General features: G+C 33.5%; 3 protein-coding genes and 2 long non-coding RNA genes across 5 annotated transcripts; 3 read left to right on the top strand and 2 right to left on the bottom strand.

Annotated features, from left to right (window-relative positions):
- Window positions 1-4,715: 4,715 nt before the first annotated feature.
- LOC136276420 (integumentary mucin C.1-like) lies at window positions 4,716-6,748 on the bottom strand. The gene is made up of 2 exons (XM_066088321.1): window positions 5,692-6,748; window positions 4,716-4,802 (listed from the first exon to the last, which is right to left on the bottom strand). Exons 1-2 carry the CDS (start codon window positions 6,604-6,606, stop codon window positions 4,716-4,718), a joined length of 1,002 nt encoding a protein of 333 aa, XP_065944393.1. The 5' UTR covers window positions 6,607-6,748.
- A 6,160-nt stretch (window positions 6,749-12,908) lies between these two features.
- LOC136276187 (uncharacterized) lies at window positions 12,909-22,422 on the bottom strand. Its single transcript, XR_010714615.1, has 3 exons — window positions 22,275-22,422; window positions 13,648-13,791; window positions 12,909-13,041 (listed from the first exon to the last, which is right to left on the bottom strand). It is a non-coding gene; the product is annotated as an uncharacterized lncRNA (long non-coding RNA).
- A 17,516-nt stretch (window positions 22,423-39,938) lies between these two features.
- Window positions 39,939-41,957, top strand: LOC109621141 (uncharacterized). Its single transcript, XM_066089021.1, is given in 3 exon segments — window positions 39,939-40,426; window positions 40,836-41,365; window positions 41,368-41,957. Coding segments are annotated over 3 exon segments (1,032 nt in total). The 5' UTR covers window positions 39,939-40,151; the 3' UTR covers window positions 41,595-41,957.
- Window positions 41,958-48,681: 6,724 nt separating this feature from the next.
- On the top strand, window positions 48,682-53,235 carry LOC136276419 (uncharacterized). Its single transcript, XM_066088319.1, has one exon. It carries the CDS (start codon window positions 48,682-48,684, stop codon window positions 53,233-53,235), a length of 4,554 nt encoding a protein of 1,517 aa, XP_065944391.1.
- An 8,467-nt stretch (window positions 53,236-61,702) lies between these two features.
- LOC117688734 (uncharacterized) lies at window positions 61,703-62,748 on the top strand. Its single transcript, XR_004601125.2, has 3 exons — window positions 61,703-61,923; window positions 62,048-62,168; window positions 62,664-62,748. It is a non-coding gene; the product is annotated as an uncharacterized lncRNA (long non-coding RNA).
- The last annotated feature ends 9,341 nt before the right edge of the window (window positions 62,749-72,089 follow it).

Raw genomic sequence — 72,089 nt, 5'->3', positions numbered from 1 at the left:
ATATTATTTCATTGCGAGTATATAACTCCCACTGACTTTGATTCGCCAAAGCGTGTGTACCACCTTACTCCCATTTTGCAATTTCGGGCTGGTTTATCGAAAATGAAAGTAGGTTAACTTTTTAAATAGTTTTACAATAATTGCTTATTGGGTAAATTTATTTGAAACTTACGGACATCATCATACACCTGTTGAAATACCGAAGGTATAAGCAACTCTGATGCGGGCATTTTGTAGTTTATGTGCAAAAAGTCTCGATTTATAAGTATAGATTTGTTTTCTCCTGCATAGAATAGTTTTGAGTCCTATGCATGTTTGGGAGTATATTGCCATCACACTATGTTCAAATTGCTTGAATTGGAAAGACTTCCAAACAAAGCAAACATATTTTTTCAACGAAATTAAAACCCATATACAAAGTGAATTTAATGATTCAACACATAAAGCAACACTGGAGGAAGCGACTTTCTACAATGAAAAAATGACAATAACAAACCGTCAACCATCTCAAAAATCCATAAACGAAATACAAATTCAAAGCAAAACAACAAAGACCTCCAAGAATATAGAGGTAGGATCAAGTGCCTAGGAAGATTGAGCATCCTCTGCTGACCGGTTGCACCCGCCGTGTGCTTTTTGTCACAATTGGGCATGACATAATCGAGGTAAATGTCAAAATCAGGAAAATGTCATAATAGAGAAAAAAGGAAACGTAGACGATTTAGTTTGTTTGTGCTGGTCAAAATACAAACTTTGAGCCAACACGGGCCTCCATTTAATTGGAGGTAGGATCAGGTACCTAGGAGGAGTGAACATCCTCTGCTGACCGGTCACACCCGACGTGTGCGTTTTGTCTTAATCGGGAAAAAAACGGAAAAGTCCGTAGACTATTATATGATAAATTATGGTCTAACAATAAGTATGAAAAAAGTCATCCAGCATGCGACCATTTGGAAAATTGTATTAGCTGACAAGGTTGTTGTATCGACAATAGAACTTCCGAATATTGAGAACTTAGAACCATCAACATTATGTCTGATGCTAGACATAGGGAAAGAAAAATGCCAAACACACAAGTGCTGTGGCATTTGGAAAAAAGTCTCACAAAGTGGACATATCAGCATGTGACTAAATCCGATGATGCTTTATCACAGAGACACGAAAAGCTTGGAGCAGAATTTTTTTTCCAACATCTTAAAGATAAAGAAGTTAACATTGAAGCCCATGCTTATGACAGGAATTTATCAATTACCAAATTTACTCGTGATGACCGTGAATCAGAAATCTAAAATGACACATAACATGCTGTAAAGTCCACCAAAGCAGTTCTGAAAAAAGTATTCTGAACCAGATTATTTCGACGGAAAAAAATTAATCATGCCAATTATATGACAAAGTAGAACCAGTCTCCACACAGTTTATTTGTTCCACCAGAAACTGAATGGAAGACCAGGAAAAATTAAAAACCCTCCTTCTAAATTTACATTTTTCAGCATTACAAAAATAATCATCAAGCTTTTGATAAATTCTCAAGTTGCAAGAAAAACCCTAATCATGAAATTTCTAGAAAGGTTATAACAGATCAAAAAGGTGGGTGAGAAATTGTTTTAAGATGTCATAAAATATGTTATATTTAAACTTCCTCATAATTACAGAATTTGTAATGATACATTTTATGTAGAAAGTTCTTATGTTGTTTATGAAGATAAAAAAAATATCATTTTCAGATACCCAGTATGTTGCTAAAACTAACTTAGCACTTTGTCACTGGAACACACTCATCCAAAAAATCTTGAGAAGGAAAAAAAAGGGGAGGGGGACTCTTACTTTTCTAAATCCTGAAAATCCTATTCCTTTGGGAGGAGGGGGTGGGGTGGGGTTGGTGGGGAGTCTAGAAATACCGTTGACTTCAATTTCACTGTTCATTTCCTTATTTTCGATTCAATATTGACATTGTACCATAAAAGTGGGGGGGGGGGGGGAGGGCAATTCCATGTTAATTCAATTTTTTGTATGTAAAATTAAACAAAATCTTTGCTGCGCAAAAAAGTGGGGGAGGGGGCAGAACAACCAGCACATGAACAATATTCAATACTAAATAGTTATAAATTACTGTTACTTTAGCCTCCTATTTTCAGCACAGACTAAACTTCCAAATAGTTTGTGTATTACGATATGTTCATGTTCTTCTGAAAAACATATTTGAACAATATTTTGATATTTCTATAGATTTCCTTTGACATATTTAGCTTATATTTCATAGAAGTCAATAAAAATTAACTCCAATTTTTGACTAAAATTACCTTATTTCATGTATTATCTCATTTTCTTGAGATGTGACCCCTACGTTTTTTTTTCTTAATTTTATATGAGGCATTAAAACTGGAAAGCCGGAAATATGGCATTACTATCATTTTTCTAAAATTGCGTTATAATTTGATCACTCAAAATTTTGTAACAATCTCTACATTTGCTGTTGTATTCATTATGTACTGGCAGTTGAAGCCATCAGTATAGCAAGGTTTTAAAAAATTTTTTACTTGGATATTACTTTTATAATCACTACATGTGTTCAATTTCATACTGTATTGAAACCATAACTAAATGATAGTTGAAACTGTAAATATTTGTTTGGTTTCTTTAAATAATCAATTTCAAAATTTTAGCAATCATGTCAGGAAAATTATCATTTTTGTTTGTGGTCACATATTTCCAAAAAAGGCATGTGACATGGTTCACAAATAAAATAATGAACATCTTAGGCCCCCATTTGTGGTCATACTTCTACGACCACAAACACATATACATGTATATATATCGTGTCGTAACATTATATAACTAGTGCCTGTTTGGGAGGGTAACAGTTGAAATTAACACCCCAAGAAAACCATTGTCAACCGACGCGAAGCGGAGGTTGACAATGGTTTTCGAGAGGTGTCAATTTCAACTGTTATCCTCTCAAAGAGGCACTATTTATTTTGTTATACTGAATGTCTTAATTTTTAAGAAAATTTTACTGCTTTTATATAGGAATAACGTGAATTCTACAGCGAACCGTACGCGCATAATTTTCGCGCATGTAACAATTTTTAATGTTACCCGTTGCTAAGTGCGTTGCTAAGGCTGAGGGTAATAAAAAGGATTATGAACTGCATCTTAACCAATCAGATTTCAGTATTTAACATAAAAGTATAACAATATATATTATCACATGTGTTCTTGCTTCACATTGAAGACACGGTCTTTATATCTTATTATATCATATTTTGTTATCTTACTTCGTTTGTGACTATAATTAAAGTTAAACATCTCGGTTATATATTTGACTTTAGTTTTGGATTGGTTTTGTTTTAGGATGTTCCTGTTCAAAGTAAAGGAATAATAAATGCCTATTTAATGGGCATCACCTTCACATTTTCTGCAAAGATAAAAACGTGTAGCGATCTCATTTTATGATGACCATACATTGTACAAAGAAGGTAGTCCTTTAACTAAAACTACTTAAAAATATTAAAATAAAAATTTTCTTTGAAAAACTTTAAAAAATAATGAAAGGTATTTACTCGTTAAAATAAAAGGCCACAAGGCTTTACGACAACGTATTCATTTTTCTTATATAAATAGCGTTGTTGGAATTATGAAATGTAAAACAAATTACTACGTCTGCATACATTTATTTTTATTATACTTTCATGTTAAATACTGAAATCTGATTGGTTTAGACGCAGTTGGTAATACGTTCTATTACCCTCAGCGTTAGCTACACACTTGGCAACGGGTAACACAACGAATTGTTACATGAATTGACACCCCTCGAAAACCATTGTCAACCTTCGCTTCGCCTCGGTTGACAATGGTTTTCTCGTGCTGTCAATTTCTACAGTTACCCTCCCAAACAGGCACCATTTATATAGTGTATCACATTCTTCAATGCAAGCCTCAATAATACAATGATATTATGTTGAGTCTTTCTTGAGTGTGCATGATTGTTGTAAGTTTTCATGCAGTCGTTGGTGCGGTGATATAGCTTTCATTATTGTTATGATTTTGCTCACAATTTATAATTTCTAAATTACGTTCATGTTTTAAGGTGGAATAACACATCAACATAAATGGCTGATTGCTGATCAAAACAACATTTCGTTTTTTAGAAAGGATTTTATCGACTGCAGCATGTAACTTACTCCATAGCCGAGTGGAAAAAGTGTCAGACTTGTGATCTGTACCACCCGAGTTCGAATCCCGCAAGGACTTTTGTAGTTATTTACAGAAATGATTATTTTAAATAATTATTTTTTACCCCAAACTGCAAATTGTTCGCATATTTAACACATGTATCGTTTATTTATCATTATATCTTTCATTATCAAATAATGTCCTGTAAATTTGAGTGACTTTTTCCTGGTGTGTTATTCCACCATAAAAATAGTGCTTATTGAAAATAACAATTGAATTGACCTATAAGACCATTATATGTTTATGATTTCACAAAAAGCATATCGATATTCGTTCTCTCTTCTTGATTTTTAGGCTATACACAGTAAATTCTTAAGTTCTAGTTCTCATAATGTTTTAAAAAAAGTTTCACAGTCGTTGTCCGAGCAGTATTAGTTAGGGTCGCCTCTTTTACTTGATTATTTTCGGTTAACTTTCTTTTTAAATAAATATGAAACAGTCATGTTCTTTCTATGCGTTTATCTACAATCAGGGAGATATTAGCAACTATCAAAAGTCTCTTGTAAGGGATTTGAAAGGTCGCAAACTCTTTGACTCTTTGCTACAAATAATGCACGCCGCCTTAGTTTTTTCAACAGAAATAACAGAGAGAATGATGTCTGTAGACGTAGAAGGGTTTTACGAGGCGTTCGAACACTATTATCATTCACCGTGCATTCAACTGAACTCTTAAACAGCTGCTGTGGATTTTGTTTACAAAGACTTTATCAACAAAAGAACCATAATCTTTACAGTTTTTTTATAACAATTTTTTTCTACGCCAAAATGTAGAGCAAAACGAGCATTTCATATGCTATAACGAATGATAGGCCAAAAGAGTTCTGGCCAACATCTGGAGGGAAAATACATAACATACAAAACAACGACCAATGACTCATAAAATGTCATTGACTTTTCGCAACTGATATAAATAAATTATATAATTCACAGTTCTTATAAGTGTGAATATGAAAACATACGTTTTATTATTAATAAACACAAAAAGATACAAACAAAGTTTTAAAACAGACAATGTAAACATAAAGAACTGTTCAACTCTTTGTAAAATTGCAGCTAACATGACGCTTTGTTTAAAGACAAATCAAGTTTTTCAAAATCAACAAACATCAAATGTATTTGAAAGACATAATCTACAGCAAAAACGACAAGCAATAGATGCAAGGTTATATAGTATACGTAATCTAAACAACACGAAATATAATTATTTTTAATATTAGGAACCGTTTAAAAAAGGAAAAATGATTAGTTGAATGGACGACATTGACACACAAATTATTCCAATGTAGCTTTTAAAATTCTGAGATAAACTCTTTTATATACATAAAAAAAACCCAAACAATAATTGTTTGATTTCATGACAAAATTAACTGCGAGAATGTTTGTCCCATAGGATTCCATCTTTCAGTAAACAAACGTCTGTCTTTATTTTTCTTTACATTTGAGCATTGCGTAGATGAATCGTAGCAGCGTGTAAAGGTCTGGTAGGACAATGAGACTGGCAAACATACATAACATTACTATAGCCACAGATCCAACATATACCACCTCTGGTCTTGAATCCTGGGCTGATGTCTTGCTTCTTATGTATTTTGATGTCTTCTTTTTCGAGACTGTTAAATTCTGAACGATGGTTTCTATTCTCGCTTGCACTTTCTGTGGTGTCATTGAATCATTGGTCTCGGTACAGATGCAAGTACAGAACCCAACTTGTGTACTGTTAAATAAAGTAGGTTTAAATGTAGTGTCTGCAAATTGTGTTGCACCCACAGCTGTAGAAGTGGCGGGAGAGGCTGCTAAAGACAAAGTCGTGATAGAAGTCAATGTTCCTGACGTGGAGGCAGTGGTTGGTGGATGCAAAGTTGTGGGAGATGTTGGTGTATTCGCAGTGGTACTTGTATCTTGTGAAGATAAAGTCGTGGTAGAAGTTGATGTACCTGACGTGGTGGCAGTGGTTGGTGGATACGAAGTTGTTGGAGATGTTGGTGTATTCGCAGTGGTAGTTGTGTCTTGTGAAGATATAGTCGTGGTAGAAGTTGATGTACCTGAAGTGGTGGCAGTGGTTGGTGGATACAAAGTCGTATCTTGTGAAGACAAAGTCGTGGTAGAAGTTGATGTACCTGACGTGGTGGCAGTGGTTGGTGGATACAAAGTTGTGGGAGATGTTGGTGTATTCGCAGTGGTAGTTGTATCTTGTGAAGACAAAGTCGTGGTAGAAGTTGATGTACCTGAAGTGGTGGCAGTGGTTGGTGGATACAAAGATGTGGGAGATGTGGGTGTATTCGCAGTGGTAGTTGTATCTTGTGAAGACAAAGTCGTAGTAGAAGTTGATGTTCCTGACGTGGCGGAAGTAATTAGTGAAGGTAACGTCATGGTAGTGGTCGGTGAAGACAAAAACTTGGTAGTGGTTGGTTCAGGCAAAGTCGTGGTAGTGGTTTGCCTATTTACAGTGGTTAAAGTGCTTTGTGTAGAAGTAGTAAATGATGACACAGCCAAAGTCGTAGAAGTAGGTGTAGTTTCTGCCAAAAAAAAAAAAGAACAGTCGATTGCAATTCGTTAAGAACAAATTTGGTCTTTTTTCATTGGTCTCTTAATATTCATGGTAAACAGTTATTAAATGATACATAATTTTATATGGATAAAAAAATGTCGTTTTTATTTTTTAGAATTTTATCTTAAAAAAATGATAAGCGTTAAATTGTTTTGAGAAGGTCTTTTTTCAAAACAAACACTCGTTCATATAACCACTGATGCTTTAAAGGGGCATGGTCACGATTTTGGTCAAATTTTAATTTTCTGTTTTTATTATTAACAATGCTTTATGAATGCATTTCTAATGAACAAATGAAATTTGGGCACCAATCGTTGAGTTTTAGGCAAGATACAGGGCTCGCAATTCTTTGTCATGTAAACAAGGCTCGTGCCCTGTTTTTATTTACATAGGTTCAATATACCAGTAAAAATCTTTTTTTAAACTGATTTGTCTATCCTCTTATTCATTTTAAGCATGAATTAACAGTTTCTAACGATTAACACATTCATTATGTGTTTAAAACTAGAATTTTCACTTCAACATTCAAAATGTAAACAGAAGCTTTGTTTACATAGCGAAGAATTGTAAGCGCTGTAACTCGCTTATAACTCAACAAATGACACTCAAATTTTGGTTGCCTTTTTAAAATGCCTTACTGAAGCATTGTAAACTCTTTCATCAAAAAAATAATTTTTGACCAAAATCGTGACCATGCCCCTTGAATGTAATTTGTAGGATTCGCAAATACTTATTTCTGGAGATTTTCTTTAGAAAATTTTGGAAAATAGTACATTCGTCCGTGATTTGTATTTTTGTCATTTAATGGAATATTTGACTGATTTGTTAATACATTTCGTTCAGGAAAAAGTTCTTTTTTCTTTCTTTTATTAATAATACCTTATTATAAGATGATATAGTGAATCATTCATGCAGAATGTGTTGTAAAATGAGCAGTGGTTATTTTTCCCCTTAAATTAAACTGCTAGATTATAATTTCCTCAAACTCTTAAATCGATAAATTGCCATCAATAAGACTGATTTATCAAATTAGATAGTGTCATGGCTACCTATTTATTGTAAACTGATTATGTTTTTTTTGCAATGTATTAGGTCAACCTTAATGAACCATGCTATTCGTATATATTAAGATAAAAATTGAATCATGTCACATTCTTAATTTCCAAATTCATTAAATAGAGTCTACATAGTAAATAGCCTACTTGATAATAATGTAAATGCGTCTATTACGATATATTGCTTATTATTTCGACAAATAAATATGTTTCCATTCAGTTTTATTATTGCAAGAGTTTATAATTTGGATTTGCAATAATATTCTTTGCTAATGTGGAGGCAATAAAACTAAATTATCGTATCGTATCTTATTTCAGTCTTGTTGATCTTGATAAAATATGAAACCATGACTATCATATATGCATGATTGAACACATTCAAATTTTGGAAAAATCATAAAACAACTTTTTAAAAAATGAAGTTAAAGTTTTTTTTTTTTTTAATTTTGCTTTAACATTTTATTTTTACTCTTAGCTGCTATATCTTGAAAAGGGAGGCAATAAATCAAAATCCTGTGATTAATTACAAAACCTTAAAAAGCGTACGCACGATAAGTGAAATCACATAGAAATATGTATTCACTGGGTTATATCTTATGATGCTAATGTTATTTAATTGTAAATTTAAAAGCAAAGAAAGCGTAAAGTTGCCTGAGCGAACCTTGCAGTTGTAAACAAACTATGCTGTATGTAAATTGTAACCTTTTGTAGGGGTCTCTGAGATTATATGTCTTTATTATTTTGATGAATTAACAAAATGTGAATGTTAATAAAAGAGCTTCACTTAGGCACATATAGCATAACTCAATTTTGAATCTGCAAACTCTCTGAGCAATTTATGCTATTAAATAGTTGATGAACCTGGAAGCTTCATCATACATAACTTCTCGGTCAGAGTTACTATAGGAATTTTTCAGCCAAATGATTTTTGGTCAAATATCAAATATTTTTTACTTTTCAAATAACTCTTATTTTAAAATAATTATCTTTTAAAGAATTTGTAGAAATTAAACTTTTTTACAACAGCAAAATCTGTCTTCCTTTCAAAAATAGAAAGAAAATATAAAAAAATATGTAACCCCCCCCCAACCCCCCCCCCCCCCCCAAAAAAAACAAAAAACAAATCGCATACGCGTATGACACAAGCGTCCTAAGAAGATTGCATCTTTAAGTTGGTTTTCTTGGGAATGTCCAGCCCGCGTATTACATTGTATGCATCGATTGTAAGAGAAAACAGACTTCAGAAAAATTAGTGATTTAATATACATTGCTTATTTCAGATTTGTCAAAAATATTTTTGAACGCTAATTAATATTATTTTAGTAAATACCAAAATTGTAATAAAATCATTTCCGCCTCGATGTTGGGTCGATTTGTATAAGGGGGGCATTATGGGTTACTTTTTAATGTAAAGGTTATTTCGTAAACATACTTTGTACATCATTTTTGTTCATAGCAATATGCTTAAATTATCGGGAAAAAATACTGCACTGCCTATTAGAAAAATATACTTTACAAAACTTCATATTACAATGTCTATTTTAAAAGGATTACGTTTACTCAGGGTTTGAGATTTAAAAAAATATTTTTACAAAGTTCAATATCTGAAGTCCAAAGTTGTTTTAAAAACACAAAATAACAACGTTATTAACAAATATCGATATTGATATCCGTGATTTGTTTATTTGAGAAAGATATACTCCGACACAGGAAGATTTAAATTGAAACAGAGGAAATTCGAACTAATTTTTTTAATTTTTTTTTATTTTCTCTTAAAAACTTTTAGTTGCAGTGTAATTGCAAAAGTTAAGTTTTAATGTGTTTTTTCATATCATTTTACATAGTTTATGGTTTTATTTACTCGTCTATAAATTTTTATCACTGGCTGGCACGCGATTGGAAAAATCTTTAAAATACATAAAATCAATTCAAGATAAAATATCTCGAAATTTTGATCATTAACCTTATATAATGTTAATGACAACACAATACAGACAATAAAAACAGTTTTAGGCAATCGATGGTTTGGAGCTCCTATTAGTCAGTTTTTTGTAAAACTCGATCAAAAATTGGTACAATTTAAGAAATTGATAGAGGAAATTCGGAAGATATGAGCTTAAAACGATTCATTCAAATATAAAACTAGTAAAGCCATTCGTATTTTATCATTTCCCAATCTACAAATTGTTTTATCATTTTCAATAATTAAAAAATAAAGAAAACCTTAAAAATGGTAGACAATTTGACAATTTTTCAAAAGACATTTAGAGGTCACTAGCAGAAAAAGTAGGTCATTGACCTAGTTATTTGAAAGTAAAAAATAGCACCACAATAGTGGGCTACAATGAACAATAAGTAGTTTTTCGTTCCTATTAGTGGATTTTTTTTCGCCCCTGAGTAAACGTAATTCTTAAATCTGATATAAAATCAGACCAACCAGCTTTTAGTTATACGTTTCTCAAATGTTCTATTAGTGTTCTATAGTTGAGTGAAAGGTTAAGATTACCAAAGAGCTTTTTACCTAAGTGTGAGAAGCTCTGGTTTTTGTCGAGCTATATTCAGCATGCATCAATTTTAACAAAAATTTTGAGTATATTGCACAAGCAGTACATGTCTTCTACCGACATCCAACATGTCCATGTGTTAAATAGATTTCGAAAAACGTCGGGAAAAGACTATTGAAAGGACAAAGCGATAAAAAAAATAAAAGAAATGTAGCTTCTCATTGTTATACATCACGGCAAAGTTTCAAATTATTTCGCCAAACCATAACAAAAATGTTTGGAAAACCAGGTTTGGATAAAATGACAGCATTAAGACTTAAATCCCCTTCAGTTTTATTGGTAGGGTCATAAAAACTATGGGAAGCCAAATTAACGTATTTTCAAAAACATTTACCTATCTTCAAATAAATTTTAATATCATATTCGTTCTACCTACAAATAAATTGATAAAAATTAAATTAAAGATAAGTGTAATGATTTAAAGATAGATGTAAATCATTATTCCTAATTTTGGAAAGTTAAATTTTTACCATCTTCAGTACAATTAAATTCAATTGAATTATAACTTTTTCTAATTCATTTGAAGGTAGAAATAATTTATTTGAAGTTTACATGAATTCATTAATTGTCAATTTCTATTGTTACGCTCATCGCTACACACCCCCTCTATATGGTAGAGAGCACTATTCATGCTTCACTGCCCTTAGGTATTTCATTCACTCGAACACATTACATTGGACGGAATGATTTGGAGAAACGCATTTTGAACAAAATTTATATGACTACCACGCACTGGTAAGGAAAATTCAATGAAAGACGAACCATAACACACTGAAAACCAGGCACACATATTTAAAAAAAAAAAACCCGATCGTTGTAGAAATTAAGTTTACCTGTGTCGTACTGTTATAGCATCGCGCATACGCAGACCACACACTTTAGTAGATCGTGCAGTAACAACATGAACTTTGGAGTTTTTATAGAAACTCATAAGAACGATATAACGTGTTTACCCTTTTGTCTGGCGGGAAAAGGCTTTTATAAATTCATGTCAGATTTAAAGATATGTACAATTAATTTGATAATAGGTATAATTAGAACATATCCACAAGGTATCTGAAGATAGGTACACTTAATTATACCTAGGTTCAAATCGAAATAATCAACTCTCTCTCGGAGACTTGACCATGATGGTTTGTTTGTTTGGTTTTTTTTTTTTTTTAGAAAACTACAATGCTATTTTATGAGTTTTTCATTGGAAGTACTTAAAAAAACATAACAAAATTATATGGCAAATATTTTTTATCATTATCCCGATTCCGAAGACTCAAACAAACTTAGCGGAATTAATATATGACGTACTGGACATTTTTATTGGGAGTAGTTGCTATAAAAATAATTGTCAGTATCTTAATAATTATAGATAAGTTTAATTCAATTGCACCTATCTTTTAATCAATTCTAACCATTGCATTTAAACCTATTCTCGAATCAATTTTACCTATCTTCAAATATATCAAAAAGATTGGTATAATCGAATTAAACCTATCTACATTTTTTTTAAAGATATGTACATTTAATTTAAATATAGGTACTGTTGATTTGAAGATAGGACTGGTACAAATATTTGAATATATGTTAATTTGGCGTTCCATACAAAACTCTACTCCTGGGCAGCTACACAACAATTAAGTACATGTGTATCAGTATAAGCGAATAAGATCATGAATCAAACGCATAGCATTTAGATAGGTCAGGAGACATGGACATCTCAAATCATAGATATGTTCTTCAGATGTATAGCACTTTAAAAACTGTTCAAATTCCCAACCATAACATTTGTTTTTTTTTCATGCAAAATGACTATAACATTTATTCACAATATTTCCACTATGAACTATCATAACACCTTTTCAGTGTAGTATTCAATAAGATTTGTTTAATGAATTAAAAACTATATGAACGCTGTTTAGGTATATCATGAATTAAAGATGGCCATATTATTCTATTATGTCCCTTGGCCGTCATCTTAAGGGAAAGACCCAAGATTTCTCACAGTAGCCTATGAAGTTTAACAAACTTAAAATTTTGTCATTCTAGAACATTGTGGCATCAACATCCTTCAAACATCCTTTCTTTTTTCTAATCCATTGAACAAAAATTTTGCTAATGATAAAATGTTTTCAAATCTTGATAAACCAGGTCGTTTTAAACACACACTTTGTCATGTAAGTACATGTAAGAAAGACAAGTTCAGCTATATTTGTATGACTGGACATTATTTTCCTGCTAAACGAAAGGCTGAGGGTGCCACAAATTTAATAAAGAAATTAGATCTATATACAGGTAAGCTATAATTGTGAATTGTTGAATCTGTAGCTTTCAAGATGAAACAATAGTTTTTCCAAATATTTAGACATTATTAATTCAGTAAAAAAACACCTCTTCTAAACCTTGTTAGGTATGTTTTATCTCACAAACAAAAACAATGAAATGATACATAATTTAACAACAAAAGCATAATTTTGACTCACCTCATGACATTCAAATTATTATTACCTCTACAACCTATGACATCAAAACGAAGAATGCAATATTCATTACAATTCGTAGGGTACAGGCGGATATACCGAGCAACAATATGGTCTGGTAGATTGTTAATCACTGGAGTTGTTGTGTCTGAATTGGCGGTGAATTCCTATTTAATAAAACCAAAACGGAATTATTTTTCGAATCGTTTTGTTTATGAGATGTTATGTGAAAGAATCAATTTTAAACAGGATATTGTAAAACTATTACTTTTTTATTCGCTGTTTGAAAAGATTTAGAAATATGGCTAAGTTAAGCAATCGTATGTCATAAAAAAATCCATAATTTCTGCCTAATAACATTGAGCCGACCAACGTATATTGTGAAAACATGTGTTTATATTGTATTCTCCTGAAAGAAATCTTTATTGAGTCTGATGCATACACTCGTACACATCGTGGGTTGTACAAATGATTTGGAGTTTTGAACCACATTTAAATTTGCCCTTATTTTCAATTTCAAGAACATCTCTTATTGTATTGTATATATAGACCAAACACAGTTTTATCTTATATTTGCCAATGTATGTAGAGGTCTTTACGTTTTGTATTTTTGTACGATATTAGTGTACATTTTCAAATATATAAGCTGTTTAAATTGTAGAGACAAATTTAAAAGTGTGTCATTCTTGTAAAGGAAAATGCAGACGTGTAAGCGGCTTAGCGAATTGACAAATTCTCTATTTAGATATCAACATTATACATGTGTGACTTACTTTGGAAGTGCCGTTCGTCACTGTTATCCAAGTTGAGGTTGTGTTTCTGTATTTCACCATATATTTCTCCACATATTTATTTCCAACATTTCCCGATCCCTTTGTTACTATAGCCTTAACAGTTAAAGGTTGTTCAAAGTCGACCTTGAATACAAACTTTGGTATAGGTATATTGAAATAAATAATTTTTCATTTTCCTTTTTTAGAATTATTCATTTCGTTTTATTCATACATATTCCGGTAATTTTTAGCTCAAATGTTCAAGTAACATTTTCTGACTACCTGTTGTCAGTCAGCCGTCTCTCCGTCCGTATGTTTGTAAACTTTTCACATTTTAATCTCTCTAGAACTATTAGACCAAATTTAACTAAACTTTATGGTAAGGAACTCTCAATCGTTCACATATATGACAAAAGCCATTTCAAAAGGATATAATTCCGATAGAGTTAAAAATAGGGCGCTCTTCTTCTAAAGAACCACTGAACCAAAAATGCCAATATCTACATAAAAGCTTGTATATATAGTGAAAGTTTAAAATTACGAAAACTATAATGTTTGTTCAATACTGGGGCTCAAAGAGGGGTCAAAGTTCAAAATGGAAATATATAATGTGAATGTTTAGAAATATTCTTCTTAAGAACTACAATGCTACAATTTTGGAGACCGTGACCAATTTAAAGATCATTGCCTGTAAAATGACAATGCTACAATTTTTAATATCACTATGTAAGCATCCTCGTATCCTCATATTCTAATATCAAGGTCACAGTGTTTTTTATTTCATCAAAATTATTTACTGTTCATTTTCCAGTTTTGTTAACTTTGATACGTTTTGGTCTAACATAATATGAGTGGTAAGTTGACCAGCTGAGTTCTTAGTGTAATAGAAAGTCAAACAAGTATTCCTTTTAAAGGAATGATCGGCAATAATGATATATTGATAGCTAGAAGCAATCAACATGATCAGTTTGATGTAAAATAATTAAAAAAGTACTGTATTTTTACAAAATATAAATATTTTGAATCTGTACACCATAATTTCATCATTATAAACCGTCAACAAATTTAATTTTGAAATAAATTTGGGGAAAGCCGTTCGTGAACTCCTTGTCTAGTTTTATATTTTAAACGTAATTATTAAATGTTAATGTATCTTCTTCTTCTTCTTCAGAATACTGAGTAGGGCTCTCCAAAGAGCATTAACACATATACAAAGAAAGAGTTGTATTAAAAAGATTTAATGCGACTGAAAAACATTGAATGCCATCATAACTTGCTATTAAGGTCGCAATATAACGTAACCTTGTTTATAAATCAAGCCGTCTTCCTAGCTACTAGAATGCAACATGCAATAGATGCAATAGATCGAGGTCAGTTCATGGAGCATCTTCTTATGATTGAGGTCAGTTCATCGAGTTCAACTGCATTACTAAATGAATCTTTCGATCGAAATTCTTACGCGTGAGACAAAATGTGCATTCTTGAATTAACAGGTCGAACTGTAGTTATGCACTCTTAGGTAAATGAATTGAAATAAAACTGAGTAAAATGTTATATAAATACTAAACCAAACTTCAAGTTTTTATAAGAACTACTTATGCAAGCGGAATGTGTGCGCACGTGGAAGCATTTGCCGAAGTCCTCATATGGACACAACAGTGATCGGCCGAAGCCGATCACAAAAATATTTTTTTTCTTCTAATATATATTGTTTATATGAATTGTTAAATCTTGAAGTACCTGTAAATTATCAAGTCTTACAATATTGTAGTACGGTGTCATATTTAAAGATTTTAAAATATACAAAAACTGTTATTTAGGTAGCGATATGGCCCTTGGGCCTCTTGTTTTTTTTTTTTATAAGCAAACACTTTAAACTTTTATACAAATTCCATAAATATCATACCTGAATGAGAAAAGATATCAAAATACATTAGGCAACAAAATAATATATACATTTATGCACACAGTTATACACAACGTTGTTGATTAGAAGACAGACAGATGGTTTTATTATCAGTTGCAACAATATAGCACTCTCCGACCTTTTATATCTGATGTTTACTGAAGAGGGCTACATTTCCATAGGATCTCCGTAATGATGCAATATTATTTTTAATGCGGCTGACTTCGGTCTGAAAAGATCGTTTTTATGTTAGATGCAATGATATTTTTAATTCATGTTGAACGTACTAACCGAATATAAATCAAAACCAGATAAAACACATAAGCATGTTTATCAGTCGTCTGTTTCAGCAGCCATGACAGTTCTCGGGTGTTTTCATGGGATTTATGCTTGGAGCTTAGATGGGCTTGATAACGGTAATTTCAGTATAAATAAGCGATCTTTCCTCGTTCCATCACTAGAACATTATATAAGAAAAGGGTATATAATAAAAAATTCATATTTACCGCGTTATTTTTGTTTTAAATAGGGAAATTCCAATATTCAGTTCAAGATCAGCTCGCGAATTCTCATTGGCTGTCCAAAAACAAAACCGATCAAGGTCAGTAGACATGGTGGACATATTTAATTTGCATTGTTGACATACACAAAAAATAACCGATATATAGTCTATACTTACGGAAGCTTATTGAGGCCAGTTCAGTAAATAAATTAATTAATATTGCGTTAAATCGCAATAGTTATTGCGTTTTAATGCAATGTTTTGCGTTTATTCGCAATGTATTTTGCGTTTAAACGCAAAAGATTGCGATAAAACGCAATAACTATTGCGATAAAACGCAAAGTGGATTGCGTATAAACGCAAAGTTTTGCGTTTAAACGCAAAGTATTGCGTTTAATCGCAAAATTATTGTGTTTAAACGCAAAAAAATATTGCGTTTAAACGCAAAGCTATTATTGCGTTTAAACGCAATATGTTTTGCGAATAAACGCAACATATTTTGCTATTAAACGCAATAATTTTTGTGATTAAACGCAATAATTTTGCGATTAAATGCAAGGATTTTGCGATTAAACGCAATGATTTTTGCGTTTAATCGCAATTAATTCATTTGCTTATATATACACTTAGCTTATGTACCTTGATTTGATGACATGACAACACTTGACACATCACAAAGACTCAATTTCTGGTTTTCATTTGGACTAACTTATAATGAAATAGTAAGCTGTCATAACTTGAAAGCATCAGACACTTCTAAGCAAACTTGAATGGAACTTGCACAAACAGTTGCATTGATGGCTATACTATGAAAATTTATTGTTTCCAAGATATTACCAAATTGAATAGGTGATATCACCTTTTCAAAAAGTAAAATCATCTATTTGAATAGGTGATTTCATCTATTTAAACTCAAAGAGTTATACATATATCATTTTTCTTTTCAAATATGTGATATCCCTTGTTCAAATCACAAGAAAAAAAGGTGATTAATAGGTGATACTCAGTAATACCTATTCTAATAAATGCTATCACTTTTTGAATAGGTGATATCACTAATTCAAATCAGTGATATAACAATTACAATAAATGTCAAATCAGTCCGTCATATTGAATAAACATTATCACTTTCATTTGACAATGATATAATGAAGTGTTTTGGATGGCAATTATACAGTGTATGTGCGGACTATTTGATTTTATTGAATGATTAATATTCGATTTATGAGAAACAATATGAAAAACAAATTAGAAATCTTTTGCAATAAAACGCAATAACTATTGCGTATAAACCCAATACCTTTTGCGATTAAACCCAACGATTATTGCGTTTAATTGCAAAATCATTGCGTTTAATCGCAAAAACGTTTGCGTTTATTCGCAAAAAATTATTGCGTTTAAACGAAATATTACCTTTGCGTTTAAACGCAATAATGTTTTGCGTTAAAACGCATATCTTTGCGTTAAAACGCAATGTTCTTTTCGTTTAAACGCAATAGCTATTGCGTTTAATCGCAATCTTTTGCGTTTAAACGCAAAATTTATTGCGATTTAACGCAAAAGATTGCGATTAAACGCAATAGTTATTGCGTTTAAACGCAAAAGAAATTTTTCTTTCTGCTAAGCTGGCCTCAATGAGCTTCCGTATATACTTGATATATTTGGATTACTTTATTGCATACACAGCAACAATGTTTGAGTTCAATTGAGAAATGCGTGTGTTATTTTCATTTATATACGATTTGAGCCGAAATCGTTACGGGAGTGAATCAATCCCGCTCTTGCACAATTGGGAAGATCCTATGGAGTTTTCACCCTCCTCTAGAAAAAAAATCAAAAGATGGTTACATTATTGCAGCCAGTTTTATTCTATGTACAACCTCTGTTCATAGGAGGGAAGGATTTAACATTATAACCAAGCATTCTGAGGGTATTGCATAAGCAATACACGTCCCCTACCGGTTGGTAGAAATTTGTGAAAACAATGCACTGTTATGCAGAATATCATTTCTTGACGTCTAAACAGTTCAAACACTCTACATGACAATCTGCAATCTGCTTATCGCGCGGCTCATTCCACAGAGACTGCCCTTCTAAGAGTCCATCACGACATTGCGGTTTCCCTTGACAAAGGATGTTGTGCTACTGATACTGATGCTTGATTTATCTGCGGCATTCGATGTCATTGACCACGATATTTTTTCGTCGACTCGAGTACTCTTCTGGAATAGCTGGCTCGTCCCTCCGGTGCCTACAGTCGTATCTGGGTGATAGATCACAGCGCGTCTATTGGTTCAACTTTATCAGAACCAAAGTTTCTCAGGATTGGTGTACCCCAGGGTTCGGTACTCGGCCCCAAGATCTACTGTATGTATGGGAAACCAATCGGTGAAATTTGTCACAGAAACAACATGAACTACATGTATCATTGCTATGCAGACGACACACAGATCTACATCATGGTCGAACCCCGTGATAATTGGAACGACATCTCCAATCGTCTAACTACATGCCTCAACGATATTCAAAACTGGGTGAACGCAAACTTGCTGAAGTTGAACCAGGAAAAAACGGAACTAATGGTATTCGCACCTAAGAACAGATTAGCTGATATTGAAGGTCTAAGTCTTTCATTTGGAAACAACACCATCCATAATACCCCCTTTGTTAGGAATCTTGGAACATACTTTGATACGTCATTAACAATGGAAAAACATTGCAATGAACTATCTTAGTCATGTTACTTCCATCTAAGAAATATCGGACGCATTAGAAATTAAATAACCGAAGAAGCATGCAATACGCTTGTTAATGCGCTTGTGACATCTCACTTGGATTATGGGAATGCCTTGCTTGTCGGGATCAACAAACAACTCACGAACAAGCTTCAACGCTTGCACAACACCGCAGCTAGGCTCATAACATTATCAAATTCAAAATTTGACCATATAAGTCCGGTTTTAATTCAACTGCATTGGCTGCCTGTTGAATTCCGGTGTGAATTTAAGACCCTTGTTTATACATACAAGGCGCTCCACGGTGAATCACCAACTTACATGAGAGATCTAGTTCGGCCGTACGTACCACCGCGCAGCCTACGCTCAGAATAGTCTAATCGTTTAGCTGTACCATCAACAAGAACAGTTTTCTATGGTAATAGACGATTTGACAAAGCAGCGTCTACCCTTTGGAATTCCCTTTCTCCGTTTTTAAGAAAATGTAATTCGTTAGGAATTTTTAAGAAAAAACTGAAAACCTTTCTTTTTAAAAAAGCTTATGACCTTTAAATAGACTGTGGTCTATATTGTTTTACTTTTTATGTTGTACAGCGCCTTAGAGTTTTATATATAGGGCGCACTATAAGTGTTTAATAATAATAATAAACAGACCAACCCGATAACGAACCCGATTTAATAATAATACATAAAACCCTGTCCATTAAATTTACAACACAATGTACAGAACTTATTTGTTTTTTTAGAAACAATAAAAGGAATGGTCCAAGAAATGCACGATATTATTACTGACAACATACTTTCCTCGTTTATTTGATACACACCGAGCCTGATAACGAACCCGAACATTAAAAAATCGGAATATATAAAATTAATTTTCTCGAAAATATGTCAACCAGACGCTACAAAAGTGTTAACTTGATCTGTTGTTTGACATTTTGAAGCTGTTCAGCAAATTTCATATTATTCCTCAAATGCATAAAGAAAAAAAGTGTGGAAAACTGAAGTTGGACAGACAGACGGACGGACAGACAGACAGACGGACGGACTGACGGACGGACGGACAGACAGATAGACGGACTGACGGACGCAGAGGAAAGCTATAGTCCCCTCCGGTGAAAACCGGTAGGGGACTAATAATACAATGAAAATGGTAAAACATAAAGATGTTTTCTGTCATTATCATTGTAATTTAGAATTGTAAAGTAGGAACTAAAAAATTAGAAAACATTTGATAGACGAACTAGTATTTTGACAATGAGCCTTATAAACATAATGTTTATTTAATATCGTTTCAATATTAACTAGATCTGAGAGTTTATTCTAATTACTTTGACTAAAAATAACAGTTTCAGCACTTCAATTCAATTTTTTTAATTGACTAACATCTTTGAACAATCAAATGATAGATCTTTACAAAAATTATATGTGCTTGTTCTGCCTACCAATAAGATAATTTTTCTTTGTGAATGGAATTGGAAATCAATTTGTACATAGAAATAAACAGGTATTGAAAACCATTCATGCACAGGATCATGCACATGACAAATTAAGTGTCTGACACATGTAACTCTTAATGTTAAATCTATTTGGTCCGATTCTATATTAAATTTTGTGTACGGTTTTAAACGATGGTTATGCTAAGTATGTTTAAAAAATATACATTGCAGTAGTTTTCCCGGTCAATTAAGGCATATTTCAATAAAAACATGATGTTCAAAATTTGTTTGCAAAATAAACGACATATGTAGATATCGCGTTAATTCGACTCGTGTTTAAATTCGCCCCTTACGTCGAGGCGGGTATAATTGTATTATATCACGATTTTGACATCTGTCCTATCTTATATGATCTATTTTAACACATAAAACATAAAGCATGACTATTATATCATATAAAGAACAAAGCAGTGTACATATTGTTCACTAATAGTTCTTAAGTTTGCATTACAGTCGATGCATGATATATGGGTTGAATAAAATAAATCATTCGGGAATGAAACCAAACGGTTCCCTTTTCTAAACATCCCAGTGATGCGTTTTGTGTGTTTTTTAATGTATGCCCATTTTTGCATTCCTTCAAAGTATTCTCCGCAGTTTGAAATACATTTTTTCACTCTCTGAATCCATTTCTGAATGCGCCCGGTACGCTGGTTTATGTAGAACTTGTCGGGATTGTAACGATGACCATGTAAGTATTTTTTCAGTTTTGAAAAAGAAAAAAAGTCGTATTAAGTGAGATCTGGAGAATATTGTGGTTGTGGCAAGACGGTAACTTTCTCCGACTTCAAACATTGCTTTAAAAGCTCAGGTAAATACGATGGAACATTATCATGAAGTAAACGGTCCCCAGTAACAATAATTGCAAATTGTCTTTGTTTAATTAGAGAAACAATTTTAGCCATTACTTAGCGGTTTGTGCTGGTACCCGTTTCTGGTCACGTGTCAATCTATCAGTATGCGGTATCCATTTGGCAGAAATCTTCCTTACTTTCAAAATACTCTTCAAAATGAATGCACCCGCGATAACGATATGCCATCAGCTTTGACAATATCTGCAATCACTTTAAAATATTTCCCTGACATTTAAGACATTTGTCTTGCCTGTCAGTGTTAAAGTCACAGGTCGGTCAGAATTTGTAACATCTTTGACGGACTTTCTGACAGTCGGACATTTCTTTCTTTCTTTCTTTCTTTCTTTCTTTCCTATGAACTGTCTCTATATGATATCTAAGAAGACCTATTTACCCCCCCCCCCCCATTCAGTAAAAATATGCATTACCGAAAGATCGGGTTTGGTGCGCACTTTTTAAATAAGATCTTATTTCTTTAATATTCTCAACCCGTTTTCCCACCATTTACTTAGTAATCCGTGTTTTCAATTCAATAAAAATATGATGATTTATATGAAATAACATCCTCGGAAAAACGATACATTAGCTATATTAACTAAGATTGTAGGGAATAGCGATTTTATATTGTGTTGTCACAGAAAGGCCGCGTTGATAAATATGACGCAAGTCGACAAATTTGACTGAAAGAATAAAGAAATGTTAGAGTTGCAATATATTAACTAAAATAATCAATACTTGTTAAGATTAAGTGAAGTATCCATGGGTAATAACGTAAATTGTGAACATTACGACAGACGCTCTATCTATCCTAGATTGACACTTATAACTTGTTGAATTATCAATACATACCATCTAGAACCATAGAAGCTACTAAATTCATTCTAAGTATTAATACTTATCTAATTTAAATCTTTTGATGATTTTCCATTTTATCAAATAAAAAAAAAATCACAATATTGTTTTAGTTATTTTCTTATTTTATTAAATGTCTGTGCCAAAAGCTTTAATAAAATGCAATGTTTATTGCATTTTAGTATCTACAGCACCTTTATTTAACGTCCTTCACCTGTTGTAAAAAAAATATGCAGGGTTATGTGTTTTTGCTTACTATATATACACCTATACTGGTACCTGTATCCATGAATTGTTATCAATGTTTGGCCTCCACCCATTTCCGGAGGAGAGCCTCGATTTTTCGACAGAACACCAAAAACCAAGCTCGCTTGAGGCGGTTAATTTATCATCGGTCACTGTGTCTACCAAAGTCTCGTTGCACGTCGAGGCTGAAAAAAAATCGAAATAAATTCACAATAAAACAATAATTATAGACATGTGATGTAGATCAATTCAAAGACATTTATTGCTAAAAAGAAGGAAAATAAAATCCTTAAGTAATTTATGTCATGTGTAGACTGGTTTCTTTAACGTTTTTCAACTGATAGGAATTAAAACCTGTTGATGTATGTCAAAGAAATAAATTTCGTTTATTTTCACTCGCTTATATAAACCAATTGACTTTTCATTCTAAACAATTTTGCTCTGATAATTAATCTTTATTTTTTAAGACTAAGATTGATAAAAATCCCGACTTTATAGCATTTTCGTCTATATTTAATTTATCCTTTTGGCAAACTTTCCCGAGTCATGGTCATTGGAAGTTGATAACCGTAACGTTATCGTTCTATTTGAAACTAATGCTACATGTACAATGTATAATATAAAGCTATTTTCTGTTAAGTTGCTTTAAACTTTGTCTTCAATATCATATTTCATTTTTTTTTTCAAAGTTCATCTTTACATAAGATGAAGTGAAGTGGATTATTAAAGAATGACAGACATTAGATATATTGGAGATATATTGGTAAATACATTTTCTTTGATGACACATACAGGAATCATGTGCATCATTTTACAGAAATTGTTAACTTTTGAATATATTCCTATGTACATTTAACTGAGTATTATTATTAAAAAAATGTTCACGCAAATATCAAGTTTAATCGTTTAAAAAGTATGAATTATATTTAAAGTTAAAACATTAAAATGTTTACACTGACAATTTGGGCTATTTGTAACGTACCTTAAGTACAGTTTTTTGAAATCGATTTCTGAATGTGACCTGAGAGTAGGGAATAGACTGACACACATGAATTCAGATGTTGATGGTTAATGAATGATACGTCCATTAAAATCAAATCAAATATGAATGAATTAAATCCAGTATCATTGAATCGAGAAAAAAAATCAATATATATTTGTTCTCATTTAAAAAAAATACATATACCATCTTCCATATTTCTTTATCATGAAAAAAAAACCAGCTGCTAGATCCAATTTTAAATCTAATATCGATGATTTTGTTAAGTATCTGTATAATGTATATTAATAGACATTGCAGTAGGTTTTTATATCTTTGAAAAAATATCGAGTCTGATGATGTAAATAGCTAAAAGGTTTGATAAGGACTTAGACGCGATTTGAGCTCAAAATTCTCAATTTGTTTTTCTTTATGTAATGTATAGAATGGTTGAAATGGGTATAGTTAATGTTTCTTCTAAATTTAAAAGTCAACAAGAGGCCAATAGGCCTTAACGGTCACCTGCGTACCATAGCCCATACACAAACTTGTCGAGGAGTTTCATATATGCTTTTCATTAAGCTTCATTCTGGAGTAAACCAATTATAATATTGTAATGAAAATCACCTCCCTGCCTGAAATCTATCAAAAAGGACTATGAAACATATAATTTTAGCAAAAAACTTATAAAGATCATAATAGAGTGCATGACTTGATATTAAAAAGGTACAAGAAAATAGTTGAAAAAAACCCCCAAAAGACAAGGTGGCTAGTATATATGTTTTAAAAAAAACCCTCCTATTCCCCATCCCAAGGGGCAGACAGAAACTCTCCCTGTGGGCATTTAAATATAGCTAGATAACATTAAAGCTTCTGTCAAACAACTGTTCCAATATCTGATTTTTTTATTCTTTTTACATCAGTTCCAACTTCCGAATTTTCATCCTATATTCTTTGAGATAACACCATCTGGTATTTATACATTTATAGATTTTTACATGTACTGTTTATCAGTGGTTTTGGTTAACCAATTAATATTTTACTATTAACGTTTTTTGTTTTGTTTTCTAAACTGTTTTTGTTTCAATACATAAAAATACTTGCATAGTTTTTTTTATCATAAAATTTCTTAATTACATTATATTTAATGATTAATAACTTCATTATGAAGAAGTTAGGTAAAATAACTCCATTATGTAGAAGCAATAGAAGATAACTCAATTAACTTGCACAATATCTTAACTTTGATACTCGGCTTCATTCTTTCTCTTTTCTGAATACACATGTATGTGAATCATCTCATTTCTTTTATTGAAATTCCTGAGCAAAATAAATAACAAGACAAATATATACCCCCACCCAGCCAAAATACTTGCTTTACATGTAGGCGGCATGAAATATTATAAAAGATGACAACTTAATGTTTTTTCTCTAAATATGCAGTCAGTTTTTATTCAGTAGTCAGTATGTCAGTAGACCTTTTTTAAACATTCTCTATACATTAACACTAAATGACCATGCTTTTAGCCACACCCTGCATTAAGAATCCCAACCCTATACACTATATGAGAGTTTGGCCCCTCCCTAGATTCTGAACCCCTACCTCGGGGGACATGAAATTTAAAAATAATTGGTAGAGGATTTCCTGTTCTACAAAATCATGAATTCAGTTTTCCCTTCAGAAGTGTTGGAGTAGTCCTTGAATTTACATTTTTAATAGAGGACTTCCTATTTAACATAATTATGAAGTCAGGTTTTCTTACAGATGTGTGAGAGTAGAAAAGAAGATTTTTAAACATTATATGCATTAACACTTTTTGGCCATACTGCCCCCCCCCCCCCTCCCAAAGCTTGAACCCCTGACCCAGGGGCTATGAATTTCACAATTTAGGTAGAGGAGTTTGTGGACTGTGGACATCATAACTACGCATTCAGTTTTTCCCATATGTGTGGGAGTAAAGAAGAAGATTCTCTAAGATTTAATACATTTTCACCATGTGGCTACTTTGATCCCGCCCTAGGGCCTAAACCCCTGTCCCAGGGGTAATGAATTTCACAATTTAGGTAGAACACTTCATAGACATCATAGCCATGCATTTGGTTTTTAACAAATATATTCAGGAGTAGAGAAGAAGATGTTCTAAGATCTAATACATTTTACTGTATAGTCATATTGGCATTCCCTAGTTCCTGAACCCTTGGGCCAGGGGCCGTAAATTTCATAATTTTGGTAGAAGGCTTTATGGACATCATAAAAACAATTTTAGATAGAGTTATCTTTGTTACTGAAACAGTAACCGACGTATCCACGAAAGTACATCCCCACGAATGAGCAAAAAAGTCACACTCCACGAAAATTGGCCCCCACGAATTTAAATGATTCCACAGTATTTGCCAGTTGATTGTCTAGACTTGATCATACGCACATCATGCCCTTTGCGTACCAAATCAACTGAGCGAAAAAACCTCCATAAAACTCCAAAATTAATCTGTTGGGATTACCATCTGTACCAATTGTGCCTCATTGTTTGTAGACCTATTTTTGTATTCTTATGAAGCAGAATTTCTTCAAAATTTGTAAATGAATAAAATAAATCACTCGCTGTGGCCTTTAACTCAACATTCAGGTATATCGACGTATTATCAATTAACAATTGTTAATTCCAGAGTTACGTCGATACAGTATATACCAGTGAACATGAAATAAAAGATACCACTGAGTCTGCGTCATCTGTGTAATATTTGGATATTTTACTGGAAATGGACATTGATGGTAATCTAACAACAAAACTTTATAATAAATGCGATGACTTCAATTTTTCTATGGTCAACTTTCCTTACCTATGTACATGTAGCAATATACCTTCATCACCTGCATATGCTGTGTTTGTCTATCAGTCAATTCGATACACAAGGGCATAATCTTCGCATGAACAGTTTCTAATGCGAGGCAAGCTACTGACAAACAAGTTGATAAAACAGGACTATCAACAATCATCTTTTCGAAAGTTAGAGGTCCATGTTGCTCTGTTTGAATTTATATTTAGTTTTATTGACTTTTGAGATGGTTGACAGTTAGTTATTGTCATTTTTCATGCAGACGATGAAGTTGTATTGCTACATAAGTAAGGGGAATTGACGATACAAAATTGAAGTCATCACATTTATCATAAAGTTTTGTTGTAAGGTTACCATTAGTGTCCTTCTCTAGTAATCTATCTAAATATGAAACAGATGATTCAGAATATGTGGTATCTTTTATATCAAGTTCACTGGGATATACCGAGTCGACGTAAGAATGGAAATAACCATTGTTAATTGATATACGTCGTCGAGATACCTCGATTTGAAAGTCACAGCGAGTCAATCTCCTTTTTTCATGTACAAGTCTTTGAATAAAATCTGCTTTGTATAAATATAGAAATAGGTCTGCTAACAATGTAGAGCAATTGGTACCCATGGGAATTCCAACAAATTGTTGGAGGACCTGATTTCCAAAAACTACATAGATGCTGTCAATCCGAAACGCAAGCATCGTTTTTATATTCTCTTCAGAGAACTTGTTAACGCAACTCAAATAATTTTATGAAAATAGTTTTGTAAATGACCAATGACAAGGTAAGTGAATTAACGAGATCCATTTTTATTGAAGAAGCAGCTATCAATTGCAACGATGTCAAAGAGCTTTAAGTTTAATTTATTTTGTGGAGTATCTAATGACCGCTATATTATATTGTTATAAAAACTCTTTAAGGAGGAAGGTTAATGGCGAGTTAAATTTTCAATGGGTAGCAAGCATTGCTATATGTACTTGTACTCATGATTCATGTCAGGAATTGTGTTTTAAGGTGGAATGCTACACCAACAATTCATTTTATTGATCGTTAGAGTATCATTTCTGAAGCACGATTGCGTTGTTTAGAGAAGGATATATGCCCTTAATTATTTTATACAATTTTTTTTTTACGAAAAGGCAGAAAATCTTTTTTTTGTTGTTGCAAGTACCGCAATGTAAAGTTTAAAATTTGATGTGAATAAATGCATACTATAGATATCTAATAAATCATGAACAACGCAATCTTACTTCCGATGTGATAATCTAAAGATCCATAAATTAAAATTTTATTGCAGCATTCCACCTTAAAAAAGAGATCGAACCCGCCTAAGAAAAAGGTAACCGTTTCTTTAAGATAACTTCTGTATTCAAATCTTTTTAAGTTTTTTGAAGACTATGTTCAAGTTTGAAATTGTTGCGTGGTGTCAATATTTAGTAAATAGTCAAAATTAATGGCATCTCTTACATTTCTATATAGGCCTGATATAATTATTTAATGATACGAGTAGACTTGGACATTCAAAATAATAATTAGCTATCAAAGATCAGCGGGATAGTTTATGCAAAAGTGAGCGTCTAAATTTTACACCAGATGGTGCTATTTCACAGAGACACCGCTATGTAACTTGGCACTAAATAACCTTATTTACAGAAAGGAATATTACTTCTTTCGATGATGCACTAAAACGTATTTTGATAGATTTGTAGATTCCAATGTAAACAAGAAAAGTATTGATTGCGACTTTAAAACAATATTATGCACAGGGAGTTATTGTCTATTTGCAAAATGAAAGCGGGTATACATTTTTTCATGTGAAGCTTTTGACTCTCATTTTATGCAATATTATCCAAAATACTAAATTACAATTGGATTGATAATATATTGAAGAATAAATTTTGCGACAGCAATATCGATATATTTACCGTTTTTTAGTTACAAAGCAAAGCTTTTGCAGGTGCCTAGATCCCTTATTGAAGGGGCCAGCCCCTTTTGTATGGTCTCAAATGAAAGCCCGTACAATTATGCACAACTTTTGTTCGATATGTATTTGGGAAATATTCCAAACTAAAAAGTTACAAAGCTAAAACATGAGTAAAATTTAGCTATTTTTAAAACATAGATTTCGATTAAATAATTCGAGTGGTTTAATTGGAAAAAATAAAATACAAAAATCATAGAACAATATTCAATATGTCAATAATAGAGATTTTTAAATTTGAATTATTTGCTATTGACCATTTCGGGGCCTTTGTCAGGAAACGAATGCCCCTAAAAATTTAGAAAAAGCGGAATAACTCAAAACTGGAAGTTGCGATTTCAAATTTTTTTGTGCTCTAGAAACATAATTCAATTTACAATATACCATAAAAATTTGAATGAAATCGAATGACAAACAAATGAGTGATTGGGGTTTTAAAACGTCTAGAAGAAGAATAATAACTAGACTCTTGTTGCTATAGCAACAAAAAGGTCTTCTGTTTCTCATGTATCAATATGTTACAAAAATGCATTCCTCTTGTAAAAAGAAAATGAATGTTATATATTCTGTAAAGAAAATTTCCAGTAAGTTCTGTGACGACCGGAAGATATGCCGGATCAAACATAACATAGTAAACATATTTTCATACATTGTTCTGTCTTTCCTCTTTTATTTCTCTTTTATTAAACCATGAGAAGATGACCTTTTGTATTTCTATTGCTAAAAGATTACTTCCACTAAATAATAAAAGTATTTTTAATACCTCAAATTTTGGTTAACTTCCTATGACGACCGGAAGTTACGCCGGATAAAACAAAATAGAGTATACACATGTACAAACATAGGTCTATCATCCCAGAAAGTTAAGTTGTTAAAGTTATTACTGTTTTTGAGATCTCGTTGAAATAAAGTTTTTTGTCTCGGGGCAGGAAACGGACAAACGGAAGTGCTGAATGAAAATTAAATTTACTATTTCTTGTTTACTTGCCTATCTTACATTATTATTCATCGAAGTAAATAAAACTATCAAATGAAAACAGTTAAACAGCTTGATTTGTTTAAACTCTTCCGTTGTGGACCGGAAGTGACGGAATACAAAATGAAACTGTTGAAACACATCTTCAATCAAATTTCTATAATTAGTGAAAGTTTCATGGCTTGATCACTTACAGTTTCTGAAATCTTGCGGGTACAAAATATGTTTTTAAAAAACTTCCTGAGATAATCGAGATATCTCACCGAAAGTAGATTATTTTTGGTTATTTCACATTGCATTTAAAAAATGAAAAAAATGCCTCGATATATTATCATTTTCTATCATCCCTGAAAATTTCAGGGAAATCTATTCAACCATCTCTGAGAAATTCTGCCGACAAAAATGGAGAAAAAAATAAGAAAGAAAGAAAACGGAAGACCTTAATAATGAAGAATTACCATCAAAATCAGTACAAGGTCTTCCGCTGGAAACGGAAGACTGTAATGAATATACATATATATAATTATTTCAAATTCATCCGAATAAACGGCAAAATAAGTATCATGTTACGGCATGGAAAAGCAGGTATTTATCTTATTCAATGATATTTAGTGAGACAAAGATCGGCATGTCAATACCAAAAATGAAGTCGTCCAAGGCAAGATTGCTTACTCAGGTGTATGAATACTCCATTACAATACACAATCAAAGATCACCAATTGTTGTTTTATATTTGATCTTCGGCAACAATGGCTTAATTTTACGAGCACATATGATTAATATTATATAAATGGGTTGGCTTTAATTGTTCTATGAAAGATTAACGAAATCAATAACCGACAATGTGCTTGAAGTCTGCAGACACAACAATTAGTTTTACATACTATCTTAACTTCCCTCTCATGTTCAGATAGATCAATGATATAAAGTAAAATAAATATGTCTTAACATCATTTCTATTCGAAAATGTGTTTCTTGAAGTCAATATTTCTTAATTCCAATTATCGGATAATGATGATAGATGTCAAAATATTCATTTAATATTAATGCATAAAAACATTATAGCATGCCTATAACCAACACCTTACAAAACAGAAATGATTTTCTTACAGAGAGCTGAACGTATCAAAGAGCCTAATTGGTATTTTACTCTTAGCGTCAATGACATATTACGAAAGATATATTATAGAGTAGATCCTATATCTAAGTTCTGGAAGATTTAAGTCCTCGGGGCAGATCAATGTTTTTGAACTTTTGAACTTCTACCTTAAGATATAGAAAATGATTTCGTCTTTCTGGATGCCAGGCAGATTACAATTGTTTAAGCAGCTAAAAAGGGATACATTTATAAAGTTTGTTATTTACTGAAGTATAAGCTGCCTCTAAAGTAAGCCATTACTTATACTATAGTTTAAGTAGCAACTATACATTGGAAACATACCGATACCTTCAGACGCATTTCTAAAAAGTCATTCAACGATTCATTTTCCAATTGTTTCTTAGTTTGCTACATACAGGATTTGATATTCGATAAAAAAGCTTTCAATTATCACTTCTTACGATGTAAGCAAATTAATTTATATACAAACCATTTTTGAGCGTTACAGTAAAAGGCCATTGATTTTTGTTAATAATAACGATACAGGAAAAATGGCACCAGCAATAAAAACCTAGAAAATATTTTTAGAATACTTTGAATTAAATAGATGATATTGAAAAACTAAGATTTTAAAATGCGTTTAGAAAATAAGATTTATTAACTGTTTAATACATTTAACGAGGCCGAGTACAGGACGAGTACGCATGCTTTCGCGCAGCGTTTCATTTGTATTGTGACGTCATCATGTTGCTTGGTTGACGCAATTGCGTGATAGTTTCAACTGCAGATATTCAGCAAAATTTGTTGAAAATAGCTCGTCTGATGCGTAAAACTGATATTAAATTGTGGAATTAACATAGATGTTTCCAAGTATAAGCTTTATTTGGGTTCGGGTCAAAAACGTGAAGAGGGTTCAGCACGCCTAGCCCTCTGTCACGTTTTCGTAACCCGGCTAAATATAGCTTAATTCATATATTTCAAGACAGTATCCATGTATTTTATATTATTGACCCTTAATATGTGATGTTATATATATATCTATTTATTACCTAAATATGTCTGAATGTTTTAATAGCGAGCGCAGCTCGCCGGCGCGCAGCGCCGGCTAGCGAAGCGAGCTCTAAGAACCAGTGTGCGCGGGAAAAAGAACGAGCTAAACCTACAGTTCATCAAACAAATTTTTTTGTCTACGTCCCATAATGCTCTCTAATGTTTTCACCCGTGGTGCTAAGCCAAAAATGGCCGACTTTTAACTCGTAATTTACGGTGACTTAAAGTTTGAAGACACGTTTTGAGTACCGCATATGCTTTGGCGAGACTCAGAAGATTTGTTACATGCTTCCATACCTTCGTATTGAGTCGAAAGTATGGAAGCATGTAACAAATCTTCTGAGTCTCTTAAAAATGGGAAATTACACACCAAAAAACAGGTACCGGGCTCTCTCTCTCTCTCTCTCTCTCTCTCTCTCTCTCTCTCTCTGGGTAGGGGGTTGCGCTGTATGTATCATAACCATTAAAATTAGTACCTTTGGCATACTTATTGTAGAGCAATACTCTCTCAAAAATTCTTTGACGTTCGTTGATACCTAAATAAAACTATAAGTTGACAATGATGCAAGGTATGTGTAATTCTTGCTGCGCTCGCCAGATAAGACCCCTGGAACAAACCAGGAGGTAAAAGGGTTTCTTTTATTTGACCATTTGATGCCTTTTAGCAATAACTTTAATATGTAGAACAAAAAAAGAAATCCCTTGGGCAAAAGTTAAAAAAAATATTTAAAAAAAATGTGCAAAATTGATACATTTCAAGCAAAATCCCATTGGGTCTCATGTTAAAAATTAACAAACTTTGAGATGACTCTTTAAACAAACGGTGTGGTCTTATTTTGTTTTATATTAAAATAATAATTAAATCAGCAGAAATTCATATAAAAAATTTCATTCAAAAATCTAGTGCAGAACAAATTAGACCCGGCCTCGTTAAACTCATTTAATATTTTTATATATATTTTTTCCATTTGTCGTAATCACAAAAAGCATTCATCTAATCTCATAAATGTCACATAATTTTTTTTCGGACTTAAATTACATTCAATTTATTTAATAAATTTCCATGCATTTACCTTTGATCGATGTCACCAATCCAGTCACAACCAGTACAAAGATACACTGATGCTGAAATTCGGCCGTCATTGTTTACCATTAAGTCGGGAGCTTTGTGTGTCTTAGCTCTTTCTTTTTCTCTATCAGATCCTTTTAAACAGCTTGAATTGTCTTGTCAACCTGTTTTGTTTGTGAATATGAATGCTTACAAAATTGATGTTTTTCCAAGCGTGGGCGTAGTCGCGTCACCAATGGTTACATTAGGTTGTCCGCAGTACACTAGTCATAAATCTGCATCGACATATTTCATAAGGCAGCTGAACTCCCAAAAATTATCATCACCAGCAATTCTTGACTCTAATTCAGAATCAGTCTATTTTATTGCATAAAAAACGAGTAATATCATTTTAATCAGTAATTTCAAAGGCCATATCTTCATTTAATGTTAAATGAAACTAAAACTATTTAAACGTAGACTGCATTTTCATCGGTAATATTGTATTTATGATTTATTTTGTGTTTACGCTTAGTATTGCAAAATCAGAAAGTCTTGGCCTCTGGTAATTCAATAAATGTAAAACGACATGGCTACCTTCTGAACCCGCATTAATCACTAATAAAACATGTTATCGTTTTATTTACATACATCCTTCTTTAGCAAAATTGGTCGTTAAAAGTAAGCAAAATTAACTAAACAACTGTTAATGTGCATCAGTACGTAAGATTATAGAATAAGCCCAATAGCCTTCTACTTCTAGGAATTCGAGTTTGACATCGTCATGATTATTTCATGCAGTCCGTGATTTTTTGTCGGTTCGTGATGCATTAAATATTACTGCAGAGGTGTGTACAAACAACAAAATATAAAGAGATATCTCGCATTAGTTTTGCTTTTTTTGTTTGTTTTTTTTGTTTTGTTTTGTTTGTTTTTGGGGTTATTTTTTTTTTTGCTTTTTTTTTCTTTTTTTTAAAGGAAACATGGAGCGCACGCTTTCTCGTGTAACTAATCGCGATCGCTAAACCGGAAGTTCTGGACAGTTTAGAGCTGCAAAATTTTCCTCAGTGGCAAAATATGCATAATAAGGATCAGTGTCATGATTTCAAAAGGGGGGGGGGAGGTAAGAATGAAAGTAAGGGGTTCTAGGAGGGGGGTTCCGCTATGCATTCATTGCATGTGTTACTGTCGTGATATAAGGATTATGAATAAAGCTATTGGAGTTTAAATCAATGATCTACATTTTTGATTTTAAAAAAGATGAAGACCTTGTGCAATGGTTAATATTAAATAGACCTCCTGTAGACCTCCTGTATGAAACAAGGGTCTGTTAAGCTTTCAGCTTATGACTTCTATATGACAACTATTGTGTATACAATACAGTATCTTTTGTATATCCATATGATAGGTCTCACATTTGCCGTTAAAAACAATATTGACATAGACTATGAAACATGTATCAAAATATAGACATGTGGCTATTTAGTTGCACGTTATTTTTATAGTACATCTACCTGTATAAATGGAACATCTACAATCCATTCGGAATCTATATTGAACTACTACCATACTGCATGAAGTACCGATATCTGTACATAACTCTCCTCAAGAGAGGACTCTTTGTTTGCTGCCACTATACTACAAGTGGTGACCGTATCTATTGGTCAGCTTCAGATAGAGTAGTGCTATAAAATACCCTCACAAAGCCGAAAAGTGTTATGTTATAGATTATGTTTCAATAGACGAAGGTTGGTAATGATATCTTTATTGTTAGGTATATACTTCTAAATAAACAAACTTTAAGTAGTCCTCTATCAAGGATATTCTCAGTCCCATTAAATATCATTTAGATATGCATCACCTATTTCGGTTGGAGAGAAAAATGTTCTAAATATATAGGCCTACTGGTTTAAATTAGTATCGGACAGTAAGGTAGTTTTATTTGTTAATGTTTTGTACATTACATAGCGACACTCCAAACGCAAAACGTGATGCGACTCAAAATACCACCAAACGCCTATATATCATTGAAGATTACTCCTCACCCAAGCTCGACATGATAGCTTGTATAGAATGCCCATTCAAACGTAAACTATCATTATTATTTATTGTTTGCATCAAGTATTAAGGTGACAATATTTTGTACTATAAACAACATTTAGTATATAATCAGTAATCAACAGTGTTGAATTCCGCAAACTCATCACTCATACTTAGTAGTTCATCATGACTAATACTTTGCTTGGCTGTTACTTTCTTGCCCATCAAATTCGGCGGTTTACATCTTGAATTCAACGGTTATCAATACATGGTATCATATTTCACAAACATTTATATGTACTTTCAATAAGTAATTAAACAAAAGCACTACATGATCAATGTTTTTGCAATAATCTTCATTGTTTAAAGAAACAAATGAAAATGTTCCTGACCAATTTGATGTTTGAAATTAAATTCAAGTTCATGGATGTCAACTATTATGCAGATGTGATTTTATGGTATCCCGCTCGATGTTCTTGTATCAAGAATTTCTAGAAAAGAATATCATTGAAATCTGTAGACAGAACATACTTAAAAATACAAAGATGATGGTATATTAGTGTCATCCCGCCGAGTTTTGACCCATTCAATTTGACTTTTTTTTTTTTTACCTTAAATGCAATTTCAGTCTGATTAAAATTTGTTGCCAGTATTTTTGATCAAGCAAACTTATTTATTCAGATATTGTTTCTAATTATGCACAATGGTCACACTAAATAGAGGAAATACGAAAAAAATATCTACGAAGCTGTATACTTTTTTAGTTACCATTTTACGCTAAACATGGACAATTTCTATAAGAGTTACAATTTTGATTTGAGATAGAAAGAATTTTGAATATCAAGAATTTTATAAGATATATTGCTTTATTCTCGCAAAATTTGGCTTAAAAAATTTCAAAAAGTTCTTATATATTTACATGATTTTATGTCAAACGTCTATCACTCAAAATTTAAATTTGTACATGTCATACAGAGCTTACCATATTTCAAATCTATCAAATGTTAAAAGTGTGAATAATGAATAAAGTATAATAAAAAGGAAAAGATATTGAAAATTCATAAAATTGCTTGTTTCTGTCATTTTTGTCTTAAAATAAACCTTCCGCACGAAAAAATAGTTTCTTGAATTAAATTGGATTTTATGAATGTTGTGTAATTATGAAAAAATAATATTTCTATGATGATTAAATATTAAAATCATATTCGTTTAAAATAAATTGATCATCTGCACAAATGAAATTAAAACGTAAGAGGTGAGATACCTTATGCAGCTTATATTGTAACATAAAATAAATGTAATTGTTATATTCTGTAGTATACTATGCAGAAAATCACCAGTAATTGTTATATTAGATCATCCGAAAAATGACCAGTCAATATTATTTAATTATTGACCGGCTAGGAATAATATCTAGAAATATTCCCATTACCTAAATTTATCGACTCTGATGTGCATTTACAAAACCGTTTTAACCAGCTTTTAAATTGCTGTTTTAAAACTTCTTGTCGACTTATCACAAAGCAAAGTAAAGGTAATGCTTTACGTGACTCATGTAATGGTAATGTAATGCATTATCTTAAGAAAATTTAGAAATTTTTGGGATGGGGATCGAGATATGTATATTTGTGTGTAAGCGTGTGTGTATGAACGTCATGTTGTGTTTATCGTCTGTACTACCAAATACCAGTTTACCTCACTATTTCACTACAATTAAACAACAGGTAAATTTATAACTTAGCAACCTTGTATTTGTCTACTGTCTCAATGTGTTCAATTGAATACAAAGAGTTATATATTTACAACCAAAAGTCTGTCAATTATCCGTGACATCTATTTTCTGTTTTTCTTTAATTGTGGTAATTTTTCTTTTTGTGATTGTTAGAAATGGTTGATCTCATAAGAATAGCGTCTGTAAATTGTCAGGGCATAGCTACTAGCTCAAAAAGACAAGATGTACTTAATTACTACAACAAGAGGCTAATTGGCCTTAACGTCACCTGAGTAGCATATAACCCATACACAAGCTTGTCGAGGAGCCTCACATATGCATGGAATTAGTTTTCATTCTGGAGTAGAAGAATTCTAAATCTAATGACGACCACCTCGCTGCCTGAACTCTTTCAAAAAGAATTATGAAACCTATAATATTGGCAAAAAACTTAAAGATCTGGTCTATAAAATCATGAGTTCAGTTTTCCTTTCAGGTGTGTGGGAGAACAGAAGATAATTTTTAAACATTATATGCATTAGCACCCATACATCCATTTTGACCCTGCCCTAGAGTCAAAACCCATACTTCAGGGGACATGAAATTTAAAATTTTAGTAGAGGACTTCCTGGTAAACATAATTATGAAGTCAGTTTTTCATACAGATGTGTGAGAATAAAGAAGAAAATTTTATGCATTAACACTATATTGCCTCCCCATGTCATGAACCCCTGACCCAGGGGCCATGAATTTCACAATTTTGGTAGAGGAGTTAGTGGACATCATAACCATGTATCCAGTTTTTTGCCCACCTGTGTGGGAGTAAAGAAGAAGATTTTTTAAGATTTAATATATTTTCACTATATGGCCATATTGGCCCAACCCTAGAGCCCGAACCCCTTACACAGGGGTCATGAATTTTACAATTCTGTTAGAAGGCTTCATGGAAATTATAATCGTGCATTTAGTTTTTAACAAATATATTTGGGAGTATAGAAAAATATTTTCTAAGATTCAATACATTTTTACTGTATGGCCATATTGGCCCCACCCCAGAGCCAGAACCCCTGACCCAGGGGCCATGAATTTCACAATTTTTGTAGAGGGCTTCATGGACATCATAACCATGCAAGCAGTATTTTCCTAACCTGTGTTGAAGAAGAGAAGATGATTTTTGAAAATTTGGCTTTTTTTGCACATTTGGCCGCACTTGTGGTGCCCCTGTGCTGGTAGAGCCATGTATTTCACAATTTAGTTTAATTTCCTCTTACCATGGAGATGCCTCATATCAAAAATGGTAACAAATGGACATGTAGCTTTTTAAGATGAAGTTAAAAAGGTAAAATTGTTAACGCACGACGCATGACGACGGCCGAAAACGGATAGCAATAGACCTAAAAAACAAGGCTACTTTTTATTGTGTTTACAAGATACCCATTTTACACCTGATATTGAGTCACTTATTGAAACTCAGTGGGGCTATAAATGTATTTTCAATTCATTTAAGTCAAATTCTAGGGGTGTCAGTCTGTTTTTTAATAACAATTTTGAGTTTAAAATACACAATGAAATGAGGGACGATGATGGAAACTTATTGGCTAGTGATACTACCATTAAAGACAATCATGTTACTTTGATAAATATGTATGGCCCAAATGCAGATAATCCGGGTTTTTATGAAAAAGTTGGAGATACTTTTTTTAATTAAGACAATGATTATTTTATATTATGCAGGGATTTTAATCTTGTTCTGAACCCAGATTTGGATACATTCAATTATTGTAACGTTAATAACACAAAGGCCAGAGAAAAGGTATTAGATATTATGACAGATCTTCAGTTAGTTGATTACTTTAAGATTTCAGAAGAATCTATACATGGCGGAAAAAAATCCTCTTAAGCAAAGTCGCTTGGACTACATTTTAATATCAGAAAGTTTAACAAATATGGTAAAGAGTTCTCGACAAAGCCTGTGTGTAGATCATTCAGCTGTGGTTTTATAGCTGAAATTTAATCAATTTTCAAGAGGGCATGCCCTCTGAAAGTTCTAACAGATCAAATTTGAAAAAGTGAAAAAAAAACCCATATTTTTAAAGTACAAAATCAGTATTTACAAGATAACAATCAAAATAATTTTCAAAATCACAGCTTATTTCTTGAAGTTCATCTCATGAAAATTCGCAGCATCACTATCTCATATTAATCATACAAGAAAAAAGAGAAAGATAAATTAAGAAAGATAAAGAGAAAGATAACGAATATTGTTTATAGATTCAGATTTTTGTATGATTTCATCAAGCAGTTTGCCTTTCAAATTTTCTTAAATATTTTAGTATCATATTTATGTAAATTCCAATAAAAATCATACAAACTTCATTCATGATTATTTTGTTTTTCATTTTCAAACTTTATAACATTTCACTTTCATTAGAGTTTTAAAATAGATATGTTTTAAATTTTGACATATAAGGGGTTATCTGGAAGCAGACTGATATTTTAAAAATTCTCTTAAAAATGAGGTCTATTATTGTTGAATACTGTGCATATTATTAGTAACAAATGCATGCAACAAAAATCTCCTACACTTATGTAGTGTAGAGATCCACCTTGAATGTCTCCTCCCACCGCATCCGGAACACCTCGGGCCTTTCAAAGAAAAACACCTCGGAAATGAAGCATTAATATACTCAAAAATGGGGGTTATCCGGTTGGAAGTGTGATAAGGCGGAAGTCAGCAATAGTACGAGGGTCAATCAAAAAATACGAAGACTTTTGTCATAGCAATGTTACTTAACGTCATATCATTACTAAATTTGGTAGACATAATTTAACAACAGTTTCAAACAATTTGCAAGAAAAAAAGTTAATAAATTCCTTTATTTCTAAGAATTATTTAGAATCTAATCCTGCAAAAATGAGGTCACGGCGCACGGTCAAAATTTGTGTTATGTCAACAATAAACCATATAATGTTGAAAGTAATATCTCTATAAATTGGGCTTAAAATCAAATAATATTGAAACCTTCAATTAAGTTTTGTCTCGGTATTGTATGTTCCAAATAAAGACGGGATATATTGTTTTGTCGAACAGATATTAGTAACTAATGACAGATAGTCCTCTTTAGAATTGACTAAAAACATCGACGTCGCCGGACGTCACGGCGCAACGAGAGGTACAAACAAAATGGATTTAACCCAGGAAAAAGCCGACACAAGCTGTGAAAATGATCAATGGTGCAAAAAATAAGTCAACAATTATTTGCAAGTTTGTGTTTAACTGTAAAATATTTTGTGGGAGTCGTGGTAATTGTATTTTGAATATAAAACAGTCCGAAAGAGAGTAGAATATCTGTAAATATTTGTTAAAAAAATAAGTAACGTCAACCGACGTTCAGGGTTATTGTTACAGTAAACCAAGAGATAGACGGTTAGAAAATGAAAACTTTGAAGAACTAACTTATGATTCTCGAACAAATGTGTGCAAATAAGATGTTAAGTGGTTCAGTGCAATTTTAAATTGTAAGAAGAGAGGCACAAGAGACTAAGCGTGATATAAAGATGGGGTTTATCTAAAAACTGTGTGTGTTTAATATTGACGTCATGTTTTGAACGTTACCGTGCGCCGTGGTGACAAAACATGTTGTTTTTAAAAAGGGGTAACAAAAATACCGTTTCATCAAATGGACTAAAACTTCGCACATCAATAACATAAGTGTTGGTGCACAGATTAATCTGATAGTGTTGACTTTAATGAAAAATATATGATAGACAGTCGCATTGTTTTCGTATTTTTTGATTGACCCTCGTAATTTGCTGAAAAAATAGATACATTCATTAAGTCCTTTTTTCTATAATTGTTTTTGTTTTGAATACAATAAAAGCAATTTTATACTTTTGAATCGCTTAATTAAAGAGATAAAAGTATAATTGACATAGGATCGTGTAAATTGCAAAAACGAAACCAAAACCAAAACAAAACTAATGCACGTGGAAAATTCAATATGACCGATTTCTTAACTGCTCTCAAAACTGCCACAAATATTTACAGCGACATCGAACTAAAGAAGGAAAAGAAGGAAGCGCTTGAGTATGTGTACCAAGGTAGAGACTGTATTGCTGTTTTACCTACTGGTTTTGGGAAGAGTGTGATTTTTCACCTTATCCCCTACCTGTTCCAACGATATCGGCCCTAATGGAGGACCAGCTTCTGTCCTTGAGTGAAATGAACATAAGTGCATGTTCTCTTACAATGGATGGCTCTTTCTTTAACATTGTTTCCAGGGAAGGTGATAAATGTATAAAACCTGTAAACATGGAGCATTTCAATATGGCAGATTTTACGCTAGTTTATGTCCATCCAGAGACAGTGACAACAAATAGCAAACTTACGAGAATGTTACTTACAAAGAAAATTCAACAACAAGTATGCTGTGTTGTAATTGATGAAGTGCACATGGTTTCAGAATGGTAAGTTTTTCAAACAATTTCAATTGATCATGATAATTGTGTCATTGCTTCTTACTAACTTGGTGGGTTCAAATTGCTATCATGTCTCCTTTACACAATGTTATTGGAAGGAAGTAATAAGATTTAATAGTAAATATACCATGTCAGAGAATATGCAATTTGAGGTTATAATACCGAGGTCAAGATTAATGAACAATTAGTTAGAATAATGCCAATCTATTTTCTTCAATGCTGTCTTTTTTGGTGTATGAGTGTAACATTTTTTCAGGAGGGGGCATTTCAATGAGGCGGGAGGCAATTCCAAAGAAATGATAATTTTATTTTGGCCTCACATGAGGTTTCCACTCAGGTGAACTAAAACGCTAACTTTGAGCATACCAAAATAACCCAATATCTTGTATTTTTTCAGGGGTGACAGCTTCAGGCCATCTTTTAGCAAGCTTGGTGAATTGACAGCTATTTTTCCGAGGATACCCCATTTAGCACTAACTGCCACTGCAACCCCAAAGTGCATTGAACAACTATGTGACATTTTACAGCTACGAGATGTGAAACTAGTTACCAGCAATCCATATAGACCAAATATTTATTATGAGATAAGAACAAGACTTCCAAATGTGAAGAAATACGACAAGTATGATGACTTACTAAAGCCTCTTTGTACTGAACTTAAAAGTTTAAAAAGTGCATTACCTGTTACGATATGCTACATGAATAGCCTTGAGTCCCTGGCATACTGTTACCAGTTCACAGAGGAATTCCTTGGTGAAGATGCATATGACCCAGTGGAACGGGTACCCGAAAACCGCATATTCGCTATGTTTCACAAGGACTATATTACAAGGGTGAAGACTCATATTATAACGGAACTTAGAAAACCTGAAACTAAAATCCGTCTGATATTAGCAACTGTTGCTTTAGGCATGGGCCTAAATGCTCCAGGGTCAGCCATATTATGCATTTTAGACCACCAACTTCATTAGAGAAGTACATGCAGGAATCAGGGATAGCAGGAAGAGATGGACAGCCGAGCAGAGCAACACTGTACCTCAACAAAAGTGACATTGCTGCCAACCGACCAGGAATGACTGATGAAATGAGACGTTACTGTAAGAGTGATGACTTGTGCTTACGATTATTATTGGTGAAATATTTTGGCTTTGTTTGAAGGGGAAAAGAAAAACTGTTGTTCTAGTTGTAGAAATGATGAGTAGTTATTCATCAATGTTGTTAGATACTATACAATTATAATATTGTGTATTTTTGAATCAACATTCTCAAGTGAATATAGCACCTATTGACTAAATTTACAAGTCCAACATACTGTGGTTTCATCAATATTCGTTGAATACCAATTTTTGTTGATTTCGTTGTTAAGTTTATCCTTGAAATTAAATTTTCATTGAACTGCAATTTCTACTTATATTTTGTATTGATAGGGTCATTGGCCACGAATTTATGTATCCTTGAAACTGTGATTTTTACTTTATCCACGAAAATTGATACCCTTGAATATTAATGAAACCACAGTAGCTGTCAATTCATAGAATATATACATGTATTGTTTGTTTAAGTAACACAATGAAGAAAAGTATTTTGAGGATTAACTTTGTATTTTTTATCAACTTATAAATAACAATTTTTCAAATGAAAGTAGAAATTTTAAATATTGTTTTTGTGTCTATACATCACTCACTCAAAAGGAGAACCAGGATCATCACTATCACTATCGCCACCCTCGATATCACTAGTGTCTTCTTCTGTTTGGTCAGAAATCTGTCCCCTACGTAATCTTTGTGCCGTTCTTAGGACAACTTGATGAAATTTTTCCTTGTATACAGAATAGATAGGATTAGCATTTATTCCCTTGTATGATTGCAAACTTCTCCCTTGGTTACTAAATTGATCCAATTCCCTGGTTTTCTCTAACATTACCTTTAGGTCACTTTCCAGAGATCTTGATTTATGTGTTGTTCTGAGCTCATAGATCCCTGCTTCTTCATCAAAGTGATGGACCACAGATTCGATAACTGGTGCAGCTTTAGAGATTCCAACAAAAGGATTTTCTGTTTTATTGGAACCAAGTCCTCTGATAAGTTCTTTTAGAAGTTTTACTTGATTTTCTTTTTCCATGTCTGCTGGTTTGATTTTTCCAATTCGTCCACTTTTATTAATGAATGATGCAGCTCTCACTTTCATGGACATCTTTGTAGAAAGCAGGATTTATGTCTTCTGAATGTAATCAATGCATTCAACTAGATATTTTGATAGTTCTGAGTGACAGTAAAACAAAGGAATCATTGTTTTTAAACATACATTTGTTCTAAAAATATCACCTTCTTTGATGGCATCCATGAAATTTCAAATAAGAAATACATACTGTAGAAAACACATAGAGTAACTCTGAATGTCATCAGTTTCCTTGTTAATTCTTGTTGCAGATACTGTAACTCCATATGCAGTCAACTGAACCGATTTGCCAATTGTAAGCAAAGCAATAGGTATTTGTACAATGGTAATCCTACTTTCTTGTCCCTTGCGTAAATTCAATTTGGCATATCCGTTTTGTACAGGAGCTTGTATCAGTAATTCAGTGCTTTCAAGTCCAAAATCAGAGAAGACTTGTCATTCTCCAAATCCTGTAAAACAAGGATATACAGTGAAAACTGTTTATAATTGAAATGTTTAACTTACAATAATATATATGAGTACTTAGTAATTGAACAGTTTCAAACCATAATTTTATCTGATAGGTTTGTTATGGCTTGGTTTTTTATGCAGTTAAAAATACCGGTATGTGCAACATGAGCATGCACCACATAAATACTTGTAACATGAGACTCATAGGCCACATCACTCACCTGAATACTTTGGATAAAAAAAAGCAAATTTCAGTTCAGTGCTGATAAGTGGTCTCATCTCTCCCTTGGAAAAGGGGGGCATGATTTTAAACAAACCAAACTGAATCTACACGGAGTATGCTTCCATATTTTGACTAATCAGTGGCTTTAGAAAATTTTTAAAGTTTTTTTTCTTAGACATTTCATCATCTAGTGCAATCTACCTAGTTAAGCTGTTAAATCCACTTGCTACACTAACATCTAACAACATCCCATTGAGGGTCACGTCATAAGTCAAATTATGTCAACCAATCAAATTGTCGCCTACAAAAGTATTGTATATTTGCTGAAGTGAATAAGTATCCAGTTCTTCTGAATTTAACCTCGGACGTGACCCTCAATTGGATGTTGGTAGATGTTAATGTAGCGAGAATGCGAGTGGATCTTGCGTCTAATTTTTATAATATTACTTCTTATCCCAGGGAAGATGATTTTCTTAAATTTGAATCTACAATACACTACCTTAAAAAAATGAGGCTGCTGCTTCTTAATATGAATTATCAAGACAGAAATTTGTAATGATTTTTCCTATATATTTCTTTACATAACTTTGATTTAATAGTTTGGTCTTTCTTTACACCCATCTCCCATGGTCATGATTTGAAGTTCTAAGAAGAGAAGGACATGAAAAGTTTATGACAACAACTACAACAGACAAATTTTGATCAGAAGAGCATATTTCAGCCTTCACCTTTAGTGAGCTAAAACCTACAGTGAAATTAAAATTTGAATAATGGTATTTTGTAAGATAGAATGTCATATAGATTTAAATGTGCTACTTACCCAAAATCTAACTAATATTTTATCAAGGATTTTGTCCATTGTTTGATGAAATATCTTTTCACGTTTTTCTTTGTGGAGTAGGTTCACATTTGTTGGTAAATAACTTTCAGGAATCTCACTTGATTCTTCAGGCATGTCAAAATAATGCAGAGTAAATTCTCTGAAAAGTCCTTTTCCTACAGTTGTAACGAAGTCCTCAGCGGCAAACCTGCTTTTCCCTTTCCCATTTACATTGGAACAGTGCAGAATTATCTTATACCATGCCAAACTGCCTTCATCTCTTGATGACTTTAAGTTGAGAAATCGTTTACAGGTTTTCTACAAAGGAAAAGTTAAAAACAATTATTTTGGACCAAAAACTAGCTATAGAGGAGGTATTGACTCAATTTAACAATACTTCAAAATACAATCTCAGTAGCTATGATTGATTATACGATGTACACAATAAAAATAAAAATGATAAAAAGAAAACCAAACATGATCCTAATGGTATCAGAAAAAAAAGTTAAATTCAACTTATTATTTCCCCTGTAATTGAAGCTTCAAGGGCATACAATTTTTGCCCTGTCCATGAACTTTTCATCTTGACTTTGAAGTTTGTCCAAAGAAGTTTGATGATTGTTAAGCATAGATTCACTTGTCACCAAATGGTCCAATATTCCCTTCTTTCAAATGGAAGAAAAATATAGCCAATTTAATTGAAATAAATTACCTCTAGAAAATCCTGTAGTGTGTGAAAGAGGTCAACAATCATTGGAGATAGATGATCAAATCTTTCCAAACTGGTATGGGCACCAGACCTCAAAGCTTTAGCCCACTGGAGTCTCTCTCGCGTCAGTTGGTCCCCACCAACTGGTACCTTCATTTTGGGAAATTCTTCACCAAAAACAAATTAACATCAACATGATCAAATAAATTTGGTATTGAGTATCGATATCCTCTGCATACACTAAAATGTATGCATTAGATTTTAAATGACTTGTAATTACATGTGTTATTTTCATCAGACTTATTTTGCACTATTTTTTATTTAATTTTTTACAAAATAAATGTTTAATTAATATCATAAGATGACAAATCTACACCTTATTAATATTTTATAATTATTCTTTCAGATTGAATAATAGATTAATTCTTGAAAGCATACCAATAAATCATAATCTTAAAATTTCTGTTAGTTGTAACAAAAAAAAAACTTAAAAAAAATACAAACACTAACCAAGTAAAGAAGGTAAGAAAACAGAACTCAATAGCCAAGAACTGTATTGAACCTCGACCGGCTCGTGTATACCAATCCTCCAACTGATTAGTAAATGATGTTAATATATCAATGCAGTCAGAGTATGATGTCTCATTTTTTAAAAGTATTGGATTGAGGAAAGGAGTGGATTTCTGTGACATTTCCTCAGCAAGTTCATGCGGTATGTGGTCTGGGATGCACATTTTCATCCATGTAAATTTGTTGGAAAAAGCAACCATTTCTCTTGCTAAAATGATTTTCAAGCTTTCTCGATAAATTTTCTCCTCTTCTAGAGATGGCAGGAAGTTTTCAACTCTTACAGAATTGACATCACCGATGCTCTCTTTGTCACTGTACTTTGAAAGATCTATTCTGTCTGGGGGTAAAGTCTGAAGCAAAGAAATGAAAGTCTTTGGCTTTAACATTCATTCTGATTTCGTAGGTAGCCACTCGAAAGTCTAAGTTGTCCCCGTTCATCTTGCCACCCCTCCCACTTCTTAGACTCTGTACGATTTTTTCATCTCAGTATTTCCCCACGTCATCCATGAAATATTTTTTGGAACTAGTGGAAAGGGTGATGTGTGCTTTATTTAGTCTCAGAAGTAGCTGAAAAAAATTCCCCAAAAAACAAAATTAGTGATTCTTTTCAAAAAAGGACATACACATGTATAACAATTACGATCATGCCAATGTTTTAATATATTTAATTATATTAATTTTATCTTTATTTATGATTGTTTACATAAGGACCAAGACTCACCATATTATCCGCATAACTTCTGATAACAAGTGCTGTATACACTCTTTGTAATGTTGAGGACTGCTTGTTTCTACTCTGCATGATCATACCATACATGGTAGCCATTGTCACCTTTTCAGAAGGTGTAAGTTCACTTTCATCTCCAACACCCAAAAGTGTCTTGAACACTTCATATAAAAGTGAAACTTTTGTTTTGAACTCTCTCAAAGCTTTCTCAAACACAGCACCATTCAACAGCTCAAAGGAGTTCTTCTCTTGTAAAACAGTCTCACCTTTCCTATTAATTTCTTTTATAGAACAATCCAGTTTCTCCAAGAATGTTTTCAAATTAAAAGATTCTCTTGAACCAGAATTGTTTTTTATGCTAATTGAATTAGAAAAATCATCTTCAGGTAAGTCATGGTACGTCAAGTTTTTTTTGCCTTCTTATGATGATTTGTTGTACTACTTTGTGAATTTATGCACAGTTTTTCAACAGACCGTGTTATTTGCTCTGCCCTAGAAATCTTCTGAGTTTTATGTGGCCTTATCACACTTTCTGGGGTAGCTATTGGTAATCTTTTCCTTCGAATGCTTTCACAGAATTTTTCATGATTTAACAATGCAGTTTCTCTAAACATAGAATAGTTTAAAACAATTCTTGTGCTGCTCTCATAACGGAATAATATGTTCCGTCCGGTTTGGTTTTTTGTTTTATCGGTAATGGCAGCCATGAGCCTGGCCTGCTGTTTTTGTTTGCATCATTTTCTGGAATTCGGCCTATCTAAGGAGTAAGTTTTATTTTATTCATGTCAATTTATGTCCATTATAATCTTGTGTATCTAACGATGTCATGCAATATCTCTTACTTTGTTTAAATTCTGCAACTGCATTTTTTTTTGTAAGCGCGTGTTCGCAATATAGGATAGGCATAGGCCTGTTTAGCTAGCATGTTCTAGTCACACATTTATCTGTGTATATGTCGTCGGGTAAAGTTTAGTCATATAAAATTCAGTATTGTCACAGCTTAACTACTGCCATATTTTTGGAAATTGTTATATTAGACAAATTCTGACTTTTATTATTGTACTTTTCAGTTTTTCACCCTTTCACGAGGTCTGGAAGTAATAAAGCAGATATACATCACAGTGAAAAATCCTTTAATTCGGGCTATATCCTATGGATCTTCGCCAGACTAGGAAGATGACTGATCTTGGATTTCAGCAACATGAACAAAGTGTTTCAAACTTTACATCAAAGTTGTTAGACATTAAAAGAAACATCGACTCTATCATTGCTAATACGAAACATGTGGACTTAGCACAGGGTCAAAATATCATTGACAATATCCATAAGCACTTGGAGTATTACGAGCTTCTTAGTGACAAGTACATAACTTATTTAAGGGGTCACAGAACCGTTGAGAGTTCAAATGAAGAGGCCTCTCACAGACTAGTCCGCTCATCTCTATGTGACAAGACAGCAGCCTTTGTCAATCAGCTGCAGTCTGCACTGCCGAAGATGGAATCATCTAAGGCCCCATCGCTTGTTCCCTCAGTCATATCAGGAAAATCAGGATCGAGTCAACTTACTGCTGTCTAGATGCAACATTCTGCCAATGTTGAGAAAGCAAAAGCACGTTTGAAGTATGCTGCCGAGGAGGCTGAGCTCATCAAACAGGAAGCTGCCTTGAAAGCCAGCAGGAATTTGTTGACGGTGAAGCTTGAACTGGAAGAAGCTGAATCCGGGTTGAGTGCTATCTGTAAAGTGTTGGACTTTTCCCAGTCTGCCACAAAATCCGTGGAGAGTGATCATGGCAGTTACAAACCCTCTGTGTCATCCAAGTTTCATGTGCTTCGTTATATGGATGATAACAGAGATGATCGTACCCCCCCCCCCCCTTCCAGATGTTCCTTCTGAAGTGAACGTTCATGAACATGATAATGACAAATCTCTTCCTCAAAAACCTACACATACATGTACCAAGCCCTCCTTGTGTGCAACAGAAAATAAGACATATGAAACAAACCCAAGTGCCGTTTCATCCACTCCTAAGCAGAATCCGACTGAGGCCGCTGACTTGGCAAAATTAGTTGCCAAGAACCAGTTACTGCCTAGGAGACTCTGGAACTTTAGTGATGATTCTGGTGGATACCTGACATGGAAATACAGTTTCATGAATGTCATGAGTGAAATCAGTGCAACAACTCTGGAACACTTGGACCTGTTAGTGAATCACCTTGGACCAGAGTCCAAAATCCAAGCAGAAAATACCCGAGCAACAAATTCGCGGAACCCAGAGAAAGCAGTCAGTAATATTTGGGAGCGTCTAGATCGTGAATATGGTAGTGCAGAGACCATTGAACTGTCACTGAAGGAGCGCATTAGCATTTTTTCTGCTCTTTCAGATGGTGACCGCAAGAAATTTCTGGTCTTGTCTGATCTAGCTGCAGAAGTGGAATCAGTGAAGTGCGATCCTGTGTTTAGCACAGCATTTTCATAATACGACACATCCAGTGGCATCAACGAATTTGTACGTAAACTGCCAAAGCGTTTCCGTGAAAAGTTGGCTTCAGAATGTGACAGATATAAGATGAACAATCATGTTTCGTCAGTACCATTCTCTGTGTTTACGAAATTTCTGAGTGATCTCGCCCGTGTGCGCAACGATCCAAGTCTTCTGTTTGAGAGTTCCTCTACCCATACTGGCCATGGAGACACACACCCAGCTCAGCAGAGGAGCAAGAGTGGACTACGCAACGCTTATCATCAAATGGCTGTGTCAGCAAGGAAGACGGATGTTACGACAGATGTGAACTCTAACATTGTCAGTGTGGAATGCCCCATCCATGGAACTAGTTCAAGTCATTCGCTTAAAGACTGTATGAAATTCCGCGGAAAAACGTTCAAGGAACGCAAGGACTACCTTTTCAAGAACGGCTACTGTTTGAAGTGCTGTGGCTCAAGACGTCATCTTCGTAAAAACTGTAAAGAAAGTGTGAAATGTGACATGTGTGAATCTACAGAGCATGTTACAATCCTTCACCCTGAACCTGAGTCCAGAATTGAGCATGAGGGGGAGCAGCCTAGAGTGAGTCACGAGGGGGAGAGTCTCCATTTAGGCACCTACTGTACTGAAGTATGTGGAATTAAGTACAGCACCAGCAAGTCATGCGCAAAGATTGTACCAGTATATGTGTACCCAGTTGGTGAACAATACCTTGCGCGCAAGGTGTACTGCATGATAGATGACCAGAGCAACAAATCGTTAGCCACATCCGTCTTTTTTGATGCCTTTAGGGAGTGTGGTGGGCAAACTGAATATGTTTTATCTTCATGTGCCGGAAAGTTTGTTTCCTCAGGACGCAAGGTATCTGGATATTTCGTCCAATCGTTTGATGGATCATGTATTCTAAGTTTACCTTGTTTAATAGAGTGTAATGACATTCCGAACAATCGGCATGAAATGCCGTCTCCTGCAGTGGCAGATAACTATACGCACCTTCGTGACATTGCACCCTTCATACCGGATCTTGATGACGGTGCTGAAATTGAACTCCTGATCGGAAGGGATCTAGTCACTGCACACCACGTGTTGGATCAACGTGTTGGAGAAGAGGGGCTTCCTTATGGCCAGAAGTTACCCCTTGGTTGGGTTGTCATTGGAGATGTGTGTCTGGGCAAAGTGCATCAACCAGATGTGATAAGTGTAAATAAGACTTCAATCCTCATGAATGGAAGATCCACGCATTTACAGCCCTGTGAAAGTGAATTTATTGTGGAAGAGGAGCCTATCTTTCAACGTATACCAGGGGATGAGAAACCAGGGTTATCGATAGAAGATCGTAAGTTCCTACATATCATGGATGCTGGTTTCCAAAGAACGTCTGACGGCAAGTGGCAAGCTCCGTTACCCTTTCGCCATTGTAGACCTGTCTTACTTGACAACAGGTCACTCGCTCTTCGAAGAGCCAGATCATTGGACATTAGCTTGAGATGTAATCACCTCAAATATGAACAAGTTAAGGAATTCATGGAGAGACTACTCATGAACCAGCATGCTGAGTTAGCACCTGAGTTACCTATGTCAGTGGAGCGATGGTACCTACCTATGTTTGCAGTGTATCATCCCAAGAAACCAGACAGTGTGCGTATTGTATTCGATTCATCTGCCAAGTTTCAAGATGTGTCCTTGAACAGTGTTTTGTTTCAAGGCCCTGATTTGTGCAACAGCCTGCTTGGTGTCTTGCTAAGATTCCGAAGAGAAAAGATAGCAGTCAACATGGACGTTGAGCAGATGTTTCACAATTTCAAGGTCCCAGAAAACCAGCGTCGTTACTTACGATTCCTGTGGCACATTGACAGTGACTTAGACCAGCCATTGGTGGACTTTCAGATGACGGTTCACGTTTTCGGCAATAGCCCGTCACCGGCCGTGGCAACGTTTGGTCTCAGGAGGGCAGTTGAGGGATCCCCAGAAGATGTGAGGGATTTATTATGTAGCAACTTCTATGTGGATGATGGCCTTTTATCCTGCGCAACTGAAGAGGAGGCCATTAGCCTTGTGCATCGTACCAAGGAAGCACTACAAGATGGCGGAAACATTCGACTTCACAAGTTTTGCTCCAATAGCAGGAGAGTGTTAGATTTAGTTGCCCCAGAAGACCTGGCAAAGAACTTGAAAAACCTTGACTTTGTGTCGAATACCCTTCCAGTACAACGCAGCTTGGGATTGTTATGGATGGATGAATTTACCTTTAAAGTCAACACAGTAGAAAAAGCATACACTAGACGAGGCGTGTTGTCTACTATAAACAGTGTATATGACCCGATTGGCTTTGCCCAGCCTGTCGTCATCAGAGGCAAGTTACTGTTACGAGAGATGATGTCTGTGACGACAAATACGGACTGGGATGAACCGTTGCCTGCATTTCTGCATGATGAATGGTCATCATGGGTAGATTCCCTGAGTCACCTGGAAAGCTTGTGTGTGCCGAGGAGTTACAGCAGTTCCTTTTTCAATGCCACCAGACGTGAAGTGCTTGTGTTCTGTGATGCATCAAAGGACATTATTGCTGCTGTGCCATATCTCAAACTTCAGGAAAATGACACGTCAAGCATCAGTTTCTTGCTTGGAAAAGATAAGGTTGCCCCCGCCCATGGGCACACTATCCCTCGGCTCGAGCTGTGTGCGGCAGTTTTAGCAACCGAAATTGCCGAGATTGTGAGAGATCAGCTGAACATCCCACCACAGGACTTTCATTTCTTTTCGGACAGTCAGATAGTACTTGGATATATCTCAAACGAAAGTCGTAGATTCTATGTGTACGTGGGAAACAGAGTGGCACGCATTCGTCACTTCAGTATGCCAACCCAATGGAAGTTTGTTCAATCTGAACTTAATCCAGCAGACGTTGCGACCAGGCCTGTACACCCTTCTATGCTGCACGATACAAGCTGGATATGTGGACCAACCAGCCTGCTCAGTGCTCCAATTGAACACTTTGAATTAGTGGACCCAGGGTGTGATGTGGAAATTCGCCCGTTGTTAATCAGCAACAAGACAGACATATTAGATGTAGCACAGTCAAATCATGAGACAAAGTCACCAACTTGTCAGATAGAAGTATTCTCTGAGAGGTTCACTAGATTTTCCAAGTGGGACAGGCTTATACGTGCAGTCGCCCGTCTGAAATTTATGATTCGACAGTCTCAGAAAAACATTGACAACTTACCTGATAGTCCCAGTGATTCGGAACTCTTGAAGGAGAGTGAACGTTCCATCATTGCGTCAGTACAGAGAGATGTATTCAGCACAGAATTTCGATGCATTGAAAACTGCCTGGACATTCCACATTCTAGTACTATCAGATCTTTATGCCCAAAAATTGGTGCAGATGGACTGTTACGTGTTGGTGGACGGTTGAACAATGTGTCTGTTGATGTGCTAAACGATAACATGCGCAACCCTATTATCCTACCAAAGAACCATCATGTTAGTTATCTCATCATACGTCATTTACATCAGAAGGTATTCCATCAAGGTAGACTTTTTACAGAGGGAGCTGTACGTTCTGCCGGATTCTGGGTAGTGAAATCAAAACGGATGACCACTTCAGTGATAAGGACTTGTGTTGTATGTCGTAAACTTTGGGGACAGCCAGGATGGCAGCATATGGCGGATCTTCCAGAGGATCGTTTTGAACCGTGCCCCCCATTTTCGTATGTGGGAGTTGACACTTTTGGCCCATGGCTAGTTGTGCATCGTAAAACAAGGGGTGGAAGTTCAAATCAGAAACGTTGGGCGATATTGTTTACCTGCCTTGTAACTCGGGCTATTCATATTGAGGTCATCGATGAACTTACCAGTGCTGCATTCATAAATGCATTGAGACGTTTTATCGCAATTCGTGGTCAAGTCACACAATTCCGCTCCGACAGGGGAACGAACTTCGTCGGCGCTGTAAGCGATCTCTCCATAAATGCAGAATTCATCGAGAATGGTCCTGTTTCCAAGTTCCTGTCAGATTCCCGGATTGTGTGGAAATTCAACCCTCCTCACGCTCCACACGTGGGAGGAGCATGGGAGAGACTCATCGGTGTTTCAAAAAGAGTTTTGAATGCTATGTTACTTGATCACCAGCAAATAGACATCACACATGATGTACTGACCACATTGATGGCAGAAGTGTGTGCTATTGTTAACAATAGACCATTAACAGATGTTTCTAGTGATCCGGAAGCACCTACTCTACTTACCCCGTCGATGCTGTTGACAATGAAGACAAAACATGATGTTAAACCTTTCCCTTCATTTGGTTCCAAGGATGCCTTAAAATCTACCTGGAAACGTGTGCACGTGATGGCAGATGAATTCTGGCATAGATGGAAAACTGAGTACCTCCATAACCTACAATATCGCAGGAAGTGGCAGGGCCAAGCTGTGGATTTGAAACACGGAGACTTAGTTCAATTGATTGAAGATGATTCCCCGCGAAACGAGTGGCCCACTGGTATCATACAAAGAACATTCTCTAGCCAAGGCGGAAAGGTCCGCAAAGCTGAAGTTGCAGTTTTTAAGGACAATAAACGTGTCACTTATGTGAGACCAGTCACCCGACTCATAACCCTTTTGGAGACTGATTGACATTTTGTGTACTTATAATTTGAGTTTTGTTAAGTCAAGACTTGTGTACCGCTACATGAAGTTAGCTCAGTATATGTAGCATCGGATTATGTAATTACAGAAGTATGTAATGCAGAGTTAATTCTATCTTGTATATTTTTGGGAGCTAAGTGATTTCTGGTAGAAATCAGAGGGGGAGTGTGCTGCTCTCATAACGGAATAATATGTTCCGTCCGGTTTGGTTTTTTTGTTTTATCGGTAATGGCAGCCATGAGCCTGGCCTGCTGTTTTTGTTTGCATCATTTTCTGGAATTCGGCCTATCTAAGGAGTAAGTTTTATTTTATTCATGTCAATTTATGTCCATTATGATCTTGTGTATCTAACGATGTCATGCAATATCTCTTACTTTGTTTAAATTCTGCAACTGCATTGTTTTTTGTAAGCGCGTGTTCGCAATATAAGATAGGCATAGGCCTGTTTAGCTAGCATGTTCTAGTCACACATTTATCTGTGTATATGTCGTCGGGTAAAGTTTAGTCATATAAAATTCAGTATTGTCACAGCTTAACTACTGCCATATTTTTGGAAATTGTTATATTAGACAAATTCTGACTTTTATTATTGTACTTTTCAGTTTTTCACCCTCTCACGAGGTCATGAAGTAATAAAGCAGTTCTCACAAATGTACACCTCGCTGCTATTTTCAAAATCAGAGTAGTTGATACTTAAAATGTTTTCCAATTTTTCCACAAAGGAATCTTTGCAAGATTTATTTCCAAAAATATTTATTAGTCTTGTAGGTATTCCAAAGCATGTTACGCAATTTTTTGGATATAATATTTTGACTGGTGTTGTTTTCTTCTCCATACTGAAAAAAAGTTTCACAATTATGTAATAAATAACATAAAATTACTTCATAGGTACTTCATATAAATATATAAACAAACAAACAAGAAAATTCAATCTATGCAATTGTTAAAAAAATGACATTATAGCAGGAGCTTGTTCCAGGCGTGTTATTATTCTTTATTTTAATAAAAAAATACATATTAGGTAATTATAAGGTAGAGCTCCTGTGCTTTACACAGGTTGGGACCTACATGTATCGACCAAACAGGACATAATAGTCCGTTTGGGATATAAATATCCCAAGTTGGCTATAAATTTACAGTGCACAAAAATACAAAAAAATTAATTTGGCAATAAATAACATAAATCCGCATCAGGACACTTAGAACGGAATAACTTTTAGTTGAAAAGACCTGGTACAGCTAAATGGGGACACGTTTCAATTACTCATTAGAGAAAAGTGTGTGTTTACTAACTTCTATATTCTACATGTATGATAATTACGTTTTATTATTTGCATATATACATAAAAATATACATTAATTATTTACCTCTAGGCTTCTATCTGGAAAAGATAAACTAACCCATGCTCTAACAAATCCGCCATTTTTAAGTCACGTGAGGAACTACTTTCGGTCACATGGGTATATTCGTTTCCGAGGTGTTTTTCTGTGAAAGGCCCGAGGTGTTCCGGATGCTCCCACCGATTTAATAGACACAATTCAAGTAGGTTCAGTTCGATTTTTCCGGATTTAGATTATTTATAGGCATTTAAAAGTCCTCAATTTTGTAAACTTTATGCTCATTTTAGTAAATTTAAGCGTGCATATTAGTCAGAAGTATCCATCAGTGCTTAACTATTACGAGAAATAAGAAATTTGTTGATATTTTTTACATTAAAACGGCACTGAAAAAGGGTCTATTCTCTATAGCTTAAGAGCACTTGTTCTTTGTCTAATATTCTGTTCATCAAAGGAATACGGAAGATAACTCTAACTCAGTGCATTTAATATGAATTATCCCGAGAGTTCCGAATGTCAACATGGTGTGTAAATTCGAAGCGAGTAAAAAACGTTGGTGAAAAAGTGTTGAATTCTTCATTAAGTGGATAAACAAAATTAGATGAAAATTTGTTATTTTCAATGCAGCCTCATTAATTTTCTCCAAAATCGTTTTGAAGCGATTCTGCATTTTTTTTTTGCTACATTACGGGTATATGGGAGGCATCTTAACTGTGGTGAAGTTCTGTTCCGAAACACAGATAATTCTAACTAAGCAGAGTGTAGTGAAATTAATAGCATTATTGTAGTCTTAAAGCTTGGTTATGTAAATGTCAACAATACGGTGTGTCGATGTACCTATTTCGTAAATTATGTCCGATATCATAATTATGCAATGTCAACCCATTTACGCACGGGTCAAAATCTAGTACTCTTAATTTTTTAAAATTCATATAGCCAAAATTATTGGAGCGGCGGCCACCTCTGCCGCCCCTGCTCCAACATTTCTTCTTGAAACACTAATACATATGTAACGTACCGAGGTACAATGTACTTATACTGCCAGGGGAAGGGTTTGTGCCTGGTCTTTTCCAGGGTTTTGGGTGTACACTAGTAAGTCTTATAATATAATGATTTTCTATTGATTGTCAAAAATGATTGGTAAAGCCTAACCTTTCTTGGGTTAATAATAAACAAGTCATTTAAGGGAATCTAAAATATTTACAAACACGACAAGGGTATAATAAACATGGATATAATTGACACTGTGTGTGATGTACTGGTGTTGCCTTGTTCAGGTCGGACAGTACACACCCACAGTGACAATCCACTGAGGTCAAACATTTAGCTAAAATATTTACAAACACGACAAGGGTATAATGAACATGGATATAATTGACACTGTGTGTGATGTACTGGTGCTGGACAGTACACACCCACAGTGACAATCCACTGAGGTCAACCACTCAACTAAAAATGACTGACCGTCCTCAGATTACCGCATGTACTGTAGGCTGCCTTATTCAGGACGGACAGTATACATGGTAGCCCTTCAACCACTGTGCACACTGTAGGCTGTCTTATTCAGGACGGACAGTGGGCACAACGGCCTGGACGACTGATCAGCCACTAGAGAAAGGAACAATAGCTAGCCTCTCGGAGGAAAGCCTACTGTGACAGACTGACAGGCCAAAACGACTGCAATGCCACTCTTCAGTACCAAGACGACAACCTCTCAATAGCCTATCAAAAACACTTAACACCCTTACGAACGGACAAGCTCTGTATTGACACAATACCTTTTATTATTTGACTTCACTGAGTTTTTCTCTCTTCTGCTGATTCCCAACTAAGCAGCCGACAGATGATTTACCGTCGTATTTATACCCTTGTTTCACGTAAAAGAAAAACCCGTCCGGACCGAACCTAAAATATTACACATATATAACATTAAGGTGTTATCATTTGAATGAAAAACGACATTCAAGGAAAGGGGTGGCTTGACCACAGACACTCCCCCCTTTCGTCATCTACATCATTGCCAGATCAGATAGTCTAATAAATTAGTCAACAACAATTCTGTTTTTACATAAAAATTACTAATTTGTCTGAAGAAATAGCTAATTCGTCCGAACAAATCCTAATTCGTCCGAACAAGTAACTTATTTATTTCTCAGAACAAATCGTTATTCGTCCAAACAAATAACTTACTTGTGCGAACAAATAGCTAATTCGTCCGAACAAATCCTATATCGTCTGAAAAAATCTGATTTTTTTTTTCGTTTGGACCTCCTATGCCGCCGTATCCAACCTACAAGAGTCAATAAATGATTTAAGAAACTGAGTGATTTTTTTTCTCTTAATTCAGAAGATGCTTGTACCTTATCAATAAAATTTTCAATACCATGCTAGTTTTTGTTTTTACACTTTTAAAGAGTCTCTTACGTAGCTTGACCACTATTGGATAAACAATTTAAAAAAAAAAAACTCCTTATAAACATACATTTGACAATTACGTCGTGACAGAATTCCTATGTTTATACCATTACATGTATTCTGTTTTTGTACAAAAAATAATCGAAGAGTTTGGTAATTTCTATCAGATTGTAATTTGAAGGGCATTTAAAACATTTAAAATAAATGTACAATCCTTGAAAGAGTTTTAGTCCAGTATGAAATCACTCTACGGTATACAATTATATAAAAAAGAGAATCACATTTTTTGCCAAAACCAATACATAATTGCCAAGATATTCAATTTTTTGTTGATAAAGTTCCTGTTTTAAAAAATTTAAACGTTCAATAGCCTCAATGTTTTTATACTCCCACACTTTAGTATTATGACCATTGCTACCTTACTCCGACATTACAGCTGAAATGATACATCAACAATCTACCTGAGATATTTCATAGATGTGATGCAGAAAAATTCAAAATATGATGGCACTATTACTATGTGTGTTGGAATATTACAATAAGTTTTCATCCCAAAGAGGTTTGCTCCTCTCGTTTTGTGTAACTATTCAACGTCACATCTTATCTAAAAATGTTGCATCATATATTGATTGTTTTTGTATGTTTATATTTTACACTGCAAAATAGTAGTAAACCACATTGAATATAATTGTTAAAAGAAAAATATATTTTTACAGAGTTTAGTAAGGTACTATAATTTGTGCCGGAAGATTTTCAAGAAGCAAATGAACAATTTTCATAACTCAACAGTTTTTGTGTACTGTTAGTTTTGTCACTTTCAGGTCCATCTATTGCTGTGACATTGGATTCCAAGTCAAGTACTCCGATTTATTTACATTATGCACGTGTGGCGCAGAACAAATGCTACGCTTGGATGATGCATGAGTGCACATGCCAAAAACCTGCGCACGAACTCAAAACTTTCCAATATTCAGAGTTGGTAGGTCCTGGAAAATATATGCTGGATTTGCAAAAGGATTTTCAAATGGCCTTCATCTATTTGTGTATAGATGGCACCGTCACCTTCTATACATATATGCTCTTTGAAATGAGAGGCACAGCTGGTAACTTCTACCGTCAGTTCCTGAAGCCTTCCATTATCTGACGCGGGGAAGTCTACAACTGATACCTTAATTCACACATGTACTTGTAAAATGAATACGTACATATATTTACATTCCATATATTTTTTGGTTGTAAAATGTGTTAAACGCTAGGGCATTTATAACACTGTAATGCACAAAGGGTACTCAAAGGTTAAAATTACGAGTTTTATTATGTCAAAGTGCTGAATAAGCCTTGAGAAAAAAAAAGGTGAAAGATTTTTTAATAGACAAACCAGATTGATTGAATACAAAAAATTGTAAGGAGGGTCCCTACTCGACTGACATCATCACTCTAGTTCTGTTTACACTGTAAAATGTAATTATCATTACTGATGAAGCACAGCTATTGTAAAGACCGTGAGTTTATAATATTGTATAAGTAGCAGACCAATGTGTAATTTTTTGCCTGTTTAGAAGGTTTATACAGTACCGATCGGACCCAACCTAACACCAGAGTACACCCCAACTAAACCCCGGGTTTACTTTTGGGGTTTACTCTGGGTTTACGTTTTGAAAATTTGGGTCCACTCGGTGTTTATTTTGGGTTTACTTTGAGTTTACTTGGGAATTGCTTTTGAGATCACCTGTATGTATTAAGGGAAATAACTCTTATCAATTTTTACATACAAAAGTTTTCTTTCATTTACAATTAAAGATTAAAATACACAATTGTTAATTCATACTAATTTTTGAAATTGAGTCTGGTTCCAAACACCGTTCAGTTATCTTCTATTACTGATGTTAATTGATTTAAATATTAAATATATATCTAAATGCATGTTCCTTACATGCATTTCCTATTCACAATAAAAACCACTTTAACATTTCCTTAGACATATTTAGTACTATACTATATATTAAGCGGTTTTTACTTGTCTTGTTCATCAAATGTATTTACATCTGACACAATGAAGAATACAATTTTACTTATCAGATTTATCTACATCTGATATGTACATTATTTACAAAGTAATTCCTTCTAAATTCATAATCCTGGTAGTTTATATTATAAACTCAATTTTTCTATAATGTTAGTAAATGGTTAAAATAGAAACTTTCATTGTCTGGATGTCTTCAGGTCTTCAGAATAACATGAATAGAATATTTGGTAAAATCTTGAAAAGAAACTTCTCTGTTCAAATTCTGAGAGTGATCTACCTGAATACTGTTCACAAGACAATGAAAACTATTGATCAATAAAACCCGAGAATGTTCAACATCAACCAATGAATGTGAAATGGTTGAGTGCGTGAGTGTGTGGATCTAAAGGAGTGGAAAGCTCTAACTAAATACCTTGTTTGTAGAAGAAAGAATTTATTATGATTTAATTTGATAAACATTTAATTTTTATTTATTACTTTTTAATTAAAAACACATCTACAACAAACTCCCCCATAAGAAAATGACGTTCCTGTCATAAAACTAATAGAAGCTAACTCACATATATACAGGTGCGGTAAATCTGCATTCTACGACTGTACCATTAACTGAAATATGTCAATAAAAATAAATTAATTTTTTTTTAAAACATCAAGCATTATTTTTATAATATCGCTCTTTTACTTTTTTCATTTCCTAACATTTTTTTCAAATTGTTAAGAAATTCACACTTTTTCACCCAGTTTTTTTGTACTTGTACATGTATGTTGTTGTGTTAGCACACATTCCTTCATTCAATTCGGCTTTCTCTTCTCCTTTGTACTTCTCCTTGGTAATGGCCATTCTTCTTCCTCTATAATACTATTATCGCCCTCTGCCGCAGCATCCTGTGGTTGTTGCTGCTGTTTAGGATTCTGTGCCAGTTCCTCTGCTCTCTCTGCTCTGTCATCTACTCTCTCTTCTCTGTCATCTGCTCTCTCTGCTCTGTTATCTGCATCATGATGCTGTATTATCTCCACATTCTCATTATATCTGTGTATATCTACATTTTCCTTCTCTAATATATCATGTGGGGAGTATCGTGTCGGAACTCTCTGTAACAGTACCATTTCTATTTCCTCTTCTGAATTTCTTTCTTCTTCTGAATACTCTGGAGTGTGTCATTCTTAGTATCTTTGATATTCATAACTTTTTCTTTTAGTCCTCGGTTTCGGCTTAGGTTTGAGTTTTGGAATCTCTGTCTCTAACTCTTTTACAGTTTGTTTATGATTTAAGGAGTCCTATTGGGTGAAGTAAATTTCTATGTAAAGTTCTTATCTTTCCTTTAGATGTTTTTTTTTTTTTGGATTTGGAATACTGGGGTTGATGAGTCTGGTTGGTCTAGTACCAAATATGGTTCCTCTTCCCATTTATCTGAGATGTTATGTTTCCCGTCAAATGATACAATCTTAACCAATACTATATCATCTGTTCTTATTTCTGCTCCTCTAACTCTCTGATCATACCCTTCTTTTTGTTTCTCTTGTGATTTCTTCATGTTTCTGGTCACTAACTCATAAGCTGACTTCATGTTCTCTTTCAGATTGTTGGTGTATTTTGATGCTGATTTCCACTCTGTCTTTTGTAAACCAAACTCTTCATCAATAGCCAATCTTGGGTTTCTCCCAAATATTATTAATTTCAGGTTTTCTTGATAAACTATCTGCGCCCTGATTCTGCTTTCCTGGCCTGTAATTCTTTCTTTTTCTGTTTGTTTTTCTTATCTTTTGTGCTGCTCACTTTGGGCATCATTTCTGGAAGTGGCTCGGATATTTTGCTGAAATTAGGGATAAATCTCCTGTAATACCCAACTGAATCCAACAAGTTTTTCTAATTTCTTCTGGTGTAGTAGTTGTATACCAAACTTTATCTTTCTGCACGTTATCCGGGTCTGTCTCAATACCAGCATCCGAAACGATATGACCGAGATACTTTACCTTTTTCATGAATAAGTTGCATTTCTTTGGAGACAATTTCAGTCCTGATTCTCTTAGTCTGTGAAACACAACTTGCAATCTATGTATATGTTCATCATAAGATTTGGAAAATATGATCAATTTATCTACAACTCTCCATCAATCTTTGATAGGTTGCAGGACTGTTTGATAATCCAAAAGGAAGTCTGTTAAACTAGTAAAAACTTAAATGGCCAACAGTAAACGCTATACGCTCCTTATGTTGTTCTAACAATTCAACTTGGTGATAACCTGATTCTATGTCTAGTATGAAGAAATATTTGTTGCCAGATAATGCGTTGAGTATCTCTTCTATACGTGGTAAGGCATATGCATCCTTCTTTGTTCTCTGATTTAGTTGTCTATAATCTTAGCACATTCTTAGCTTGCTGTCCGTTTTCCTTACAATGACCACGTTGCTTGAAAATGGGGAACTCGACTTCCTTAAAATGCTGGCATCTCATAACATTTGTAAATTATTTTTGATTTCTTCAAATATTGCTAGAGGAATTCTTCTAGTTCGCTGTTTAAATGGTGCACCATCTATTAATTCAATTCTGTGTTTAAGGTGGAAGGCTACATAGTCACAATATGTCTGACATCCGTTTGAAACGCCATTTTATTCCGGATTGATAGCATTATGTCATGGTACAAAATAGCTATATACACCGTTCAATGGAACTCTTCTAATGAGGGAGATGAGATAAGAATAAAATCACTAAAACGCTTCGAAAATATGTCAATTCCCTTCGTGATTAAAGCTTTCAACTAACATTGATTATCAGCTGTTATGTAGAGAAAACGTGAAATCGAAATAATATACTGTTTCCCTGCCAATGGCGATACATATTTGTAATGTCATCTGCAACAGACGATCATAAACATGTGACGGATGATCGATAATGGTGAGCAGATAATTTTCACTTGAACCCTATAAGCATGATTAATATAAAACTAAAGTTTCGTAGTACCATTTCTTGTATTAATTGATTCCAACTTCCCAAATTTAAAACATTTTAATTTAAATAGATATAGCTAGATAGGCTAGCAATAGCAGTGGAAGCCGGATTTGCAAGCCAAATGAGGGAACGACAATCTTGAAAAAGAGCATGTTTTTATTTACCACACATACATGTGTATCACTTCTAATGTATGTATAAATATCCATATGGTTGTTTATAATTTGTATTGTATATAAAAAAGTAGTCCGAAATATCTGACGTTTTTCTGGCTTTTTTAACGATTTTGATATTTACTTGCCAGGATATTTCGGACTAATAAAAAAGTAAAAGGCAATGTAACTACATGTAATAACATTTTGTTATAAAGAGTTAAATATAAATATAATGCACTGCATTCATCAAGAATATAATTTTTCAGATTCAAACAGTATCATAAGCACTACTAACCTTATTCCTACATTTTAGCATATACTTTTACCTTTTTTAAATTTTTCTTCGTGATTTTTGTTTAAATTAGAAAATTGGTCCCAAGATATTTGTGACCAAGTAAAATCAAGAAACTCTTAAACAGGATCTTTCAAACTAAGATTTTTGAAATAATTCAGTATTTCTTTTAATTTTTCAATTTCATTCAATTTCTTTTTTTCATCTCATTAACCAACGAATATTGTTTCTATTTTCAGAATTTTATGGGATTTCATCCAGCAGTTTGCCGTAAAAGAATTTTTAAATATTTTAGTTTCATATTTATGTGGATTCCAATAAAAATCATACTAACTTCATTCATGATTATTCTGTTTTTCATTTTCAAACTTTATAACATTTCACTTTCATTAGAGTTTTAAAACAGAAATGTTTAAAAATCTGACATATAAGGGGTTATCTGGAAGCAGACTGATATTTTAAAAATTCTCTAAAAAATAGAGTATTGTACTTTGAGGTCTATTATTGTTGAATACTTTGCCTATTATTAGTAACAAATGCATGCAACAAAAATCTCCTACACTTATTTGGTGTAGACATCCCCCTTAACCTAGTCATTAAATCCAATGTCTGTTCTCTTTTTGGAAAATATATCCAGATATTCTTTCAATAAGGTCATGACTTTTTGTTGTTGTACAAAATCTAGTTCATCATAAGGAATTTTGGCATTTTCAAGTGTGCAGTCTCTTCTGGTTGTATGCTACATGTATGAGGAGTATCAATAATTGACACTGGATGACGCTCACAAAGTATTTCCCTTGGATTGACTATAACTGTTCTTGATATTAAATTGCTGATGTTCACAGGTATTTCCTGTTTCTCTTTGTATCGAAATTGACAACAGATCATTCAATGTCCAGATCACCGGGAACTCTTGAGAACTTAGTTGATTGTAGAAATGCACGTGTTGATTGATACGGAATATCTCTGTCTGCATATCCTTTAATTACTACCTGACTATTTGAATGAATAATAACTTTCCTTTGTTCTGCTGATTTTACAACAGCTAATCTGTAATTCTGTTTTATGAGTTCATTCTCCCTCAGCTTCAAACTCCTAAAAGCTAGAAACCATGGTGTTTGTAATGCTGTTTGTTGTGAATTTTTTTTTATCCATTCTGTTGATGTACATTACTGAGAAACAGGTCAATAACATTTGTCCCCAATAGTATTGAAACTGTTCTGCTAAAGTTTGAATCTGGTATTATCAGGAACAAACATGGTAAAGCTTCACAGTTTGGTATTCCAACTGTTTTAATATCCATTTCAATTTTAACCCAAATGAGTGAGTGAATTTCTATCTTTCTATGTAAATGAAATCATTGATTGGCTGAATCGGTTTGTCTTGAAGATAGTTGTCATAGAATGATTTTGATATTGTGGAAATAGTAGATCCTGTATCATGTAAGGCTTTGGTCTTTGTTTGTGAAATCATCACGTCTGTTTCTGCTGATTCGCCAATTAGTTTTGGTTGATATTTGAGGCTCTGTATTCTTCGACCTGTCGTCTGCCTCTCGCCGACGGTCGACGTCCGTTTAAATTTCCTCTCAGATGATCAACTCTAACTCTACAGCCTATCTGCAAGTGACCTTTCTATCCGCATCTCCAACACACAACATCATCAGTTGTTGTTTGGCTAGGATCATGGAATCTTGTAAGTTCTAACTAAATACGTTGTTAGTAAAAGAAAAAATTAGAATTGATTTTAATTCAAATTAATAAACTTTTGTTTATTTACATTTATATTTTATTTTTATTTATAACTTTTTAATTAAAAACACATCTACTACATTTAATTTCACAGTTGCTGAAGATAACATGTATCAATATTTTTTATTAAAATATTCATTATGTCCTCTTCTAAATTGTAGAATTCACTGTCAGTTGCGCGGAGGTTTAGGCTTTTTTTTAGTGGACAGGTGACAAATATGACAATATAGTATTAATTCATTTCACTTGGTTCATTCAGTAACTTATTGCCGTTGTCCCGCATCAGTTTAACAATTTTTATTTCATACTGAAAGCCACATGGTAAAGACTGTCATGGCCTGTTGGCCAGATGATTAATCGAAAACAAGAAAAATATTCTGTATTAAAGCAATATTCCTCATCTACTATATGACAACATTTTTGTTTTGAAGTAAATAGTTAAAGATGCTTTTAGATATGATTGTCTCTGCTAGACTGCAAGTTCCTTAAATTATGCACATATTCACAACTCTTGATAAAACATCAAAGTGGGTTCTAATACGATTGGCATTGGTTTTGAAAGGTTTTTGTTTTTGTTCACCTCGCGACTCACGCATATCCAACACGATATGGATGTATTTATTACAGGTTTTAAAAGCTTACTACGTGAATATGCTAGAGGAATAATATCAATATGATGCTCATGAATTAATAATCAAATGTTATGTGAAGTTGTTTTGCAACAGCATAACATATCAATTTATTGAGAAAATGTTTTCATGCTACTTTTTGAAATTATATTTCAAACAACACCGGTGCATTTGATAAAAATGTCATGTTTTTTTTAGAATACTGTAAAAAGACAAGGTTCAAAAAATCGAAACAGTAATAAATTCCAATATTTGCCAATTAAATTAAGATAAGAATGATAAGAGTAAAAATCATTCATTCTTAAATGAAAATTGTGAGAATAGTCATTAATAACCTCTACATTGTTATCAACACCTTATCCCCGTGTGTTCCTTCTTTGACATTGTTATGCAATTTTTTTTCTATGTTCTTGGTATGCAAAAAAAATGAAATTGCGTTTACATGATGCTTGAACATGTTTTTGTTTGAGAAACAAAACGTTACTTCTTATTTTTTTATCGGTATCCTGGAAATTACATTACATATAAGTTTAATTGACATTTAACTTTAAAGAAAATGGTATGGCAAAGGCATTGCTGAATATCACTATATTTTAATCAAAGGTCATCGGCAGGCTTGATACTATTCTGATACATATCATTTGTTATTTTACGTAATTTGTCAGTAATTCATTACTTTCATAATAACAATAAATCTTATCTAAACAAATTTTTATCAATCGTAGAATACTAAAATAAGTGATTAAAATTTCAAAAATCATATTTCCTAGTTTATATTTTTTAAACCTTTTGTTGTAAGCAATTGCGTTAATAACTACAAAATCAATATTTGCCGATGTCTTAGATTTCAAATCCTTTAAAAACTGTTTGATTTTTTATATAGAGTGTATGTATAACATTTAAATTGTTTTCAATTACCAAAACATTGGTGCTAAAAATCTCTTTTAAAGCAAGAAATTTCTTTGACTTTGCAAGCGCATCGATTTAAACTCTCAAGCAATCGACTTATTCAAATTTCTTTTACTGTGTCTTTGTGGGCAACGTTGTAAGCCTTTATTAATGCCACCATTAATTCCAGTTGGTGTTTGAAGGTAGCGAATCATAACATGACTTTTTTCAAAAAAAAAAAAAGCGGCGATCACAAGATTAGGGATTATCATAAATTAGAAATGTTTGATGAATCAAGCTGATGGCGTCTACAGTTAATGAATTGTAAGATTCTTGACCCTACTGAAATTTCAAAGCACACATAGTTTGCCAGGAAAACACTAGATAATTCAAACAAAGATATATGGATTATACGACATAGTTCTGCTTTAAAATAAGCACTTGTCAAAACGCAAATGTTAAGAACGGAAGAAAATAGACGTTAGCAAGTGGAAAGACGTTGAATTTTCCTCCGCGAAAACAACTTTTAAAACTGACACGCTGAAAAGAGATATACAGGTAGAGCCACAGAAAGGTAAAAACTCAATGTTTTCCAGGTGCTATCGGCGACACATCTAGACAAAAAATGATCAATGTTATTCACTGTTGATGAACAGAACAAGCTTCTAAAAAGATTTTAAAAAAGAAGGCGGGAGGCACAGCGTCTATCGACTTCTGGTTTTGTCATGAAAGCCATAACTTTTCATCGGTGCTTCTTTGTACTGATTGTAGCTGGATTTTTTGCAACGGAGAAAGGTACGTATAGTAAGTGAAATTTCACTTAAATCTATAGATTTGTATTAAATCTATATATTTGTGTACAGGTCAAGGTGTCTCTTTTGTTTTTTTCCCATCTTTATTTAATATGCATTTCTTTTTATTTATCGTTTATTAGACACCTTTCCACATCATGACGGTGTCCCTAATCATTGTCCAGGTCCACTTGTTGGAACCAATTAAGATATAATTAAATACCGGTATGCACTTGAAATAACACATTTTATTGTATTCTATGAACCGTGTAAAAAGTTAATTTAATAATCAACAGATAGAATTCGTATATTTTTGACTAATTAGCTATCAAAATTATTTGATTGATAAATAAATCTTTTCCACCCTTGTACTGTTGATGTTATGGAAAAGTTTTAATCATTAAGCTTAGATATGTGAAACAAAATTTAATCTAAACATAAATTATATGCATTATTGAGTATGAAATGTGGTAATAACGAATAGTGAGTCGAAAATTAAAAGTCTTTACAATATGAACTTGTACTTTTATGGATATGGATAGTTAAAGGCAAATCTAAGAACATTTATGAATTCATTTCTTTATCCTATAAAAACGTATCAAATTTTAGATACTGATATCTTTACCTGTTGTCTACAATGCTTTTTTCGACTTGATTTATAACTGTTTGTGGCGTTATATTATGACATCAAGCAAGGGTAATGATTATAGTCAAAAATTGGTAATGGACATTTTCACGATTGTGCTGGGTTTTTTTTTCGTCTTGTCCTACCCAATAAGTTACAACTTAATCTGGCATAGAACGAACTTGTGTTTAGATAACATATCTTAGATTTTAAGAAAAAGTTATATCTAAACATAGAAAGTTCATATCTGCTTGAATCAATACGTCATTGTCATTTCAATATAGTTTCGTCATTTTATTACATTGGAATAATTCTGTACAATTTACTAGAGAGAATAAAAATATAAATGTAGTACAAAAATACTGTCCTCGACGGACTAAAGCTGTTTTGTTTTTTATTTGGTTTTTTTGTTTTTGTTTTTTTGTTCTTTTTTTTTGGGGGGGGGGGTGTTTAATGTTATTGGATAACCAAACAACTTCGTCAGCCATTTCCTAAGGATCTATTTCATCTGGATAACTGCTAAGTAAATACTCACCTCGTCAGCTAGTTATTGAGTAATTATGCCATCCCTTCATTAAGCAGACACTATATTAACATCATGGAATAAGTACCAAATATACAGTAATCATCTTTCCGCGACTAGGGGAAGCTTGCATAACACTCGAAATTTATAAATTAATAAAACAAAATTTTTTATATAAGATCATTTCATCTTTAAATAGCAAGAGAAATACTTTGTTATTTTTGAAGTAGACAAAATACTAGGCATGCTAACTTTGTGAATGCAGTGCGCCAAAATTAACTAGTTAAAAATCTTAATGTCACTTAGCTTCATAAATTTATAACTTAGGAAAAATTAACCACATAGTATATGATGTACCTCATTGTTCGTTTGTTTTGCGATGCAACAAAACTTTTCAACAACAAATTTTTTCTGGTTCGTGGGGACGTAATTATGTTACATGTAGTAGTGTAATCGAAAGCCACGGACAAGAAACAATGATGATTCCCAGTATGTGCACGTGATTAATAAAATAGTTTGCACATACCGTTGCAGATATAAAAAACTATTGGTTTTTTTAAATAAAGGCTTAATGCTTATAATAATATTACTTTTTTAACTTCTTGCATTGTCTTCAAATGTAATTATTCATACCCCAAATTTTCCGTTAAATTTTTCGGGGGTTTTTTTGGCGATTTATTTTGAAAGCGTTTAATGTTTTTTGACATCAGAATAAAACTCGTTAATCAACCATATGTGTTATCTCGTTATAAATGCCCTTGTTTTACAGACACTTTTCATACGAGAAATAAATGGACTGCAAATATTTTTCTTAGCCTCGACTTGCAAAGAGGATTTGGTTGACGCGGTGACTGATGATAAACTAACCGCCTCCAGCATTTATAACGGTGATTATAGCGCCGACAAAGCAAGACTGTCCAGTAGTGGGTGGAGTCCAGATCCATCAGAGGGTGATCCATGGATACAGGTACTTTTATCTCATCATCATCATCATCTACTAACCTCTTGGTGCCTGGATTCACTGCCTCCACATGGCCTTATCTTTGGCTGTTGCTCTTTCTATTTCACCTCAGCTATGATCTTCTTGCTCTGTAGTTGTGCACCATGTTTTTTTGGTCGGCCTTCTTTCCTTCTTTATCCCATGTCAGTGCGGTGGTACAAAATCTATTGTTCTGCTTTCTTAGGACATGGCCAGTCCTATTCCATTTCTTAATAAGTAATGTGGAATCATTAGAATTCGTGGTGACTCAATTTTCGTGGTATTCGTGGGTAGCCCCCTTCCACGAATTTACACCCTCAGATAAATGACATTTAGAAAGAGTTATCATTGTTAATAAAACTTACAACCGGTGCATCCATGAAATTACATATCCACGAAAAAGCAAAACACCACAATCTACAAAAAAATTGGCCCCATAAAATTAAACGATTCCACAGTATAATGTCAAATACTCGTGGTTTTATTTTTTGTTCTCGATCATTCGAAGTTTTACATTTGATTTTTTCCCCCTTCTTACCCTTATGATTTTCTCAGGCATCTATTCTGAAATATGATAATCTTTTTCTTGTCCCTCTCTGTTGTTAACCATGTTTCACTGCCATTTAATAAAACTGACAGGACCAGGCTGTTGAATAATCTTACTTTAGTTTAAATGGAAAACTATGACGAGCTCCAGATTTTCCTGAGCCTTCCACATTGTAAATTTATTTTTCCAAGTTTGTTGTTAATGTCATCGTCAGCTCCTCCTTGTATTGCTATTATTACCAATATACTAGCATACATTGTGAGCAATAATAATCATTGAAGTATATTATCTGTTCAAAATTACAAACTCTGTCACTTGTTGACGATTTTTAACGATAATTTACATATTCATATTGAAGCACTATTGAAACGGATGAAAATGGGAAATCCATGGTTTTTTCTTAACACGTCACTTTGTTTTACCCAGAGAGTTCAAAGGAACAAAGACAAATTTCTTACTTATAAAGGATTTTAAAAATAGTTATCGATCAAATGTAAGGGAAAAGTACTTGATTTGATTTAAATAGTTATAAACAAATTATGAAATGTATGAATGAACAGATTATGACCCATTAGTATGCACCATTGTGTATTTAATTCTCAATAGAATAAAAAACAATAGTCTTTGATATCTTTAACATATTTGCAATATGCAATATACTGTGTAAAAACTCGGCTTTTATTCGCTGTTATGTATGGTTTCCTGATCAATGGGCATTTGCATTTTAATCTAATCTGTATGGAAGGCAGGAAATTAAAAAAAAAAGATAATATCTTATTTTTAGCACGTTTCTTAGACTGGTGAAATGAATTGCGATTGATTTTTTGTCAGTTTCATTGTTCTACTCATGTATTATTTTTACCAAATTCTTGTAACATTAATCAAATATTAGATGACCATCCGCGACATGTTACAGCATTAACCATACAAATTATTTTAGACGGAAATCAAGTTTTAGGTTGACGTTAAAGGTGTTTGAATTGTCCAATCTTTTTTGCAGACACCAATTGGATTTTTGTTTTTAGTAAACATTTTTTTTCAGGTCGATTTTGGACGGACTTTCACCATAATGGCTGTAGTAACAAAAGGATTGAACTTCAGCAATCTCATTGAATATGTGAAGAAGTACAGAGTTAAATACAGTAACACGGGCTCTACTTGGAACACGGTGCAAATCGGCACAACCAATGTAAGTCAGTGTATATCAATATATATTTACATCATTTAAGACAGGTCCCCTGTATCTCTCAGTTTGTTAGTTAGATAAGCATGACTAGACAGAAATCTTTGCAATAAAAAGGCATAGTTTGCTTTAGTAAGAGTATAAGCCTTCGTTTAATTTTCAAAACTCATTATAGATGCATTACTTAGCTTTTAAAATGTGAGCTTTAATTCTAGTATATTAATTTATGATTTTTATATCAGATAATTAAAATATTCTTCAAATTAAGCTGCTTATTTGCATTAATTATTTGCTGATCAATCGAAAATCAAAAGTTTCATTTAGAACTCGAACACAACGGAGTTCACGTATATGAAAAATAAGCTGTTTTTTATGTGTAAAGTTTTAGTCTACGTACATTAATAACCTATTTTTACTCACTATGAGAGTTTTGATTAAATGGTTTAAAAGTATGTATAAATACACACAACAGAATGCAATGTTTGGTGGAATCATTCATGAATGAAGCTATCGAGCATCGTAGAAAAAATGAAAAACCTCTAAGAAAGGCAAACATTTTTCAACCTATAAAATTTTAATATAGCACAGTGTCCAATAACAAATTTGAAAACAAATCACAGTACTGATAGTACTGAAAAGCGCTAACACAGCTTCTGTTTGTATACTAGTATAAAATATATATGTATATAACATTTCAGCTTCTGTATACGCAATATATTTCCTCATCACTGCGTGGTAGTCCCTGCAATGATGTATGTAAGCCCCGTACAATAAATTCACATTAGCCCGTACTAGCCCGTCCAGTTATGTGCACGAGCTCCTGAAACTGGTTCCCTAATCAGTTTAAATGATGTAAACGTCTGCTCATAGGGGGCGGTTATTCGTTGCACCGGAAGTAGAAGTCTAACGACAATAAAGCGCTGAGCTATGCTTAGCGCTGTAATAAAAAAGGCAAAAAGGCAACACTATATAAAGATATTTCCCAAAAAATTGTTATGATTTTATGATATAAGAGGACCACAATCGATTTGTTTATCCAGAGTTTGTTTAGAATGAAAGTTAGACTTATTACGTATTGGTTTAATGAACAGGAATTCATCGCCAATTCAGACACAACGACTCCAGTTACTAACATTCTACCAAGTCCAGTTGTTGCTCGCTACATTCGCCTGTACCCAACTGAGCATTACATGTTCCGCAGTCTACGTTTTGATGTCATTGGTTGTGAAGCAAATGGTAAGTTAAATATCATGTGATTACATTTCAAGTGCACATGACTTTGCGCATTGTTTTTATTTTCATACAGCCGTAGGTGCAAACTTATACCTCTCTTTTGTGTTTTTATACAAATACGTATACAAATACTTATCAGCACCTATCAGTTCATTGAATAGCAACGCGTCATTATGTGTATAGATTTTTTTTTTATTTTTCCCTAGCGCAAAACTGTTTTGTTTCTTTTTTTCACACGAACCTGCTTTCGATTTATTAAAATGGTTAATCCATTTATTACAACTAATGCTTTATAAAATGTATCATTAATCAGAGTATATATCTAATGTTAAGCTATTGCTTGTCTTGTGAAATTAACTGTTGAAGTAATAAAAATATTAATTTTAGCATGGTACTTTTTTATGTATTGGTGTAATACTACTTACAGAAATGACAGTATTGATATATTTTACATTTGTGTGTGTGTTTCCAAATTTCCATGACGTTTAAACAGACAAAATGATTTCTTATTCAAATTCA

Source organism: Magallana gigas, chromosome 6 (genome assembly GCF_963853765.1).
Source record: "Magallana gigas chromosome 6, xbMagGiga1.1, whole genome shotgun sequence".
Taxonomy (NCBI): domain Eukaryota; kingdom Metazoa; phylum Mollusca; class Bivalvia; order Ostreida; family Ostreidae; genus Magallana; species Magallana gigas.
Note: the sequence above shows the minus strand (reverse complement) of the source record. Positions and strands in the feature narration are given on the sequence as shown.

Excerpts from the sequence above, each read along its gene's own strand:
- LOC136276419 (XM_066088319.1), top strand. The coding sequence starts at position 48,682 with ATGAACAATCATGTTTCGTCAGTACCATTCTCTGTGTTTACGAAATTT.
- LOC136276420 (XM_066088321.1), bottom strand. The coding sequence starts at position 6,606 with ATGACGTTACCTTCACTAATTACTTCCGCCACGTCAGGAACATCAACT. Across the intron at positions 4,803-5,691 it reads TTTACACGCTGCTACGATTC|CTAAGGCGGCGTGCATTATT; the intron begins ATCTACGCAATG and ends CTGTTGAAAAAA.